The 72,089-nt window shown below is 38.1% G+C and overlaps 5 non-coding genes across 5 annotated transcripts; 1 reads left to right on the top strand and 4 right to left on the bottom strand.

The window, feature by feature from the left end:
- Positions 1-5,381: 5,381 nt before the first annotated feature.
- On the bottom strand, positions 5,382-5,489 carry LOC112752513 (small nucleolar RNA R71). The gene has a single exon (XR_003176947.1). It is a non-coding gene; the product is annotated as a small nucleolar RNA R71 (small nucleolar RNA).
- Positions 5,490-17,209: 11,720 nt separating this feature from the next.
- LOC112752895 (small nucleolar RNA R71) lies at positions 17,210-17,317 on the bottom strand. The gene has a single exon (XR_003177304.1). It is a non-coding gene; the product is annotated as a small nucleolar RNA R71 (small nucleolar RNA).
- A 9,651-nt stretch (positions 17,318-26,968) lies between these two features.
- On the bottom strand, positions 26,969-27,075 carry LOC112753369 (small nucleolar RNA R71). The gene has a single exon (XR_003177758.1). It is a non-coding gene; the product is annotated as a small nucleolar RNA R71 (small nucleolar RNA).
- Positions 27,076-39,515: 12,440 nt separating this feature from the next.
- On the bottom strand, positions 39,516-39,622 carry LOC112752863 (small nucleolar RNA R71). The gene has a single exon (XR_003177273.1). It is a non-coding gene; the product is annotated as a small nucleolar RNA R71 (small nucleolar RNA).
- A 12,520-nt stretch (positions 39,623-52,142) lies between these two features.
- LOC112753327 (small nucleolar RNA R71) lies at positions 52,143-52,250 on the top strand. The gene has a single exon (XR_003177718.1). It is a non-coding gene; the product is annotated as a small nucleolar RNA R71 (small nucleolar RNA).
- The last annotated feature ends 19,839 nt before the right edge of the window (positions 52,251-72,089 follow it).

Here is a 72,089-nt window from a genome sequence, read left to right as displayed (position 1 = left end):
CGAGAAAGCACTAATTCAAGTGCTAAGGACACACAAGACAGCTCTTGGGTGGTCCATAAGTGACCTTAAGGGCATTAGCCCAGCAAGATGCATGCACAAGATCCTATTGGAGGATGATGCTAAGCCAGTGGTTCAACCACAAAGGCAGCTAAATCCAGCCATGAAGGAAGTGGTGCAGAAAGAGGTCACTAAGTTACTAGAGGCTGGGATTATTTATCCTATTCATGATAGCCCCTGGGTGAGCCCTGTCCACGTTGTCCCCAAGAAGGGAGGCATGACAGTGGTTCATAATGAAAAGAATGAACTGGTTCCTACAAGAACAGTTACAGGGTGGCGTATGTGTATTGACTACAGAAAGCTCAATACAGCCACCTGAAAGGATCACTTTCCTTTACCATTCATAGACCAGATGCTAGAGAGACTAGCAGGTCATGAATATTACTACTTTTTGGATGGCTATTCAGGTTACAACCAAATTGCAGTGGATCCTCCAGACCAAGAAAAAATAGCATTCACATGTCCTTTTGGAGTATTTGCCTACAGAAGGATGCCCTTTGGTCTATGCAATGCACCTGCAACCTTTCAGAGGTGCATGCTCTCTATCTTCTCTGATATGGTAGAAAAATTTCTGGAAATCTTCATGGATGACTTTTCAGTATTTGGAGACTCATTCAGCTCCTGTCTTGACCATTTAGCACTTGTTCTGAAAAGATGCCAAGAGACCAACCTAGTTTTAAACTGGGAAAAATGTCACTTCATGGTGACTGAAGGAATTGTTCTTGGGAATAGAGGTGGATCAAGCTAAAGTGGAAGTAATTGAAAAATTACCACCACCTGCCAATGTAAAGGCAATCAGAAGCTTTCTGGGACATGCAAGATTCTACAGGAGGTTTATAAAGGATTTTTCAAAAATTACAAAACCTTTGAGCAATCTGCTAGCTGCTGACACGCCATTTATATTTGACACAGAGTGTCTACAAGCGTTTGAAACCCTGAAAGCTAAGCTGGTCACAGCACCAGTTATCTCTGCACCAGACTGGACATTACCATTCGAACTAATGTGTGATGCCAGTGACCATGCCATTGGTGCAGTGTTAGAACAGAGGCATAACAAGCTTCTGCACGTCATTTACTATGCTAGCCGTGTTTTAAATGATGCACAGAAGAATTGCACAATGATGAGCGGATAATTTATACGCTTTTTGACACTGTTTTTAGTAGGATCTAGTTACTTTTAGGGATGTTTTCATTAGTTTTTATGTTAAATTCACATTTCTGGACTTTACTATGAGTTTGTGTGTTTTTCTGTGATTTCAGGTATTTTCTGGCTGAAATTGAGGGACTTGAGCAGAAATCAGATTCAGGGGTTGAAAAAGGACTGCTGATGCTGTTGGATTCTGACCTCCCTGCACTAAAAGTGGATTTTCTGGAGATACAGAACTCGAAATGGCGCGCTTCCAATTGCGTTGGAAAGTAGACATCCAGGGCTTTCCAGCAATATATAATAATCCATACTTTGGCCACGAATTGACGACGTAAATTGGCGTTCAACGCCAGCCTTCTGTCCAAATCTGGCGTCCAGCGCCAGAAAAGGATCCAAAACCAGAGTTGAACGCCCAAACTGGCACAGAAACTGGCGTTCAACTCCACAAATGGCCTCTGCACGTGCAACACTTAAGCCCAAGCACACACCAAGTGGGCCCCGGAAGTGGATTTATGCATCAATTACTTACTCATGTAAACCCTAGTGACTAGTTTATTATAAATAGGACTTCTTACTATTGTATTAGACATCTTTGGACGCCTAGTTCTTAGATCAAAGGGGCTGGCCTCTCGGCCATGCCTGGACCTTTCACTTATGTATTTTTAACGGTAGAGTTTCTACACTCCATAGATTAAGGTGTGGAGCTCTGCTGTTCCTCAAAGATTAATGCAAAGTACTACTGTTTTCTATTCAATTCTTCTTATTTCGCTTCTAAGATATCCATTCGCACCCAAGAACGTGATGAAGGTGATGATTATGTGTGACGCTCATCATCCTTCTCCCTTATGAACGCGTGCCTGACAAACACTTCTGTTCTACATGAATTAAGCAAGAATGAGTATCTCTTAGATCTCCTAACTGGAATCTTCGTGGCGTAAGCTAGAATGATGGCGGCATTTAAGAGAATCCGGAAGGTCTAAACCTTGTCTGTGGTATTCTGAGTAGGATTCAATGATTGAATGACTGTGACGAGCTTCAAACTCGCGAGTGTTGGGCGTTAGTGACAGACGCAAAAGGAGGGTGAATCCTATTCCAGCATGATCGAGAACCGACAGATGAATAGCCGTGCCGTGACAGGGTGCGTGAGCATATGATTCACTGAGAGGAGGGGATGTAGCCACTGACAACGGTGATGCCCTTGCATACAGCCAGCCATGGAAAGGAGTAAGACTGATTGGATGAAGATAGCAGGAAAGCAGAGGTTCAGAGGAACGAAAAGCATCTCCATTCGCTTATCTGAAATCCCTGCCAATGAATCTACATAAGTATCTCTATCCCTTTTATTGTTTATTTTAATCTAATAAAGTATCATGTTTAAATCCGCCTGACTGAGATTTACAAGGTGACCATAGCTTGCTTCAAGCCAACAATCTCTGTGGGATCGACCCTTACTCGCGTAAGGTTTATTACTTGGACGACCCAGTACACTTGCTGGTTAGTTGAACGGAGTTGTGTCCACACATAGTAAAGAGCCATAATAATGATTCCATACAATAACAAAGAGTACTACATTGATGTGATCACAATTTCGTCCACCAAGTTTTTGGCGCCGTTGCCGGGGATTGTTCGAGTTTGGACAACTGACGGTTCATCTTGTTGCTCAGATTAGGTAATTTTCTTTTTGTTTTGTTTTTAAAAATTTTTCAAAAAGCTTTCAAAAATTTTTCTTTTGTTTTCGAAAAAAAAAATAATAAAATAAAATAAAATAATAAAAAAAAATGTTTTCAAAAATAAATTATTCTATGGCTTCAAAATCTTTAAGAATGAATTCTAGTGTTTCATGAAATATGTTGAATCATATCTGGCTGTAAAGCCATACCCAAACTACTTTGGGATTGGTATTCAACTAATCACTCCAGCCCATGTAATTATATGTTGCAGCCTGGCTGGCTGTAAAGCCATGTCTAAATTCATTTGGACTGAGGCAGCAATTTGTTATCAAGAGCAAGTTAGTTGGAGTTAATCCACCTGCTACTGTTTCTAATCACCTGCTGAAGCTTGGCTGGCCATTGGCCATGTCTAGTGTTTTGGACTGGAGCTTTCTTTGAAAGCTTGGCTGGCTAGTGAGCCATGTCTAATTCCTGGACTGAAGCTTTAGGCTAACATGGCAAGATTCCTGGAATTCATATTAAAAATTTTGGAATCCTTATTTTTCCTTATAATTTTCGAAAAATATAAATAAAAATCCAAAAAAAAAATTAGAAAATCATAAAAATCAAAAATATTTTCTGTTTCTTGTTTGAGTCTTGAGTCACATTATAAGTTTGGTGTCACTTGCATATGCATCTTGCATTTTTCGAAAATTTCATGCATTCATAGTGTTCTTCATGATCTTCAAGTTGTTCTTGGTAAGTCTTCTTGTTTGATCTTGATGATTTTTTTGTTTTGTGTCTTTTCATGTTTATCATATGCATTCTTGAATTCTTAGTGTCTAAGCATTAAAGAATTCTAAGTTTGGTGTCTTGCATGTTTTCTTTGCATTAAAATTTTTTCAAAAATATGTTCTTGATGTTCACCATGACATTCAAAGTGTTCATCTTGACATTCATAGCATTCTTGCATGCATTCATTGTTTTGATCTAAAAATTTCATGCATTGCATATTTTTCATGTTTTCATAAAAATTCAAAAAATCAAAAAAATATCTTTCCCTTTTTCTCTCATCAAATTCGAAAATTTGGATTGACTTTTTCAAAAATTTTTAAAATCAAGTTGTTTCTTATGAGTCAAATCAAATTTTCAATTTGAAAATCTTATCTTTTTCAAAATCTTTTTCAAAAATCAAATCTTTTTCAAAATTCTTAGTTATTTTCGAAAATTCCAAAAATATTTTTCAAAAATCTTTTTCTTATTTTTGTATTAAATTTTCGAAATTAACATAAACAATTAATGTTTTGATTCAAAAATTTGAAGTTTGTTACTTGCTTGTTAAGAAAGATTCAAACTTTGAGTTCTAGAATCATATCTTGTGATTTCTTATGAATCAAGTCATTAATTGAGATTTTAAAAATCAAATCTTTTTCAAAACTAATCCTATCATATCTTTTCAAAATATCTTCTTATCTTATCTTGTTCAAAAAAATATCTTTTAAAAATATCTTTTCTAACTTCCTAACTTCTTATCTTTTCAAAATTTGTTTCAACTAACTAACTAACTTTTTGTTTGTTTCTTAACTTTTTCAAAACCACCTAACTAACTCTCTCTCTCAATTTTTGAAAATATCTTCTCCCTTTTTCAAAAATTTCTTTTTTATTAACTAATTAATATTATTTTTATTTTTAAATTTTAAAATTTTTTCGAAAAAAAAAAATTACTAACAATTTTCAAAAAACTATTTTCAAAAATCACTAACTCCTTTTCAAAAATAATTTTCGAAAATTCCTTCCTTCTCTCTCATCCTATTCTATTTATTCATTCATTAACTAACATCTCTTCCTCACATCATCACCAAATTCGAACCCCCTCCTCTATCTGTATTCGAATTTCTTCTTCTTTTCTTCTACTAACAATAAGGATCCTCTTTACTGTGGTAAAGAGAATCTCTATTATTATTATCATTTTTCTGGCCATTCTTCCTTGTCATATGAGCAGGAGCAAGGATAAGAACATTCTTGTGGAAGCAGATCCAGAACCTGAAAGGACTCTGAAGAGAAAATTAAGAGAAGCTAAAATACAACAATCCAGAGATAACCTTTCAGAAATTTTCGAACAGGCAGAGGAGATGGCAGCTGAAAATAATAATAATGCAAGGAAGATGCTTGGTGACTTTACTGCACCTAATTCCAATTTACATGGAAGAAGCATCTCCATTCCTGCCATTGGAGCAAACAACTTTGAGCTGAAACCTCAATTAGTTTCTCTGATGCAGCAGAACTGCAAGTTTCATGGACTTCCATCTGAAGATCCTTTTCAGTTCTTAACTGAATTCTTGCAGATATGTGATACTGTTAAGACTAATGGAATAGATCCTGAAGTCTACAGGCTCATGCTTTTCCCTTTTGCTGTAAGAGACAGAGCTAGATTATGGTTGGATTCTCAACCTAAAGACAGCCTGAACTCTTGGGATAAGCTGGTCACGGCTTTCTTAGCCAAGTACTTTCCTCCTCAAAAGCTGAGCAAGCTTAGAGCTGATGTTCAAACCTTCAGACAGAAAGAAGGTGAATCCCTCTATGAAGCTTGGGAAAGATACAAACAGTTGACCAAAAAGTGTCCTTCTGACATGCTTTCAGAATGGACCATCCTGGATATATTCTATGATGGTTTATCTGAGCTATCAAAGATGTCACTGGACACTTCTGCAGGTGGATCCATTCACCTAAAGAAAATGCCTGCAGAAGCTCAAGAACTCATTAACATGGTTGCTAATAACCAGTTCATGTACACTTCTGAAAGGAATCCTGTGAATAATGGGACGCCTATGAAGAAGGGAGTTCTTGAGGTTGATACTCTGAATGCCATATTGGCTCAGAACAAAATATTGACTCAGCAAGTCAATATGATTTCTCAGAGTCTGCATGGAATGCAAGCTGCATCCAACAGTACTCAAGAGGCATCTTCTGAAGAAGAAGCTTATGATCCTGAGAACCCTGCAATAGCAGAGGTAAATTACTTAGGTGAACCTTATGGAAACACCTATAACTCAACATGGAGAAATCATCCAAATTTCTCATGGAAGGATCAAAAGCCCCAACAAGGCTTTAATAATGGTGGAAGAAACAGGTTTAGCAATAGCAAGCCTTTTCCATCATCAACTCAGCAACAGGCAGAGAACTCTGAACAAAATGCTTCTAATTTAGCAAATCTAGTCTCTGATCTATCTAAGGCCACTGTAAGTTTCATGAATGAAATAAGGTCTTCCATTAGAAATCTGGAAGCACAAGTGGGCCAGCTGAGTAAAAGGATCACTGAAATCCCTCCTAGTACTCTCCCAAGCAATACAGAAGAAAACCCAAAAGGAGAGTGCAAGGCCATTGACATAAGCGCCATGGCCGAACCTGTGAGGAGAGGAGAGGACGTGAATCCCAAGGAGGAAGACCCCCTGGGACGTCCAGTGGTCAATAAGGAGCTTCCCTCTGAGGAACCAAAGGACTCTGAGGCGTGTGGAAAACGATCCAACACAAAACTCACCGGCAAGTGTACCGGGTCGCATCAAGTAATAATAACTCACATGAGTGAGGTCGATCCCACAGGGATTGAAGGATTGAGCAATTTTAGTTTAGTGGTTGATTTAGTCAAGCGAATCAAGTATTGGTTGAGTGGTTTGTGCTTTGCAGAAACTAAATTGCATGAATTGTAAAAGGGGAAGGGTGAATTGCAGTAAATGGAAGAGCATGAAAGTAAATGTGCTGAATCTTAAAGAACAAGTAAAGTAAATTGCAGAAACTTAGATTACAAGAAATGTAAATGACTGAATCTTAAAGTGCAAGAAATGTAAATTGCTTGAATGGTAAAAGGAATTGGGAATTGGGATTGCAGAATTTAAATAAGCAAAAGGAAATTGCATCAAACAGCAAAGCAGAAGATGAATTGAATTAGAATGGATCTCAAACAGAAACGTAAAATTGCTTTGAGAATTGTAAAGACAGAAAGGCAGCGCTTAAATTGCAGCAATGTAAAAGAGGTTGAAGATCTCAGGGTGGAAGAGACTAGATAACAAGTCTAGATCTCAATTCCTTCCTTGATCCAACAAGAACAATTGCAAAAGAGGTAAAGAAAAGTAAATTGCAGAATGAGTGAAAGAAGAAGCAATGAACAGAAAGTAAAATTCAATTATGCAGAAAATTAAAGGAGAGATCTCAAGGTGAGATTGAAACAGAAGTTCTTCAATTCTCTACCCAAGATCCAAAGCAAGAAAAATAAAAGAGTGCTCAAGCAAGAACCAAGAAGAAGAGAGAGCAATTCCCCTTCCACGTTCTCAGAGAATTCAAAGTAAAAACTCAAAAATGAAAATGACAATTAAAAGGAAAATTCAAAGTAAAAAGTAGCTCTCCTAATTACATCAAACTAACTCCTATTTATACCCTTTCTATTCTTGGATTTTGGAATTTGGGTGGGCTTTTGATTTGGTGAAGAAATGAATTAAATTGGATTTTTAATCCAATTCCTAGCCCAATTTGCACCTCCAGGGGAAAGCTCAGTTGGAAAATCCAACTTAGCTTTCAAGCATGCTCCATCCGTGTCAAGTGTGGTGTGCAAGCCTTCCTTGGTGTGCCAAAGTGTGAAAGTTCAATGCTCAGTTGGAAAAACCAACTGAGCTTTCCTTGTGTTGAGCTTTGTTGCGCCAATTTGGTGCTGTCCGCTTTCCTTGTGTTGAGCTTTGTTGCGCCAATTTGGTGCTGTCCGTGTCATGATGCGCATGGTTTCCTTCTTGGTGCGTCAAAATGTGATGAAGGATGGGAGAAGCAATGCTAAGTTGGAATTTCCAACTTAGCTTCCCTTGTAGCGCCTTTGCTTGTGGCCTCAAGGTCCCAGGTTCAACACTTGGTGGAGGAAGTGGAGGAAATCTTTGGAGCTAATTTCCTTGGATGAGTGGGCACTCCTCCTTAAGTTTCCAAGAATACCCAAGTTCGAAACTTGGAGGAAGCAATAAAGCTATTTTCCTTGTATTTCCTTGCAAGCTTGGTGGCACTCCTTCCTTATGTTTCAAAGAATACCCAAGTTCAAGTCCTGGAGGAAGCATTCTAGCTATTTATTCTCCAATTCCCTTGCAAGGAGTAGCGTGTGGTTCCAAGTTCGAACCATGGAGGATGCATTTTGGCTATTTCTTCTTGAATTCTTTTGTGAGGAACGTTCCTTGCCTTCTCCTTGGTCCTTGGTTCGAATCTTGGTGGCTTCACTCATGGAATTTCATCTTGAATTAATTTGAAGAGGTCCCCGATAAAGTTAACTTAGTTAACTTAGCTTTGCACCCATTCCTTGCTTTCTTTAGTGCTAAGTTAACTATTTTAACTTAGCTTTGTAGCTTCCTTCTCCTTCCATCCCTTGTGAAGCTCAGTTAGCTTTTTCAACTTAGCTTTCCTTTCTTCCTCAATGTGGTTATGCTTTTCCTTCCCTTTGGACACGCTTCTTGCTTCCTTGGGCACATTTCTTATGCCACGCTTTTCTTCTTTTCTTCTTTCTTCACCTTCAAGTAATCAAAACAACCAATCAAAGTATCACTAAATTCACAAGGTTTATAAATCATTAAAATTCAATTAAATTTGGCTTCAACCTCATGATTTAGCATCAAATAATTAGTGGTTGTTTGATTCAAAGAAGTCATGCATTTTCACTCCAAATTACTTACTTAGAATGCAAGAAAGTGCATAAAACCTACTAAAATTAAAGAAAAAGGCTAGTGAAACTAGGCTAAGATGACTTGTCATCAAGGCTCATCTAGAGACCATAGAGATTCCATTGAACCTCCTTATGCCCTTCATGAGCTCTGATGAGTATTCCTCTTCTGAAGAGAATGAGGACGTCACTGAAGAGCAAACTGCCAAGTTTCTTGGTGCAATCATGAAGCTGAATGCCAAATTGTTTGGCATTGATGCTTGGAAAGTTGAACCTCCCTTGTTCATCAATGAACTAAGTGATCTGGATCAACTGACATTGCCTCAGAAGAGACAGGATCCTGGAAAGTTCATAATACCCTGTACCATAGGCACCATGATCTTTAAGGCTCTGTGTGACCTTGGTTCAGGAATAAACCTCATGCCCCTCTCTGTAATAGAGAAACTGGGAATCTATGGGGTGCAAGCTGCTAAAATCTCACTAGAGATGGCAGACAGCTCAAGAAGACAGGCTTATGGACAAGTAGACGACGTTTTAGTAAAGGTTGAGGGCCTTTACATCCCTGCTGATTTCATAGTCCTGGATACTGGAAAGGAAGAGGATGAATCCATAATCCTAGGAAGACCTTTCCTGGCCACAGCAAGAGCTGTGATTGATGTTGACAGATGTGAAATATTCCTTCAATGGAATGAGAACTCCCTTGTATTCAAAACTCAAGGATCTCCCTCTGCAACCATGGAGAGGAAGCAGCAAAAGCTTCTCTCCAAGCAGAGTCAACCAGAGCCCCCACAGTCAAACTCTAAGTTTGGTGTTGGGAGGCCACAACCAAACTCTAAGTTTGGTGTTGAACTCCCATATCCAAACTCTAAGTTTGGTGTTGGAGAGTCTCAACAAAGCTCTGCACATCTGTGAGGCTCCATGAGAGCCCACTGTCAAGCTATTGACATTAAAGAAGCGCTTGTTGGGAGGCAACCCAATGTTTATCTAATTCTTATTTTTATTGTTTTTCATGTTTTCTTAGGTTCATGATCATGTGGAGTCACAAAATAAACAAAAAAAAATCAAAAACGGAATCAAAAACAGCAGAAGAAAAATCACACCCTGGAGGAGCATCTGTCTGGCGTTCAAACGCCAGAACAGAGCATAGTTCTGGCGCTGAACGCCCAGAATGGGAGCATCCTGGCGCTGAACGCCCAGAACAAGCATGGTTCTGGCGTTCAACGCCAGAAATGGCAGCAAAGGGGCGTTGAACGCCCAAAATGGGCACCAACCTGGTGCTGAACGCCCAGAGTTGTGTGCAAGGGCATTTTACATGCCTAATTTGGTGCAGGGATGTAAATGCCTTGACACCTCAGGATCTGTGAACCCCACAGGATCTCCACCTTACCTCCTCATAATCCTAGTTTTTTTTTCCACATCTTCTTCATCTATTCCTTCTTCTTTTGCTCGAGGGCGAGCAACATTCTAAGTTTGGTGTGGTAAAACAATTATGTAAAGGATCTATAGCTCAGTGGTAGAACATGTGGCTGCAAATCAAGAGATCCCTGAGATACCTCAGGAGATGCACCCCCCCTCCACATAATTATTAGAAGCAACTGAGGATAGAAATCCCAAAAAATGAAAAAAAAATCACTAGGAATCAAGCCGCAAAGGCAAGGAAGAGACATAGAAGAGCCCAAGAACATCATTGAAACGCCATCATGACTAAGGTGGATTCATTCCTTGCTCTTACTTTCTCTGTTTTTCGTTTTCTATGTTATGTGCTTATCTATGTTTGTGTCTTCATTACATGATCATTAGTAGTTAATAACTCTGTCTTAAAGATATGAATGTCCTATGAATCCATCACCTCTCTTAAATGAAAAATGTTTTAATTCAAAAGAACAAGAAGTACATGAGTTTTGAATTTATCCTTGAACTTAGTTTAATTATATTGATGTGGTGACAATGCTTCTTGTTTTCTGAATGTATGCTTGAACAGGGCATACGTCTTTTGAAGTTGTTGTTTAAGAATGTTAAATATGTTGGCTCTTGAAAGAATGATGACTAGGAGACATGTTATTTGATAATCTGAAAAATCATAAAAATGATTCTTGAAGCAAGAAAAAGTAGCAAAGAACAAAGCTTGCAGAAAAAAAAAAAGCGAAAAAAAAAATAGAAAGAAAAAGAAAAAGCAAGCAGAAAAAGCCAATAACCCTTAAAACCAAAAGGCAAGGGAAATAAAAAGGATCCCAAGGCTTTGAGCATCAGTGGATAGGAGGGCCTAAAGGAATAAAATCCTGGTCTAAGCGGCTAAACCAAGCTGTCCCTAACCATGTGCTTGTGGCGTGTAGGTGTCAAGTGAAAACTTGAGACTGAGCGGTTAAAGTCAAGGTCCAAAGCAAAAACAAAGAGTGTGCTTAAGAACCCTGGACACCTCTAATTGGGGACTCTAGCAAAGCTGAGTCACAATCTGAAAAGGTTCACCCAATTATGTGTCTGTGGCATTTATGTATCCGGTGGTAATACTGGAAAACAAAGTGCTTAGGGCCACGGCCAAGACTCATAAAATAGCTGTGTTCAAGAATCATCATACTGAACTAGGAGAGTCAATAACACTATCTGAAATCTGAGTTCCTATAGATGCCAATCATTCTGAACTTCAATGGATAAAGTGAGATGCCAAAACTATTCAAGAGGCAAAAAGCTATAAGTCCCGCTCATATGATTGAAACTATGTTTCATTGATAGTTTGGAATTTATAGTATATTCTCTTCTTTTTATCCTATTTGATTTTCAGTTGCAGGGGGACAAGCAACAATTTAAGTTTGGTGTTGTGATGAGCGGATAATTTATACGCTTTTTGACACTGTTTTTAGTATGTTTTTAGTAGGATCTAGTTACTTTTAGGGATGTTTTCATTAGTTTTTATGTTAAATTCACATTTCTGGACTTTACTATGAGTTTGTGTGTTTTTCTATGATTTCAGGTATTTTCTGGCTGAAATTGAGGGACTTGAGCAGAAATCAGATTCAGGGGTTGAAAAAGGACTGCTGATGCTGTTGGATTCTGACCTCCCTGCACTCAAAGTGGATTTTCTGGAGATACAGAACTCGAAATGGCGCGCTTCCAATTGCGTTGGAAAGTAGACATCCAGGGCTTTCCAGAAATATATAATAGTCCATACTTTGGCCAAGAATTGACGACGTAAATTGGCGTTCAACGCCAGCCTTCTGCCCAAATCTGGCGTCCAGCGCCAGAAAAGGATCCAAAACCAGAGTTGAACGCCCAAACTGGCACAGAAACTGGCGTTCAACTCCACAAATGGCCTCTGCACGTGCAACACTTAAGCCCAAGCACACACCAAGTGGGCCCCGGAAGTGGATTTATGCATCAATTACTTACTCATGTAAACCCTAGTGACTAGTTTATTATAAATAGGACTTCTTACTATTGTATTAGACATCTTTGGACGCCTGGTTCTTAGATCAAAGGGGCTGGCCTCTCGGCCATGCTTGGACCTTTCACTTATGTATTTTTAACGGTAGAGTTTCTACACTACATAGATTAAGGTGTGGAGCTCTGCTGTTCCTCAAAGATTAATGCAAAGTACTACTGTTTTCTATTCAATTCTTCTTATTTCGCTTCTAAGATATCCATTCGCACCCAAGAACGTGATGAAGGTGATGATTATGTGTGACGCTCATCATCCTTCTCCCTTATGAACGCGTGCCTGACAAACACTTCTGTTCTACATGAATTAAGCAAGAATGAGTATCTCTTAGATCTCCTAACCGGAATCTTCGTGGCGTAAGCTAGAATGATGGCGGCATTCAAGAGAATCCGGAAGGTCTAAACCTTGTCTGTGGTATTCTGAGTAGGATTCAATGATTGAATGACTGTGACGAGCTTCAAACTCGCGAGTGTTGGGCGTTAGTGACAGACGCAAAAGGAGGGTGAATCCTATTCCAGCATGATCGAGAACTGACAGATGAATAGCCGTGCCGTGACAGGGTGCGTGAGCATATGATTCACTGAGAGGAGGGGATGTAGCCACTGACAACGGTGATGCCCTTGCATACAGCCAGCCATGGAAAGGAGTAAGACTGATTGGATGAAGATAGCAGGAAAGCAGAGGTTCAGAGGAACGAAAAGCATCTCCATTCGCTTATCTGAAATCCCTGCCAATGAATCTACATAAGTATCTCTATCCCTTTTATTGTTTATTTTAATCTAATAAAGTATCATGTTTAAATCCGCCTGACTGAGATTTACAAGGTGACCGTAGCTTGCTTCAAGCCAACAATCTCTGTGGGATCGACCCTTACTCGCGTAAGGTTTATTACTTGGACGACCCAGTACACTTGCTGGTTAGTTGAACGGAGTTGTGTCCACACATAGTAAAGAGCCATAATAATGATTCCATACAATAACAAAGAGTACTACATTGATGTGATCACAATTTCGTCCACCACACAACCACAGAAAAATAGTTACTTGCAGTGGTTTATGCCATTGACAAGTTTAGATCCTATTTAGTAGGTTCAAAAGTGATTGTGTATACTGACCATGCTGCTCTTAAATACCTACTCACAAAGCAGGATTCAAGACCCAGGCTCATAAGATGGGTGTTACTTCTGCAAGAGTTTGATATAGAAATAAGAGACAGAAAAGGGACAGAGAACCAGGTAGCTGATCACCTGTCCCGGATGGAACCAGTAGCAGGGGCGTCCCTCCTTTCTACTGAGATCTCTGAAACCTTTCCGGATGAGCAACTCTTTGCCATTCAGGAAGTACCATGGTTTGTAGACAGGAAAGGGAAGAAGCATGAAAGGCTTCTCTCAATACAGAGTCAAATAAAACCCCCACATTCAAACTCTAAGTTTGGTGTTGGGAGGCCACAACCAAACTCTAAGTTTGGTGTTAAGAGGCCATCATCATGCTCTGAGTATCTGTGAGGCTCCATGAGAGCCCACTATCAAGCTACTGACATTAAAGAAGCGCTTGTTGGGAGGCAAACCAATTTTACTTATCTATGTTAATTTCTATTTTCCATTGTTATTTTATGTTTTCTATAGGTTGATGATCATGTGAAGTCACAAAAACAATTGAAAAAGCAAAAACAAACTGAAAAATAGAATGAAAAATAGCACACCCTGGAGGAGAAGCCTACTGGCGTTTAAACGCCAGTAAAGGCATCAGAATGGGCGTTAAACGCCCAGTCTGGCACCATTCTGGGCGTTCAACGCCAGAAATGGGCACCAGACTGGTGTTTAACGCCAGAAAAGGGCAAGAAGCTGGCGTTAAACGCCAGAAATGGGCAGCAACCTGGCGTTTAACGCCAGGATTGGCAGCAAAGGGCGTTTTGCAAGCCTAATTGGTGCAGGGATGGGAAATCCTTGATACCTCAGGATCTGTGGACCCCATAGGATTCCCACCTACCCCACCTCTCTCTCTCTTCTTCACCCATTCACCAATCACCTCAATACCTCTTCCCCAAAACCCCTCACCTATCAAATCCCACCATTCTCTTCACCACTCACATCCATCCTTCATATCACTCCACCTACCTCACCATTCAAATTCAAACCACTTTCCCACCCAAACCCACCCATAATGGCCAAACCATACCCCCCTCTCCACTCCTATATAAACCGATCTTCACTCCTTCATTTTCACACAACATACATACTACACATCCCCCTTGACCGAAACACAGCCCCCTCCATATCTTCTATTTCTTCTTCTTCTACTCTCTTCTTTCTTCTTTTGCTCGAGGACGAGCAACCTTCTAAGTTTGGTGTGGTAAAAGCTAAAGCTTTTTTGTTTTTCCATAACCATTTATGGCACCAAAGGCCGGAGAAACCTCTAGAAAGAGGAAAGGGAAGGAAAAAGCTTCCACCTCCGAGTCATGGGAGATGGAGAGATTCCTCTCAAGGGTGCATCAAGACCACTTCTATGAAGTTGTGGCCAAGAAGAAGGTGATCCCCGAGGTCCCTTTTAAGCTCAAAAAGGGCGAATATCCGGATATCCGACATGAGATCCGAAGAAGAGGTTGGGAAGTTCTCACCAACCCCATTCAACAAGTCGGAATCTTAATGGTTCAAGAGTTCTATGCCAATGCATGGATCACCAAGAACCATGATCAAAGTGCGAACCCGGACCCCAAGAATTGGCTTACAATGGTCCGAGGGAAATACTTAGACTTTAGTCCGGAAAATGTAAGGTTGGCATTCAACTTGCCCATGATGCAAGAAGATGCACACCCATACACTAGAAGGGTCAATTTTCAAAGGTTGGACCAAGTCCTCATGGACATATGTGAAGAGGGCGCTCAATGGAAGAGAGATTCAAGAGGGAAGCCGGTTCAACAAAGAAGGCATGACCTCAAGCTCGTGGCTAGGGGATGGTTGGAGTTCAACCAACACTCAACCATTCCCACTAGCAACCGATCTGAAGTTACTATAGACCGGGCTATCATGATTCATAGCATCATGATTAGAGAGGAAGTAGAAGTTCATGAGGTTATATCCTAAGAACTCTACAAAGTGGCAGACAAGTCCTCTACTATGGCAAGGTTAGCCTTCCCTCATCTCATTTGTCACCTCTGCAATTCAGTTGGAGTTGACATAGAAGGAGACATTCTGATTGATGAGGATAAGCCCATCACTAAGAAAAGGATGCAGCAAACAAGAGATCCCACTCATGGATAAGAGCATGAGGAAACTCCTCATCATGAAATCCCTGAGATGCCTCAAGTGATGCATTTTCCTCCACAAAACTATTCGGAGCAAGTCAACACCTCCCTAGGAGAATTAAGTTCCAACATGCGACAACTAAGGGTGGAGCACCAAGAGCATTCCATCCTCCTCCATGAAATTAGAGAAGACCAAAGAACCATGAGAGAGGAGCAACAAAGGCAAGGAAGAGACATTGAGGAGCTCAAGCACTCCATAAGATCTTCAAGAGGAAGAACAAGCCGCCAACACTAAGGTGGACCCATTCTTTAATTTCCTTGTTCTTTATTTTCCTGTTTTTCGAATTTTTATGCTTATGTTATTTATGTTTGTGTCTTTATTACATGATCATTAGTGTCTAAGTGTCTATGCCTTAAAGCTATGAAAATGAATCCGTCAACTTTCTTAAATGAAAAATGTTTTTAATTGAAAAAGAAAAAGAAGTGCATGAATTTCAAATTTTAAAACAGTTTAATTACTTTGATGTGGTGGCAATACTATTGTTTTTCTGAATGAATGCTTGAACAATCTTTCTCAATTGAAGATTCAGAACATTCAGCAGAGAAATCAAACAGAAAAAGCTGGGCGTTCAAAATGCCCAGTGAAGAAGGAAAACTGGCGTTTAAACGCCAGCCAGGTACCCTCCAAAAAGGTAGGATTTGGGGCGTTAAACGCTAGAATGGATGCCATTCTGGGCGTTTAACGCCAGGATGACACTAGAGGGAAGATTTTGTTTTTAATTTAGATTTTTTTCAAATCTTCATAATTTTTCAAAATTAAATCTTTTTCAAATCATATCTTTTCAATCATATCTCTTCAAAATCAATTTCTTTCCAATTTTTATTATTTTCGAAAATCCTTGTTATAATTAATGATTTACCTCAAAATTTTCTAGTTGTTACTTGCCTATTAAGAAAGGATCAAAAGTTTTAATTCTAGAATCATATCTTCTAATTTCTTGTTAGTCAAGTAAATCAACTTTAATTTTAAAACTTTCTCTTTTTAGTTTGATTTTCAATCATATCTTCTCAATCATATCTTTTCAATCACATCTTTTTCAAAATCAACTCTCAATCATATCTTTTTTATTTCTAATTTCAAAATCTTTTTCAAAAATCACTTAATTTCTTTCCCAATCTTAATTTTCGAAAATCTCAATCAAATTTTCAAAATTTCTTTTTATTATTTCAAAATATTTTTAATTTATTTTCGAAAATTCTTCCCCTCTTCTCACATCCTTCTATTTAAGGGACTAACACTCCTCCTCAAGGTGAAATTCGAACTCTATCCTTCTTTATATGTTCGAATTCTCTTCTATCTACCTCATCCTTCTATTCTTCTTTTCCTCTGACACCTCAAGGAATCTCTATACTGTGACATAGAGGATTCCCTACTTTCTTGATCTTTTCTCTTTCATATGAGCAGGAACAAAGATAAAGGCATACTTGTTCAAGCTGATCCTGAACCTGAAAGGACCTTGAAGAGAAAGCTAATAGAAGCTAAAGAACATCTCTCTTTAGAGGGCCTAACAGAGCTTTTCAAGGAAGAAGAAACCATGGCAGCCGAAAACAACAATGCCAACAATGCAAGGAAGGTGCTTGGTGACTTTACTGCACCTACTCCCGACTTCTATGGGAGAAGCATCTCAATCCCTGCCATTGGAACAAACAACTTTGAGCTTAAGCCTCAATTAGTTTCTCTAATGCAACAGAATTGCAAGATTCATGGACTTCCATTGGAAGATCCTCATCAGTTCTTAGCTGAATTCTTGCAAATCTGTGACACTGTCAAGACCAATGGGGTTGACCCTGAAGTCTACAAACTTATGCTTTTTCCTTTTGCTGTAAGAGACAGAGCTAGGACATGGTTGAATTCACGACCTAAAGAAAGCCTGAACTCTTGGGAAAAGCTAGTCAATGCCTTCTTGGCAAAGTTCTTTCCACCTCAAAAATTAAGCAAGCTTAGAGTGGAAGTCCAAACCTTCGGACAGAAGGAAGGAGAATCCCTCTATGAAGCTTGAGAAAGATACAAGCAATTGATCAAAAGATGCCCTTCTGACATGCTTTCAGAAGGGAGCATCATAGGTATTTTCTATGATGGTCTGTCTGAACTATCCAAGATGTCATTGGATACCTCTGCTGGAGGATCTCTTCATCTGAAGAAGATGCCTGCAGAAGCTCAGGAACTCATTGAAATGGTTGCAAATAACCAATTCATGTACACTTCTGAAAGGAATCCTGTGAATAATGGGACAACTCAGAAGAAGGGAGTTCTTGAGATTGATACTCTGAATGCCATATTGGCTCAGAATAAAATATTGACCCAACAAGTCAATATGATTTCTCAGAGTCTGTCTGAAATGCAAGCAGCAACAGGCAGTACTAAGGAAGCTTCCTCTGAAGAAGAAGCTTATGATCTTGAGAACCCAGCAATGGAAGAGGTGAATTACATGGGAGAACCCTATGGAAACACCTATAATCCTTCATGGAGAAATCATCCAAATCTCTCATGGAAGGATCAACAGAGACCTCAACAAGGTTTCAACAATAATAATGGTGGAAGAAACAAGTTTAGCAATGGCAAGCCGTTTCCATCACCTTCTCAGCAACAGACAGAGAATTCTAAGCAAAGCCACTCTGACTTAGCAACCATTATCTCTGATCTAATCAAAACCACTCAAAGTTTCATGACTGAAACAAGGTCCTCCATTAGAAATTTGGAGGCACAAGTGGGTCAGCTGAGTAAGAAAATTACTGAACTCCCTCCTAGTACTCTCCCAAGCAATACAGAAGAGAATCCAAAGAGAGAGTGCAAGGCCATAAACACGTCTCACATGGCCGAACCTGGAGAGGAGGAAGAGGCAGTGATCTCCACTGAGGAAGACCTCAATGGATGCCCACTGGCCTCCAAAGAGTTCCCTAATGAGGAACCATGGGAATCTGAGGCTCATACAGAGACCATACAGATTCTATTGAATTTACTTCTTCCATTCATGAGCTCTGATGAGTATTCTTCCTCTGAAGAGGATGAAGATGTTACTGAAGAGCAAGTTACCAAGTACCTTGGAGCAATCATGAAGCTAAATGCCAAATTGTTTGGTAATGAGACTTGGGAGGATGAACCTCCATTGCTCATCAAAGAACTGGATGACTTGACTAGGCAGAAATTACCTCTGAAGAGACAAGACCCTGGAAAATTCTCCATCCCTTGTACCATAGGCACCATGATCTTTGAGAAGGCTCTGTGTGACCTAGGGTCAAGTATAAACCTCATGCCTCTCTCTGTAATGGAGAAGCTAGGGATCATTGAGGTACAACCTGTAAGAATCTCACTAGAGATGGCAGACAATTCAAAGAAACAGGCTTATGGACTTGTAGAGGATGTCTTGGTAAAGGTTGATAATCATTACATCCCTGCTGATTTCATAATCCTAGAAACTGGGAAGTGTATGGATGAATCCATCATCCTTGGCAGACCCTTCCTAGCCACAGCTAAGGCTGTGATTGATGTTGACAGAGGAGAATTGATCATTCAAGTGAATGGAGACTCCCTTGTGTTTAAAGCTCAAGGATATCCCTCTGTCACCATGGAGAGGAAGCATGAAGAGCTTTTCTCAATACAGAGTCAAACTCTAAGTTTGGTGTTGGGAGGCCACAACTAAACTTTAAGTTTGGTGTTGAACCCCCACATTCAAACTCTAAGTTTCGTGTTAGAAGGTTCCAGCATTGCTCTGAACATCTGTGAGGCTCCATGAGAGCCACTGTCAACCTATTGACATTAAAGAAGCGCTTTTTGGGAGGCAACCCAATTTTTACCTATGTTAAATTTCTATTTTCTTTTGTTATTTTATGTTTTCTGTAGGTTGATGATCATGTGAAGACACAAAAATAATTGACAAAGCAAAAACAGAAGGAAAAACAGAATGAAAAATAGAACACCCTTGAGGAGAAACTTACTGGCGTTTAAACGCCAGTAAGGGTAGCAGAATGGGCGTTAAATGCCCAGTCTAGCACTATTCTGGGCGTTTAACGCCAGAAATGGGCACCAGACTGGCGTTTAATGCCAGGAATGGGCAAGAAGCTGGCGTTAAACGCCAGAAATGGGCAGCAGCCTGGCGTTTAACACCAGGATTGGCAGCAAGGGGCGTTTTACACGCCACATGGTGTAGGGATGAGAAATCCTTGAGACCTCAGGATCTGTGGACCCCACAGGATCCTGACCTACCCCACCTCTCTCTCTTTTCTTCACTCATTCACCAATCACCTCAATACCTCTTCCCCAAAAACCCCTCACCTATCAAATCCCACCATTCTCTTCACCACTCACATCCATCCTTCATATCACTCCACCTACCTCACCATTCAAATTCAAACCACTTTCCCACCCAAACCCACCCATAATGGCCGAACCACACCCCCCTCTCCACTCCTATATAAACCCTTCTTCACTCCTTCATTTTCACACAACCTAAACACTACCTATCCCCCTTAGTCGAAACACAAAGCCCCCTCCATCTCCTCTATTTCTTCTTCTTCTACTCTCTTCTTTCTTCTTTTGCTCGAGGACGAGCAACCTTCTAAGTTTGGTGTGGTAAAAGCTAAAGATTTTTATTTTTTCATAACCATTTATGGCACCAAAGGCCGGAGAAACCTCTAGAAAGAGGAAAGGGAAGGCAAAAGCTTCCACCTCCGAGTCATGGGAGATGGAGAGATTCCTCTCAAGGGTGCATCAAGACCACTTCTATGAAGTTGTGGCCAAGAAGAAGGTGATCCCCGAGGTCCCTTTTAAGCTCAAAAAGGGCGAATATCCAGAGATCCGACATGAGATCCGAAGAAGAGGTTGGGAAGTTCTCACCAACCACATTCAACAAGTCAGAATCTTAATGGTTCAAGAGTTCTATGCCAATGCATGGATCACCAAGAACCATGATCAAAGTGCGAACCCGGACCCCAAGAATTGGCTTACAATGGTCCGAGGGAAATACTTAGACTTTAGTCCGGAAAATGTAAGGTTGGCATTCAACTTGCCCATGATACAAGGAGATGCACACCCATACACTAGAAGGGTCAACTTTGATCAAAGGTTGGACCAAGTCCTCACGGACATATGTGAAAAGGGCGCTCAATGGAAGAGAGATTCAAGAGGGAAGCCGGTTCAACTAAGAAAACATGACCTCAAGCCCATGGTTAGGGGATGGTTGGAGTTCATCCAACGCTCAATCATTCCCCCTAGCAACCGATCTGAATTTACTATAGACCGGGCTATCATGATTCATAGCATTATGATTAGAGAGGAAGTAAAAGTTCATGAGGTTATATCCCGAGAACTCTACAAAGTGGCAGACAAGTCCTCTACTGTGGCAAGGTTAGCCTTCCCTCATCTCATTTGTCACCTCTACAATTCAGTTGGAATTGACATAGAAGGAGACATTCTCATTGATGAGGATAAGCCCATCACTAAGAAAAGGATGGAGCAAACAAGAGATTCCTCTCAAGGGATGCATTTTCCTCCACAAAACTATTGGGAGCAAATCAACACCTCCCTAGGAGAATTAAGTTCCAACATGGGACAACTAAGGGTGGAGCACCAAGAGCATTCCATCCTCCTCCATGAAATTAGAGAAGACCAAAGAACCATGAGAGAGGAGCAACAAAGGCAAGGAAGAGACATTGAGGAGCTCAAGCACTCCATAAGATCTTCAAGAGGAAGAACTAGCCGCCATCACTAAGGTGGACCCGTTCTTTAATTTCCTTGTTCTATATTTTCCTATTTTTCGAATATTTATGCTTATGTTATTTATGTTTGTGTCTTTATTACATGATCATTAGTGTCTAAGTGTCTATGCCTTAAAGCTATGAAAATGAATCCATCACCTTTCTTAAATGAAAAAATGTTTTTAATTGAAAAAGAAAAAGAAGTGCATGAATTTTAAATTTTAAAACAGTTTAATTATTTTAATGTGGTGGCAATACTATTGTTTTTCTGAATGAATGCTTGAACAATCTTTCACCCTTTTCTGGCATTTGAACGCCAGAATTATTCCTCTCTGGGCTCTTGCTGTCCTCAGAGGGATTTTGGGCAGTGGTTTGGTCGTCCTCTGTCAGTTGTTCCTTTCTTGGCTTTCTGCTACCTTGAGCTGATTTATTCAATGTCTTCCCGCTCCTTAATTGGACAGCTTGGCATTCTTCTGTTATCTGTTTAGATAGCTGCTGTCTTGTCTGACTCAATTGTGCTTCCATATTCTTGTTAGCATTTTTAGTGTCTTGGAGCATCTCTTTGAATTCTGCTAATTGTTTTGTCATAAGGAGTAATTGCTGATTAAGTTCAACAATATGTTCTTGAGGATTAGGATCAGTAGTTACTGCCATAGCCTCTTCTTTTATAGAGGACTCACTATTTGAGTACAGATGTTGATTTCTAGCAACTGTATCTATGAGTTCTTGAGCCTCTTTAATTGTTTTTCTCATGTGTATAGATCCACCAACTGAGTGGTCTAGAGACATCTGAGCTTTTTCTGTAAGCCCATAGTAGAAGATGTCTAACTGTACCCACTCTGAAAATATTTCAGAGGGGCATTTTCTCAGCATCCCTCTGTACCTCTCCCATGCATTATAAAGGGATTCATTATCCTCTTGCCTAAAACCTTGGATGTCCAGCCTTAGCTGTGTCATCCTTTTTGGAGGGTAAAATTGATTCAGGAATTTGTCTGTTAACTGTCTCCATGTTTTTATGCTTGCTGTGGGTTGGTTATTTAACCACCTTTTAGCTTGATCTTTTACAGCAAATGGAAATAGTAGTAATCTGTAGACATCCTGATCCACTTCTTTATCACATACTGTGTCAGTAATTTGTAAGAACTGTGACAGAAACTTAGTAGGTTCTTCCTGTGAAAGACCGGAATACTGGCAATTTTGCTACACCACGATAATGAGCTGAGGATTTAGCTCAAAACTGCTTGCTTTGATGGGGGTATACAGATGCTACTCCCATATGCAGCTGTAATGGGGTTAGCATATGACCCCAAAGTCCTTCTGGACTGTTCATTTCCACTTATATCCATGATGGAGAAAAGGAAATTGATATGAATTGCAAATAAATTATATTTTTATTTTTTTATTTATTTAATTAAAAGTGACCGAAATTAAAATAGAATAAAATAAAATAAATGGAAAATAAAATAAAATAAAATTTTGAAAAAAAGAAATAAAAGCAAATTGAAGACTAAATTAATTAATTAATTAAAAGGATTTTGAAATTAGCAATCAAAAAGATATGATTGAAAATTATTTTGAAAAAGATTTGATTGAGAAGATATGATTGCAATTTAATAAAAAAAAGATATGATTGAGAAGATATAATTGCAATTTTATAAAAAAGATATGATTGAAAATTATTTTGAAAATGATATGATTGAGAAGATATGATTGAAATTTAAAAAAAGATGTGATTGAAAAGATATGATTGAAGAAATTAAAAAGATTTGATTTTTGAAAAAGATTTGAAAAGATCAATTTTTGAAATTAGATTTTTGACTTGGCTAAAAAGAAAAGATATGATTTTGAAAATCTTTGACTACTTTAATGCCAAATTTCGAAAATTATGAGTAAGATAAGGAAAAGATATTTTTTTGATTTTTGAATTTTAATGAGGAAAGAGAAAAACAACAAAATGACACTAAACTTAGAAATTTTAGATCAAAACAGAGAGGACAAACAAGAAAACTTTGAATGTCAAGATGAACACCAAGAACACTTTGAAGATCAAGATGAACACCAAGAACAAATTTTTGAAAAATTTTTAGGTAAATAAAAGCACAAGGGACACCAAACTTAAAATTTTTAGAAAATCAAACCCAAATTTTCGAAAATTAAAGGAAAAACACAAAGAAGACACCAAACTTAGAATTTTTAAAAATCGAGAAAGAACTAAGGAGATGCAATTTCGAAAAATTAAAAGAAAATAAAAGCATGCAATTGACACCAAACTTAAAATATGAAACTAAACTCAAATAAAAGACTTTAAACCAACAAAAATAAAATATTCCTAATCTAAGCAACAAGAATAACCGTCAGTTGTCCAAACTCGAACAATCCCCGGCAACGGCGCCAAAAACTTGGTGCACGAAATTACAATCACACTTTTGCAACTCCGCACAACTAACCAGCAAGTGCACTAGGTCGTCCAAGTAATACCTTACGTGAGTAAGGGTCGATCCCACGGAGATTGTCGGCTTGAAGCAAGCTATGGTTATCTTGTAACTCTTAGTCAGGATATCAATAATTCTCAGATTTAATTGTAAAAAGTAAAAGAACATGAAATAAATACTTGTTATGCAGTAATGAAGAACAGGTTGAGGCTTTGGAGATGCTTTGTCTTCTGAATCTCTGCTTTCCTACTATCTTCTTCTTCATGCACGCAAGGCTCCTTGCATGGCAAGCTTTATGTTGGGCATCACCGTTGTCAATGGCTACTTCCCGTCCTCTCAGTGAAAATGTTCCAAATGCGCTGTCACCGCACGGCTAATCATCTGTCGGTTCTCGATCATGTTGGAATAGGATCCATTGATCCTTTTGCGTCTGTCACTATGCCCAACACTCGCGAGTTTGAAGCTCATCACAGTCATCCCTTCCCAAATCCTACTCAGAATACCACAAACAAGGTTTAGACGTTCCGGATCTCAGGAATGGCCGCCAATAATTCTAGCTTATACCACGAAGACTCTGATCTGAATCATGAGGCTAAGAGATATGCATTCAACCTAAGGTCGAACGGATGTGGTTTTCAGGCACGCGTTCATAGGTGAGAATGATGATGAGTGTCACGGATCATCACATTCATCAGGTTGAAGTGCGAATGAATATCTTAGAATAGAAGCAAGCGTGATAGAATGGAAAACAGTAGTAATTGCATTAATTCATGAAGAACAGCAGAGCTCCTCACCCCCAACAATGGGGTTTAGAGACTCATGACGTAGAAGATACAATATGAAATGTGTAGAATGTCATGAGAAACAAGATGAATCACTAAAAGTAGTTTTTATAGTAAACTGGTGACCTAGGGTTACAGAAAATGAGTAAGCTAGGGTGTTTAATGTAAAAATCCACTTCTGGGGCCCACTTGGTGTGTGCTTGGGCTGAGCATTGAAGCTTTCATGTGTAGAGACTTTTCTTGGAGTTAAACGCCAGCTTTTGTGCCAGTTTGGGTGTTTAACTCCAGCTTTTATGCCAGTTCCAGCGTTAAACGCCAGAATTCTTGAGCTGACTTGGAATGCCTGTTTGGGCCATCAAATCTCGGGCAAAGTATAGACTATTATATATGGCTTGAAAGCCCAAGATGTCTACATTCCAACGCAATTAAGAGCGCGCCAATTGGGCTTCTGTAGCTCCAGAAAATCCACTTTGAGTGTAGGGAGGTCAGAATCCAACAGCATCTGCAGTCCTTTTTCAGCCTCTGAATCAGATTTTTGCTCAGGTCCCTCAATTTCAGCCAGAAAATACCTGAAATCACAGAAAAACACACAAACTCATAGTAAATTCCAGAAAAGTGAATTTTAAAATAAAACTAATAAAAATATAATAAAAACTAATTAAAATATACTAAAAACATACTAAAAACAATGTCAAAAAGCGTATAAATTATCCGCTCATCAACAGCAGATATCCCTTAATTCTCAATTAAGTGGTGCTTTGCACCTTGAGCCTAGCTGTGACTTTAAATATTCTGTCTCAAGGGTTAATTGACACAAAAACACCACAAGCACTTAACTGTGGAACTCTTTTGAAGTTCTGATTTTTTTCTTTCAGCTACTCCCAGACAGTGGTGCTCAAAGCCTTTGGCATACTCTACTAATTGCAATTGATCTCGACTCTAAATGTTCTGTCTCAAGGATTACTTGACACAAGAACACCACAAGAATATGACTATGGAAACAACTCTTTGAGCTTTTAATTATGTCTGACCTCCCTAGTCATTGATGCTTAGAGTCTTGGACCTTGCTTTTATATCCTCTTTTTTTTTTGCTGTTTCTTTTGCTTCAAGGATTAACTGTCACTAATTTCAGAAAATTCATAATACTTTTCTAAATTCCTTTTCCTTATACATCAATATTCTTTGATTAAAATTTAAATATGCACTGTTCATGTCATGTATTCAGAGTCACAGAAAATACCACCACATTTGGATAAATGAGACTACTCTTAAAATTAAACTCAATTTCTCATGCACTACATCTTTTCTTCTTTCTTTTTGATTTCAAGCTTAGTGGGAAATACATGAGACACCTTTCGACATTAAAGCAAATAACAGAAAATTTCAAAATAGTAGAACTAAACTAGAACCTAGAAATTTATCTAATAAGGGATCAAGCAATAAACAAGACAAAATAGATAAAACAAGAACATAACATAGTAAGAACGGGAGGGAATATAGAATGAGAGAAACTCAACCACCTTAGTTATCCTTGTGGCCGTCTCATTCTTCAGGTTGTGCTCCTCTGTGAAGATGATTTGCCTCCCATTGGTGCCATTAAAATAAACAGAAAATCCACAAGCGAAGTGACAACACCAAACTGAAAAGTTTGCTTGTCCTCAAGCAAAGAAGAACTGAAAATAGGGAGGAACATAAAAAGATGTACGGAGGAGTGAAAACAAATATTATTGCAAAAGAAAAATAAAATGATAAAAGGACAAGAGAGGGTAAAATAATTAAAATATATATATATATTTATTTTTCTTGCTTTTCGTTCACACCCCCCTGTGTTTGTCCGTTTCGTTTTACTTTCCTTTTCAATTTTTATTTTCGCTTATTAGTTCTTATAATTTTTTTAGTTATCGTGTTTAGTTTATTTGTCTTTTATTTTCGTAGCTTTTTTTTAAATTTTTTTATATTTCATTTTAGTTTTATTTGCTCCTTGGCTTTAATTTTCAAGTTTTCTATCAATTAGTTTTCTCTTAAGTTCTGAAATTAAGTTTGGTATTACCTAATTATTTTTATTTTAATTTTTCTCTTCAATTTAAAAAAAATTGAAATTTTCACTTTAATTTTATTTATAATTTTCGAACTGTTTGCTTTATTTATTTAGTATTTTTTATTTTATTTGTTTACACAGGTTACCTCACTGGGAATTCTCTGCACTCTGACGTAGAGAGTTCCATCCTTTCTTGTCTTTTGTCTGTGTATGCGCAGGAACAGAGACAAAGAACATCTCTTAGACTTTGATCCTGAACCTGAAAGAACTTTTAGGCGACGTTTGCAACAAGCAAGACTTTGCAAGGCTACAGAATCCACTATGGATCCTAATAATGCTGTTAATGCCAATGTGGCAAATCCGAATGGAAATGAGCAACAAAAGAGAGTTCTTGGCTCTTACTCTGCTCCTACTGCAAATCTCTATGGAAAAAGCATTGTGGTGACTCTTATAGCTGCGAACAACTTTGAGTTGAAGCCACAATTGGGTACCCTGGTGTAACAAAACTTCCAGTATCATGGTCTTCCCCACGAAGACCCAAATCAATTTATTTCTAATTTTCTACAGATTTGTGATACTGTGAAGACAAATGGAGTGAACCAAGAGGTGTACAAACTCATGCTCTTCCCGTTTGCTCTAAGGGATGGAGCAAAGCTATGGCTCGACTCCCAATCCAAGGAGAGTTTGGATACTTGGGAAAAGATTGTTACTGAGTTTCTTACTAAATTTTTCCCACCAAAGAAGCTGACTAAGCTTAGGGTGGAGGTTCAGAACTTCAGGCAGAAGGATGGTGAAACTCTTTATGAAGCTTGGGAGAGGTACAAGCTAGTGACTAGGCAATGCCCTCCGGACATGTTCTCCAAATGGACCCAACTAGATATCTTTTATGAAGGTTTGGGTTAAATGTCCAAAATGTGCTTAGATAATTCTGCAGGTGGTTCATTGCACAAGAAGAAGACACCAGAGGAGACTATTGAGCTTATTGAATTGGTTGCTACTAACCAATATTTATGCTCATCTAACAGGAATCCTGTGAACTCTGAGGCTCCTCAAAAGAGAGGTGTGTTGGAAATGGAAGCTGTTAATGCTATTCTTGCTCAGAACAAGCTTATGTCTCAGCAAATAAATTTACTTACTCAGCAGATGGGTGGCATGCAAGTCTCAGCTATCAACACCCAAAATCCACCTCAAGAGGTCTCTTATGACAAGACAGGTAATTTTGTACAAAATGAGAATTATGATTATGCTCAATCTTTTTCTGAACAGGTAAATTACATGAGGAGTGGTCCTAGAAACCCCATAAATGATCCATACTCTAAGATATACAATCTTGGGTGGATGGACCAACCTCAGAGATCTCAGAATTTCAAAAATAATTCTCAGGGCGGTTTCCAACAGAACAATCATAATAACTGCCAATTTCAGTCTCACCAACAACAACCACCTCAGTAGAAAAACTCTCAATCCCAATAAGATTCTAATTGGGAGATGATGAGGAGTTTTATGCAGGAAATCAGAGCCTCCATTAGAAACTTGGAGGTGCAAATGGGCCAACTGAGCAAGCAAATACCTGAGAGGTCTGCAAATACAATTCAAAACTTAGAGATTCAGATGGGTCAATTAGCCACAAAAGTTAATGAAATTGATAAGAAGACCATTAATAGCCTTCCTGGTAACACAATTCCAAATCCAAGAGAGGAATGCAAGGCTATCACCTTGATAAGTGGAAAAGTGGCAAGTATGGAAGCACAAGTTAATGAGGAGCCAATTGAAAAAGAAGCTACAGAGGAGAAGAAGGAAGAAGTAGAGCACGTCCCTCCAAAGCGTGTAGATAACCCATTCCCAGACTCTCTTGACACTTATCCTACACTGCCAAAGGCTCCTGAGTACAAGCCTAAATTGCCATATCCTCAGAGACTTCAAAAGGAGACCAAGGACAAGCAGTTTTCAAAGTTCTTGGAAGTCTTCAGAAAGTTGCAAATCAATATTCCTTTTGCTGAGGTTTTGGAGCAAATGCCTCTCTATGTCAAATTCATGAAGGAATTGTTGTCAAAAAAGAAGCCTTTAAAGGGAGATGAGATAGTGGTCCTGACTAAGGAATGTAGTGCCATAATTCAGAATAACTTGCCAAGGAAGATGCCAGATCCAAGGAGCTTGCACCATTGGGAGCACAACCTTTGAGAAAGCGTTATGTGATCTGGGAGCAAGCATCAATTTAATGCCCTTGTCTGTGATGAAGAAGCTGCAAATCCAAGAGGCACAACCCACAATGATAGCATTACAGATGGCAGACAAATCTATGAAGCCTACATACGGATCAGTGGAGAATATCTTGGTCAAAGTGGGTAAGTTCTTCCTCCCAGCAGATTTTGTGATTCTTGACACAGGGGAGGATGAGAACGCCTCTATAATTCTAGGAAGACCATTCCTAGCCACTGGAAGAGCTCTGATTGATGTGGAAGAAGGTGAATTAGTGCTTAGAGTGCATAATGAGCAACTAGTCTTTCACGTCTTCAAACATATGCATTTAGCAGGTGAAGAAGAGAGGTGCATGAAGATTGAGCTTATTGATCCAAACCTTCAAGAACCCCCTGATGATGCACAGCAGAAATTGCAGCTCAAACCTCCTTTAGTGACAACCAATAAAATTCCTCCTAACATCAAACCTTAGTTTGGTGTTGGGAATGCATTACCCACCAAGGAGGAGGTCCCCAAAAAGAAGAAAGTACCCAGGGGATGGAGAAACAAAAAGATCCCCACTGAAGGTTTCTCCCCAGGAATAAAGGTGGTGTTGACTAGCAATCCAGTGTGGATTTATACAGTAAACAGAATCCTCTCTCTGGAGCATATTGAGCTAATTTATGGAGACACAGGAAAGAATTTCAAAGTAAGGGGTGAAGAGCTGAGCCCCTATGATCCTCCTCCTTAGAGGAGCTGACCGTCAAGCTAGTGACGGTAAAGAAGCGCTTGTCGGGAGGCAACCCGATGTTTTCATATCCTTTAGTTTGATTTCTGTCGGTTTGATTTTGTTATTTATTTGGTTTCAGTTAAATTTTTTTTATTTTTCCTTTGTTTTATGTATGTTTGGATCATGCAGAGTTATTGAAACAGAAACAGATTCTTAAATACAGAGTTATGGGCGCGAAGCAAAAAATTTTGCACTGAAGGGTTTTAGCCTAACTTGAGGAATCTCAAGTTAGGCGCCACAGGTTTCGCATCAAAGACTATTTCACTCGGGAGGGTCTGCGCCTATCTTAAGTAATCTCAAGTTAGGCGCATGGAAGGCCAAGTTGGGCGCAGAGGTAGCTGGCACTCACGGGTGGCCTCAAGTTAGGCGCAGGATTTTTAAAGTCAGGCACAGTGAGTAAAGGAGTTTAACTCACGTTAGGCGCAAAGCAACTGAAGTTAGGCGCCATAGAATGTCTCTTCAGGCCAACCTAGGCACAAGGACATACCAAGTTGGGTGTGAATTTCCTGATTGCCCCAACGTGACCCGACAACGGCGCCAAAAACTTGGTGCAGAATTTATAACCACAAACTAACTGGCAAGTGCACTGGGTCGTACCAAGTAATACCTCAGGTGAGTGAGGGTCGATCCCACGAGGATTGATGGATCAAGCAACAATGATTGAGTGATTGGCTTAGTCAGACAAACAAAAAATAGTGTTGAGAGTTCAAAGAGCATTAAACAGTAAACTCAGAATATCAGAAGACATGCAATAAATAAGTTGGGAATAATATATGGAGAAACAGTTAAGGTTTCAGAGTTATCTATTTTCTGGATTGACTTTTCTTAATAACTATTTTAATCATGCAAGATTTAATTCATGGAAAACCATATGTGACTAAACCCTAATTCCTTAGACCTTTTTAGTCTCCTCTAATTCTCATCAACCGCCAATTCCTTGGTCAATTTATTCCAATTAGAGGGTGAAGTTTAATTCTGGTTATTATGCCACAAAAATCCTAATTATCCAAATATAAGAGGATTATATGTCACGTATCCTGTTAAATCCAGATAATTAGAAATTTAGGAGAATATGTTTTCAAGCTGGTGTTCAAGTAAAGACCTTTTCTAAGTTCTACAAGAACTCAACTAGAAAGAGGGTCATACTTCCGTTCCACCCAATTTCATAAAATAAAGAACAAAAACAGTTCTTGAATTAAATGAATCAAAACATGAATTAAAATAAAAAAATAATAGAATCAATCCATACAATAGACAGAGCTCCTAACCTTAACAGTGGAGGTTTAGTTGCTCATGGAAAAGAGTGAAAACTAGGATTCTGGTAAACTGTAAATTGGACTGAGGTGGAATGAAAAGTGGAATAATGTTTGAATCCTCTAGAAGAGAAGTTTCTTTTCTCTTTTATATCTAATACTAATTAATTAAAATTATAATTTTTTTAAAACTAAATAATATCTTTTCCTATTTTAAAAATAAAATATAAATTTAATCAACATAAATAAAGATCTCGCGTGGCTTGTGCAACGGCGTGGGACCAGTTGATTCATTAAACTTAGAAGCATATCCACGCCTAACTTGATGAAGGAGTGCGCCTTACTTGGAGTGGCCAGTGTGTTGGTGGGCATGGCTGGAGAACTACACCTTACTTGAGTTTTAGTGCGCCTTACTTGAGAATTTAACAAGGCCTTGCGCCTTACTTGATGCCTGCCTCCTTGCTTGCGCCTTACTTGGATGAAATAGCAAGGCCTTGCACCTAACTTAAATTTTCTCAAGTTAGGCGCAGCCCTTGCAGAGTTTATGGAAGAGAAGTATAGACTATTATATATCATTGGAAAGATCTAGAAGTTAGCTTTCCAACGCCATTAAAATCACGTCCATTGGACCTCTGTAGCTCGAGTTATTCAGGTATGAGTGCAGAGAGGTCAGGGTTGACAGCATCATTCGCCTTTTTCTCTTTTTCTGCGGAAACTCCGTCAAATCCACCCAAATGCTACCTAAAATAAATAGAATTGAACAATACTCAAAATAGCATCCAAAGTGGATAAAATATAATTAATTCTTTATTAAAATCAACAATTTAAATGCAAATTCACTAGGAAAATATAGGAAAGATACTCACGCATCAACAACCTATACAATTTAAATGCTAACCTAACTACCCATTCTTCACTTATTCATACACTCATGCATTCTTTTCTTTTTATTTCTTTTTCATATTTTTTTCTTCCTTTTATTATTCTATTTTTTTTTTCTTTTTATTATTCTATTTTTTTCTTTTCAAACTAAAATATACACAAGAGCATCAATGCATATGGTTTTACATTTAATTAACACATGAGTATGTACCCAATTCCTAATGTTTTCAATAGAAATACACAACTACCATTTTACCTCAACCAATGTCCTAAGTTTTCCCACACTTGAATGATACACACTCACTAGCCTAAGCTAATCAAAGATCCAAATAAAGGACATTTATTGTTTTTCGCTTCAAGGCTTGTAATGTGCTAAAATTAAGAACAAGTGGGTTTATCATAGGCTCAAAGTTGGCTAACAATGGAAGATAAAAGGTAAAACTATTTGGGTAAGTGAGCTAAATGAAATGATGGCCTCAATCATATAAATGCATATATACATGGAATAATGGACATAAAGAATCGAACAAATCAAAGATTATAATCATAGAAAGAGAATAATGCACACAAGAATGAAAATAAGTGGTTATATGATGTAACCACACAATTAGGCTCAAATCTCACATCCTTGTCTTTTTAGCTCAAAAACCATATTCCACAATGTATAATTCAAGCAGGTTCAATGAAAAATTTTTTACTCAAAAAAATTGGGATGCCCTATAGATAAATTTCTTGAAAAATATCATTATTTTGACTAAGCTTATTATGTATATATATATATGCAAAAATAAGAAAATGTGACAAAAATTTCTAGAAGACCTAAAAATGAAATGCAAAAGTGTTGGGATTAGAAATTTGTCACCCAAAAGTGCCGATTCGGTCGGACGACCTCCCTACACTTAAAAATTTGTACCATCCTCGGTGCATTCAAAGATGAGCAAGGGGGTACGGCGACTACACGGGTTGCCACCTTCAGCTAGTGGATCAACCGATTGCTGCATGTTCTTTCTTCCTCTTCCGTTTAGCTTGTAATGACTCATCCTGAAAATAGAAGACAGGATAGTAAGAAAAGTAAATGCAAAAGCAAGGAAGCGTAAATTGTTGGAATGAGGTAATAATCATTAGAATTGACCCAATGTGCGACATGGATAAAAGTAAGTTTGCATTCTAAGTTGCGCGCAATTTAGAACGCACACACTAACATAAAAAAAAACTATGTCGCAGTTACACAAAAAGAAACATGGACTTCACCCATTCTAGTGTGCTTGAGATGCTCTAAACTCGTAGGTTAAGTCAACCAAACAAGCAATAAAGAAGCATGAAAGCATTCAAGTCAAAAACATATGGATGCATATGATCAAGAAATACAATGCATTAAGATAAATGCACAACATCCATCAAGAAATTGATTAATTAAGGAAAAGGGTTCAAATCACATGGTGGCCAAATCATGCAATTCAAAAGAGATTTAACATGCTTTAAAGGCAATTCTCATGTACTTGGTGTTCAAAAAGGTGAAGCATGAAAAATTCAAAATCAAGTAAAAAATTATAACCTCAATAAGAGAATCCAATAATGAATATCCAAGAAACAGTAATGCTAAAATAGCATTCAATTAATAATAAGCAGTAATAAATAACCGAAGTATTCAAACCTCGGGTCGTTTCTCAAGGAATTGCAGGGAAGTGTTCTTGTTATCGGTTACGAGATGCATATTTTGGGGTTTTGTGATAAGGGAAAAGAAACATAAATGACAAGAAAGTAAAGGAACTCAAATAATAAAGAGGTCTTAGAAAGGGTTGATGGTTAAGGATCTTTATCCTTGTTACTAACCACAACATGATAATTGCAAGGATCAATCTCATTAAGTCATCCTCTAACAAGTGAAGGAAAGTCAAATGAGCTACATTAATCTTAGTCCATAAGTCCTAGCAACATCACTAATTAACTTAGTGGAAGCTAGAGTCAATGGACACCAATTATCAACCCTTGGACATTAGCAACTCAATTTCACCTAAGTTACCATCCCAAGCCAAGAACACAAAAATCTACTCTAACATCCTTCCAAGCATTTAATCAAACACTTGGAAGGCATAAAAGGAAAGCAAAATAAGATTGCAAGAAAAGTAAATCTACACTACCAATTGCAAGGGAATTAACAACAACAATTCAAATCAACAATAAAAGAAACCAAACATAAATTGCATTAAAGGAAAATAGAAGAAATAAGAGTGCATCAACAAAAAAGTAAGCAAATACAAAGAGTAAAATACTAAACTAAGCAAAGGTAAAGGAACAAGAAATTAGAAAGGAAAAGTAAATCAAAGCATGAATTAAACCTAGATCTAAGAAATCCTAATCTACATCTAATGTAATTCTAGAGAGAAGAGAGAGCTTCTCTCTCTAGAAACTAACTAAAGCAGCATGAAAACTAAACTATGTGCTCCCCCCCTGAACTCCTCTTGAATTCTGCATGTAATAGGCTCAGAATATGAGTTGGATCTGGGCCTGGGAAGCTCAGAAATCGCCCCAAGCGTTTTCACTTTAATGAGGTCACGTGCGAGCTGCGACGCGTACGCATGGGTCATGCATACGCGTCGTTTGGCATTTTTACTTCCCACGCGTACGCGTCATGTCACGCGTACGAGTCGCCATACGACTTCATATCCACGTTTGCGCGTCGATGAATGCACTCCAAATCCTTATTTTCCATGAATCCTCCACTTTGCATGCCTTTCTCTTCACTCCTTTGATCTATTCCTAGCCTTTTCAACTTGAATTCACTAACAAACACATCAAGGCATCTAGTGGAATCAAAGATGAATTAAAATGAACAAATTAAGGCCTAAAAAGAATATTTTCACTTTTGAGCACAAATTAGAATAAATTCATGAAACCATGCTATTTCATTGAATAAATATGAGAATAATGGACAAAAATCCACTCAATTCAACATAAAATGCACCACAAAATAGTGGTGCATCAAATCAACCAAAGAGCAGAGTATGAAGGAGATTTTAAAATCTTAACTTGAGAACAATCTTTATCCTTTATGTTCATACATGCTTTATTGGGAATTAATTTATTTTGACCAAGTAGTTGCATGCATTTAGATAGAGTGCATATAGATAGTTTGCATTAAGTAAATGTTGATACCCCTTTCTTGTCTTTCTTGAGTTTAGCATGAGGACATGCTTGGTTTAAGTGTGGAGAGGTTGATAAACCCAAATTTTATGGTTTATCTTGTGTTAAATTTAGTGGAGTTTATCAAGTTTTCTCACATTTATTCAATAAAATAGCATGGTTTTGTGAATTTCTCCTAAATTGTGCTTAAGAGTGAAAACATGCTTTTTTGCATTAAAATTGCCAAATTTAATTCACTTTGATTCCACTCAATACCTTGATATGTTTCTTAAGTGATTTCAGGTTTAGGAGGCAAGGATTGGATTAAAGAAGTGAAGAAAAAGGATGCAAAGTGGAGAATTCATGAAGAAATGAGGATTTGTGAAAATCATAGCAACGCGCACGTGTGACCAAGAAATTTTGCCAATCGACGCGCACGCGTCACCCACGCGTACGCGTGGCACTGGTCACATGACCTCATTAAAGGAACACACTGGGGGCAATTTCTAAGCTGCTTCAGGCCCAAATCCAACTCATTTCTGAAGTATTTGAAGCCAAAATCAAGAAGGAACAAGGGGGAGTAATTAGAGTAGTGTTGGAAACATGCCTTAGGTTAGGTCTAGAGAGAGAAGCTCCATCTTCTCTCTAGAAATTAGGGTTCTTAGTTTAATTTCATCTTAGATTTACGTTTAATTTCTTGTTTTCAATTAGTTTTCCTTACAATTTCTTATTATTACATCTTTGTTCTCTTAGTTACTCTTGTTAGTTTCTCTTTTGAGCTACTCTTTAGTTTTGAACACTCTTGTCACTTTTAATTTCATTTAATGCAATTTGATGTTTTGTGTTCTTTCTTGCTTGCTTGAGTTATTATTGTTATCTTCTTGCATTTGGTAGTATAGATTTTATATTTCTTGCAATTTAATATGCTTTTCTTTTATTGCACGCCAAGTGTTTGATAAAATTCTTGGCTTAGGTTTAGAGTAGATTTTGAGCATTCTTGGCTTGGAAAGAGAAATTAGGCAATCTTGAGTTATTAGTACCCAATTTAGATTGGTGATCTAGAGTGATTAGTTAATCTTGTTTTCATTAACATTACTTATGGATTGGGATTAACTAGATTTATTTGACTTTCTCCCGATGTTGGGGATAACGTAATAGGCTTTAGCTCTTGATAATTATTGTGTTATGATTAATGACTAGGATAGAAAACCTAGATTCTCAATCCTTGCCATGAATGCCTCTTTTTAGTATTTGTCATCTTTAGTTGTTTGGTTTACTTTTTTGCCATTTAATATTCTTGATTATTTATCATCAACCCACCTTTGTGAATCTCATAACAAATAATTGAGCACTCGATTGTGATTCCTAGGGAGAATGACCCGGGAGTAATACTCTCAGTTATTTTTATTGGGTTGAACTTGTGACAACCGAACTAAACTTTGATTGAGAGTTATTTGTTGGTTTAGATCTATACTTCGATGAGACTATTTTTGTGTGAAAATTCTAGACCGACAACAACCCTCTTTCAACTTGCCGATAAAGTTGTGCGAGTTCTAATTTCGCGCACCAGTACGCATGACCCTGAAAAGCTCCCAACTCCATTTCTTCGTGAATTCTCCAATTCTAATTTTTGTGTGTTTGCTATTTAGTTTTACTTTATGTAATTTCATATCTTGAATCTTCCAGTGGTTCTAGTTTCATTAATGACTAAATAATATCATGAAAATATATCTACATGAGAGAGATTTGAATGAGAACAGCAAAATATAAGTTAATAATTGTCATTTTTAGTTATTTTTTATTTAACATGAGAGAGATTTGAATGATAACAGAAAAAAGATTATTTTATGTTAAGAAAAAATTAGTATAAGACCCTAGATATAAATTAGTTAGCATGTTACATCTTATTGGTTTGGATTTAGATCATGAAGGCTCCCTGTTTAGTTGAGTTTAATTCTTAGAAAATAAATTGAGTAATAACTGATGTTGTGGATTGATATTGGTTGCATTTGTGGGAACTGTAAAGGTGGATATATGTCCAATTTTTTCGGAGAGTTTTGTTGAATGATTTGTGTAGTATATATGCTAATTAGTGTTAATAATATATTCCCTTTGCAGACATGACGATAGGTAGCAAAGTTAGATCAAGTGGGTCTCATGGTTGTGGTAGAGGAAGGTTTCCATTGAATCCCCAGGGACTGTTTAGTCATCACCCTCTACCCCGATTACCTCGTCAACCCCTGTGACGTCACAGGCAGGTCCAATGGACCAACAGTTCATCATGGTCCAAAACCTGAACTACGTGCCTCCTTCTGCTACACCCCCTACAGATCCAGTGACACAGCCCACGGTGGGTGATTCCTCCAATTCTCCTTAACAAGATGCCAACCACCACCGCCCGTCGTTGATACGTGAGCATCTTCTTTATCTTTTCCTAGTGAATTTGCACTTGAGTTGCTAAGTTAAATCAAAATTTAAATATATTTTAGCCACTATGGATGCTACTTTGAGTTGCGCACAATTCTATTTATTTCAGGTAGCATCTGGAGGGATTTGACGGAGTTTTGTAGCAAAAAAGGGAGAAAGCGAATGATGCTGTCAATCCTGACCTCCTTGCACTCAAACTGGAATAACTTGAGCTACAGAGGTCCAATTGACGTGATTCCAGCGGTATTAGAAAGTTAACATCCAAGGCTTTTAATAGTGCACATTTCTTCTCCAGCAACCTCTGCATCCCCCACGATGAACTTGGTTCCTACCAAGTTCAGCGTAGATTGGAGAACTTCCAAGGAAGAACTTGCTGCCTTCTCCACGTCCCAAGTTTAGCGTGGATTCAAAGGAACACGCTGAAGCACTTGCTGCCTTCTCCACGTTGAACTTGGAAAAAGCCAAGTTTAGTGTGGAGTTTAATGAATCCAATTGTCCCCACACTCTTCAAGCCCCACACGGATCAATTAAATTAATTTTTATTCAACTTTTATTTTATTACAATTAAGAAAAGATATTATTTTAGTTTTAGAAAATATATTTTACATTAATTAGGATTAGATATAAAAGGGAAAAGAATCAGCCCTTCGGCTTTCTCTCTTCTCACTTACCTCATTCCACAATTTACAGTTTTTCAGAATCTTTATTTTCTCTCTGAACCATGATCAACTAAACCTCCATTGTTAAGGTTAGGAGCTCTGTCTATTGTATGGATTGATACTATTATTTTTCTATTTTAATTCATGTATTGATTTCTATTTCAAGAATTGTTTTCGTTCTTTATCTTATGAATTTGGGTGGAACGGAAGTATGACCCTTGTTCTAATTGAGTTCTTGTATAACTTGGAAAAGCTCTTTACTTGAACAACAGCTTGAAAACAATTTCTCCTAAACTTCTAATTATCTGGACTTAACGGGATACTTGACATATAATCCTTTTATATTTGGGTAATTAGAGTTTTTGTGGCACATAAACTAGAATTGAACTTCATCCTCTAATTGGAATTAAGTGACCAAGGAATTGGCGGTTGATGAAAGTTAGAGTAGACTAAGAAGATCTAAGGAATTAGGACTTAGTCATATATAGTTTTCCATGAATTGAATCTTGCATGATTAAAATAGTTAGTAAGAAAAGTCAATCCAGAAAATAGATATCTCTGAAGACTTAACTGTTTCTCCACATATTATTCTCATCAATTTACTACTTGCTGTTTTAATTTCTGAATTATTGTTTAATGCTTTTGAACTCTCAAACACCATTTTCTGCTTGTCTAACTAAGTAAATCACTTAACCATTATTTCTTAGTCCATCAATCCTCATGGGATCGACCCTCACTCACCTGAGGTATTACCTAGTACGATCCGGTGCACTTGCCGGTTAGTTTGTGAGTTATAAATTCCGCACCAACTTTTTGGCGCAGTTGCCGGGGATTGACTGTGATTGACAACTACCAGTTGTTTGATTGCTTAGATTAGGCATTTTTTCTTTAATTTTGCTTGATTTATTTCTATAAATTTTTTTTACTTTAACCTTTAATTAGTTTCTGTTTGCATTATTAGTTTTTATTTTCCGTTTCTTTTATGTTCCTTTAATTCCTTTTCCTTTTTTTTTTGGCGTTAGTAATTCCTTCTCCCCCTATCATCGTTCATTTTTTCTTTAACTTTAATTCTTAATTTTTTTTTCAAACTTTCATTAGTTCTTGTATTTTCATTTTTTTCATTTTTTTTGTTTCCATTTTTTTATTTCTATATTTTATTTTTGTCTTTAATTAAAAAAATTTGCATCATATATTTATTTTTCCTTAATTTCTGAAATTAAGTTTGGTGTCACTTAGTTAGTTATTTTAATTTTTCTGTTCAAATTTAAAAAAATTTTAAAAAATATATTTTCAAAATTTTCACTTTAATTTTATTTATAATTTTCGAACTTTTTGCTTTAATTATTTAGTTGTTTTATTTTATTTCTTTTACACAGGTTACCTCACTGGGAATTCTCTGCACTTTGACGTAGAGATTCCCATCTTTTCTTATTTTCTGTTTGTTTATGAGTAGAAACAGAGACAAAGAACCTCTGTGAGACTTTGATCCCGAACCTGAAAGGACTTTCAGGCGGTGTTTGCAACAAGCTAGACTTTACAAGGCTGCAAAGTCCAATATGGATCATAAGAATGCTGTTAATGCCAATGTGGCAAATCCAACTGGGAATGAGCAACCTAGAAGAGTGCTTGGCTCTTACACTGCTCCTAATATAGATCTTTATGGAAAAAGTATTGTGGTGCCTCCTATAACTGCAAACAACTTTGAGCTGAAGCCACAACTAGTTACTCTTGTGCAATAAAATTGCCAATATCATGGGCTCCCTCAAGAAAATCCAAATCAATTTATCTCTGATTTTCTGTAAATTTGTGATACAGTGAAGACCAATGGAGTGAGTCCTAAGGTATACAAACTCATGCTCTTCCCATTTGCTGTGAGGGACATAGCAAAACTGTGGTTAGACTCTCAACCCAAGGAGAGTCTGGATACTTGGGACAAGGTTGTCACTGGATTTCTGACTAAATTTTTCCCACTTCAAAAGCTTACTAAGCTAAGGGTGGAGGTTCAGACTTTCAGACAGAAAGAGGGTGAGACCCTTTATGAAGCTTGGGAGAGATTCAAGCTACTGACTAGGCAATGCCCTCCGGACATATTCTCTAGATGGACTCAGCTAGATATCTTTTATGAGGGCTTATGTGAAATGTCCAAGATGTGCTTGGATAATTCTGCAGGTGGTTCTTTGCACATGAAGAAGACACCAGAGGAGACTACTGAGCTTATTGAGTTAGTTGCTAACAACCAATACTTATATTCCTCCACAGAAATCCTGTGAACTCTGAAACCTCTCAGAAGAAAGGAGTTTTGGAAGTGGAAGCTGTTAATGCTCTTCTTGCTCAAAAAAAGGTTATGTCTCAGCAAATAAATCTACTTACTCAACAATTGAGTGGAATGCAAATTTTAGCTGTCAACACCCAAAATCTACATCAAGAGGTCCCTTATGACATGATAGGTAATTTTATGCAAAATGAAAATTATAATTATGCTCAATCTTCTTCTGAATAGGTCAATTACATGGGGAGTGCTCATAGAAATCCAAATAATGATCCCTATTCTAAGCCCTACAATCAGGGGTGGAGAAATAACCCAAATTTTGGGTGGAAAGAGCAACTTCAGAGGCCACAAAATTTTAATAATAATTCTCAAGGTGGTTTTCAACGGAATAATTTTAATAACCACCAGTTTTAGTCATCTCAGCAAACAACTTCTCAGCCCCAGCAGAACAATTATTTGGAAGCAATATTGGCAAGTTTTAGATAGGAAACCAGAGTATCAATCAAGAACTTGGAGATTCAGATGGGTCAATTAGCCACAAAAGTTAATGAAATTGATCAGAGGACCACTAATAGCCTTCCTGGTAACACAATTCCAAATCCAAGAGAGGAATGCAAGGCTATCAACTTGATAAGTGGACAAGTGGCAAGTATGAAAGCACAAGCTAATGAGGAACCAGTTGAAAAAGAAGCTCCAGAAGAGAAGAAGGAAGAAGTAGAGCACGCCCCTCCAAAGCGTGCGGACAACCCATTCCCAGATTCTCTTGACACTTATCCTACATTGCCAAAGGCTCCTGAGTACAAGTCTAAAATGCCATATCCTCAGAGACTTCAAAAGGAGACCAAGGACAAGCAGTTTTCAAAGTTCTTGGAAGTCTTCAGAAAGTTGCAAATCAATATTCCTTTTGTTGAGGTTTTGGAGCAAATGCCTCTCTATGTCAAATTCATGAAGGAGTTGTGTCAAAGAAGAAGCCTTTAAAGGGAGATGAGATAGTGGTCCTGACTAAAGAATGTAGTGCCATCATTCAGAATAACTTGACAAGGAAGATGCCGGATCCAGGGAGCTTTCAAATTCCATGCACCATTGGGAGCACAACCTTTGAGAAAGCGTTATGTGATTTGGGAGCAAGCATAAATTTAATACCCTTGTCTGTGATGAAGAAGTTGCAAATCCAAGAGGCACAACCTACAAGGATAGCATTACAGATGGCAGACAAATCTATAAAGCTTGCATACGGATTAGTGGAGAATATCTTGGTCAAAGTGGGTAAGTTCTTCCTCCCAGCAGATTTTGTGATTCTTGACACAGGGGAGGATGAGAATGCCTCTATAATTCTAGGAAGACCCTTCCTAGCCACTGCGAGAGCTTTAATTGATGTAGAAGCAGGTGAATTAGTGCCTAGAGTGCATAATGAGCAACTGGTCTTTCATGTTTTCAAAGATATACATTCAGCAGCTGAAGAAGAGAGGTGCATGCAGACTGAGCTTATTGATCCAAACCTTCAAGAACCCCCTGATGATGCACACCAGAAATTGCAGCTCAAACCTCCTTTAGTGATAACCAATAAAATCCCTCCTGACATCAAACCTAAATTTGGTGTCTGGAATGCATCATCCACCAAGGAGGAGATCCCCAAAAAGAAGAAAGTACCCAGGGGATGGAGAAACAAAAAGATCCCCAATAAAGGTTTCTCTCCATGAATGAAAGTGGTGTTGACTAGCAATCTAGTGTGGATTTATACAGTAAACAGAATCCTCTCTCTGGAGTATATTGAGCTAATTTATGGAGACACTGATAAACCCACTTTGTAGGGTTTATCTTGTGCTTAATTTAGGTGATTTTATGACCTTTTACCCACATTTATTCAATGAAATAGCATGGTTTCATGATTGTCTCCCAATTTGTGCTTAAGTGTAAAAACATGCTTTCTAAGTCCTTAATTAGCTAAATTTAATTCACCTTTGATTCCACTAGATGCCTTGATTTGTTTGTTAAGTGATTTCAGGTTGAAAAGGCTAGGAATAGATCAAAGGAATGGAAAGGAAAGCATACAAAGTGGAGAAATCATGAAAAGCCAAAGATTTGAAAAAAGCCCATGGACGCGCACGCGCACTATGTGCCTACGCGCGGATTGCGAAATGCTTCAGGGACGCGTACGCGCGCTGTGCGCGTACGCGCCGAAAGTCGCACTTGATTTTTAAAGAAGAACTCGTGCCTGGTGAGTTTGGAGGCTTTCTGGCCCCACTTGGAGCTGAGTTTTTGGTGGGAAAAGCTATAAAAGACCAAGGATTGAAGGGGAATGTATCATTCACATTTTTTGGCTCATTTTACACTCATTAGGATTAGTTTAGAGTTAGTTTCTAGAAAGAGAAGCTCTCTTTTCTCTCTAGAATTAGGAGTAGGTTAGATCTAGATTAGGAATTCTTAGATCTAGGTTAATTTCATGCTTTGATTCACTTTTCCTTTTGTAATTCTTCTTCTTCTACCTTTCCTCTCTCTAGTTTTTCTTTTAATTCTTGTAATCCTTTATTTTTATGTTGATGCATTTTTGTTCATCCATTTTCCTTTAATGCAATTTATGATTCATGTTCCTTTATTGTTCATTTGATTTGTTGTTGTTTAATTCCTTGCAATTGAGTAGTGTAGATTTACTTTCCTTGAAATTTTACTATGTTTTTCTTTTATGCCTTCCAAGTGTTTGATAAAATGCTTGGTTGGATTTTAGAGTTGAATTTAGTGCTCTTGGCTTGGGAAGGTAACTTAGGAACTCTTGAGTTGCTAATGTCCAAGTGATTGACGATTGGGAGCCATTAACTCTAGATCTCACTAATTGATTTGGTGGAGAACTAGGACTTATGGACTTGGATTGATATAGCTCACTTGACTTTCCTCCACTATTAGTTAGGGGTTAACTTAGTGGGATTGATCCTTGCCAATTCTCAAGTTGTGGTTAGTGATTATGATAGAGATCCTTGACCACCAAACATTGCCAAGACCTTTTTAGCTATTAGTTTACTTCCTTGTCATTTATCTTTCATGTCTCTTATCAAAAACCCCAAAAACATACAATTCATAACCAATAACAAGACACTTCATTGCAATTCCTAGGGAGAACGACCCGAGGTTCAATACTTCAGTTTATAAATTTACGGGTTTGTTACTTGTGACAAACAAATTTTTGTATGAAAGGATTGATGTTGGTTTAGAAAATATATTGCAACGAGACTTATTGTGAATTTTAAACCGTCAAAAGTCCTCTTCATGAAAATGGCGCCGTTGCCGGGGAGTTGCAATGGTGTTATGTTATTAGTTATTGTATATATGTGAATATTGTAAATAGGTTTGCCTTTTGCTTCTTTGTTAGTTCTTGCTAGTTTTAGGATTTAATTTTCTTGCTTCTTATTCAATTTTGTTTTCATTTTCTCTTGCTATCATGAATTCTCACTTTGGCTATGAGTTTAGTTCTAACTATGTTGTAGGCAATGAGAACTTCAATGAGGATGTGTATCAAGGATGGGATAATCAAAGGTGGGAGGAGCCATATGCATATGATCAATCCTCTTGGCAACAACCTCCACCATTGCATTATGAAGAAGAGCTATTCTATGATGCATACCAATCAAATGGTTATGGTGAGCACCCTTGCGACTTTCAAGAACCACCACCATATACCTATGAGCCATATCCACAACATGAACCTCAACCATACTCACAAGCCACTTTTCACCAACCACCTTCATATGACCCTCATCCATATCCACCATTACAACAACCATATGAGCAATATGAACCACATATAGAGCCACCACCATCCCAACATCACCACTTCCAAGAGCCACCCCCTCCATATTATTACCAAGATGAATTCTACTTTCCACCACAACCTCTCATGGAAGAATACTCATGTCCATCGATCCAAGAGCCATATGATCCTAATCATATTATCCAAGAAGAACAAGAGTCAAGGGATCGTCTCAAGGAAACATTGGATCAACTTCAAGCAACCATAGAGCGTGTTGTGCAACAAGTGGAAAGAGTGGAAATTATTGAACCATCACAACTCTACAAAGAAGAACCACCTTCCTACTATGAACCCTTCTCCCAAATTGATGAATCCTTCTATCCACCCCAACCTCCAATGGATGACATCCTTGATGTTCTTGTTCAAGGATAAGAGGAGATGAAAAGGGATGTGCAATAATTCACGGCCGCCTTGGATGAGGTGGTAAACCGGTTAGCATCCCAATGCTTGGACACTCAAGGAACTCCCTTGGCAACATGTGGAGAATAAAATGAAGAGCATAACATGAAGGAGAGATTGGTAGAGAATGAGGGGTGTTGCTTTGTATTAGAGCAATTGGAGGAGCCTATAATCATTGAAGAAGAGGAAGAAGTGGTTGAAGACTTAGGAGATGCGGAACCTCCTTAGGAACCTAGAGTTAAAGAGAACCTCTCCAAGAAGAGTGAATTTGATGTTGAGGAGGAAAGTGCACAACCTCCAAAACAATTTTTGAATGAAGACTTGGAGAAAATGAAGCAAGAATTGAGTTCCCTTGGTGATGAAGATCATGCATCCAATCCTCTTGGTAGTGAATCCTTTGAACTTGAAGAACCTTCTCCCAATGAGATAGAAAGAAATGTGGAGGTTGATTTCTCTCAATCTCCCATCTATGATTTGAGTGATGGAGAAGAGTTAGACGAAATTGATGAACAAAGGATTGAAATTGAAGAAGTTTGTCAATAGGTGGAAGTGATCAAGGAAGTACATAAGGGAGTAGAGCTTGCAAGGACATTGGAAATACCTCTCCCCAAGCCATCACCATCTATTCTTTCATTCAAGTGGGTAAATTCCTTATACTTACGCTTTATTATTCCCCTTGAATATGGTTTGCTTGAGACAGATGGTCAACTTAGACATATTTGTGGCTTTAAGAGTAAAAGGGAGATGGCTAGTGGTTGGAAACATTATTCTAGGTTCATAATGGTTGCATGTTCAAAGTTTGATTGCAAGGTTTGGTGTAGAACTAGAGTGCATGGGTCTAGAAGGATGTTTGGTCGGTTCATTGAGAATTCACCTTGTTTACCACCCACATGGAATAATGATAATCAACTTGAAGATGGGTGTGGAAATAAGATATGGGATCCGAGAATATATGAGGATCAACTTTGGGAGTCCATGGTTTGTGAGGAACTCCATCAAGGCTTGGAATTATTATTTTTGAAGAATAGAGCTTATTAGAGATTCAAGCATTGGTGGATATTCCAAGATGAGTTTAAGCACAAGCCACCTTGAGAGGAGCTCCCCATAAGTCCAACTTAAGGACAATAAACAAATGTGCTAGGTGGGAGACACCCCACCATGGTAACTTCTTTTTATTTTCTCTTTTGTACATATTGGTAAATTTGTTTAGTTTCATGTTTTTATTAGTTTGTTGAGTTTATTTGGTAGTTTGATATGTTAAATAAGGTTTTAGGGTGTTTTGGTAGCTGTTTGGAGGTTTGGAAAGCTTGGATTAGTGAAAAAAAAAAAGAAAAAATTTTGAAAAAAAAAATAGAGCACCATCCGCGCGTACACGCACTGCGCGCGTACGCGTGTATTAAGCATTTTCGCCTACCCGCGTGCACGCGCCATGTACGTGTACGCATGGATTGAGAAATTCCACCCCCAAGCCAAAAACCTGAGAGTTGTGCGAACCCTGCGCTAGCATTGTGCCTTTGGCACAAAACCACTTGCGCATACGCGCACATGACGCGTATGCGTCACTCTTGAAATAAGCCATCCATGTGCATGGTGCGCAGAAATTGTGACTACACTTTGATTATGTAAAATTCATCACTCTTTCTTTCCCTGGTAATGGCGCCAAAAACATTATGCCAATACCATGGTTCACAGCTTCGCACAACTAACCAGCAAGTGCACTGGGTCATCCAAGTAATACCTTACGTGAGTAAGGGTCGAATCCTACGAAGATTGTTGGTATGAAGCAAGCTATGGTCACCTTGTAAATCTCAGTCAGGTAGGGTTAAATGTGATTGGATTAGATAATTAAAAGGTAAATAATAAAGGATAGAAATACTTATGTAATTCATTGGTGAAAATTTCAGATAAGCGAATAGAGATGCTTTTGTTCCTCTGAACCTCCGCTTTCCTGGTATCTTCCTCCAATCAGTCTTACTCCTTTCCATGGTTGGCTTTATGTGATACATCACCATTGTCAATGGCTACTTTCGGTCTTCTCTCGGGAAAATGATCCAAATGCCCTGTCACGGCACGGCTAATCGTCTGGAAGCATCACCCTTGTCAATGGTTTCATCTTATCCTCTCAGTGAAAATGATCAATGCACCCTGTCACGGCACGGCTATTCATCTGTCGGTTCTCGATCCTGCTGGAATAGGATTTACTATCCTTTTGCGTCTGTCACTACGCCCGGCAATCACGAGTTTGAAGCTCGTCACAGTTATTCAATCATTGAATCCTACTCGGAATACCACAGACAAGGTTTAGACCTTCCAGATTCTCTTGAATGCCGCCATCATTCTAGCTTACACCACGAAGATTCCGATTAAGAGATCTAAGAGATACTCATTCAATTCTAATGTAGAACGGAAGTGGTTGTCAGGCACGCGTTCATAGGGAATGATGATGATTGTCACGTTCATCACATTCAGGTTGAAGTGCAAATGAATATCTTAGAAGCAAGATAAGATGAATTGAATAGAAAACAGTAGTACTTTGCATTAATCTTTGAGGAACAGCAGAGCTCTACACCTTAATCTATGGAGTGCAGAAACTCTACCGTTGGAAATATATAAGTGATAATGGAGTTCATTGGTCTCGGCCCCAGAGGGGAACCGGAGTAACCAAGACTACTATGATCCAAAGGTAAAACTCAGGATGTCTAATACAATAGTAAAAAGTCCTATTTATAATAAACTAGCTACTAGGGTTTACAGAAGTAAGTAATTGATGCATAAATCCACTTCCGGGGCCCACTTGGTGTGTACATGGGCTGAGCTTGAATGTTACACGTGCAGAGGCCATTTGTGGAGTTGAACGCCAGGTTTTGATCCATTTCTGGCGTTCAACTCTGGTCCTTGATCCATTTCTGGCGCTAAACTCCAGAATTGGGCAGAGAGCTTGCATTGAACGCCAGTTTGCATCGTCTAAACGTGGGCAAAGTATGGACTATTATACATTGCTGGAAAGCCCTGGATGTCGACTTTCCAACGCAATTGAAAGCGCGCCATTTCGAGTTCTGTAGCTCCAGAATAGCCACTTTGAGTGCAGGGAGGTCAGAATCCAACAGCATCAGCAGTCCTTCTTCAACCTCTGAATCTGATTTTTGCTCAAGTCCCTCAATTTCAGCCAGAAAATACCTGAAATCACTGAAAAACACACAAACTCATAGTAAAGTCTAGAAATGTGAATTTAACATAAAAACTAATGAAAACATCCCTAAAAGTAACTAGATCCTACTAAAAACATACTAAAAATAATGTCAAAAAGCGTATAAATTATCCGCTCATCACAATACCAAACTTAAATTGTTACTTGTCCCCAAGCAACTGAAAATCAAATAGGATAAAAAGAAGAGAATATACTATAAATTTCAAACTATCAATGAAACATAGCTCCAATCAGATGAGCGGGACTTATAGCTTTTTGCCTCTTGAATAGTTTTGGCATCTCACTTTATCCATTGTGGTTCAGAATGATTGGCTTCTATAGGAACTCAGAGTTCAGATAGTGTTATTGATTCTCCTAGTTCAGTGTGATGATTCTTGAACACAGCTTCTTTATGATTCTTGGCCGTGTCCCTAAGCACTTTGTTTTCCAGTATTACCACCGGATACATAAATGCCACAGACACATAACTGGGTGAACCTTTTCAGATTGTGACTCAACTTTGCTAAAGTCCCCAATTAGAGGTGTCCAGGGTTCTTAAGCACACTCTTTTTTTTCTTTGGACCTTGACCTTAACCGCTCAGTCTCAAGTTTTCACTTGACACCTACACGCCACAAGCACATGGTTAGGAACAGCTTGGTTTAGCCGCTTAGACCAGGATTTTATTCCTTTAGGCCCTCCTATCCACTGATGCTCAAAGCCTTGGGATCCTTTTTATTTGCCCTTGCCTTTTGGTTTTAAGGGTTATTGGCTTTTTGCTCTTGCCTCTTGGTTTTAAGAGCTTTTGGCTTTTTCTGCTTGCTTTTTCTTTTTCTTTCTATTTTTTTTACGCCTATTTTTTTTTCTGCAAGCTTTGTTCTTTGCTGCTTTTTCTTGCTTCAAGAATCATTTTTATGATTTTTCAGATTATCAAATAACATGTTTCCTAGTCATCATTCTTTCAAGAGCCAACATATTTAACATTCTTAAACAACAACTTCAAAAGACATATGCACTGTTCAAGCATACATTCAGAAAACAAGAAGCATTGTCACCACATCAATATAATTAAGCTAAGTTCAAGGATAAATTCGAAACTCATGTACTTCTTGTTCTTTTGAATTAAAACATTTTTCCTTTTAAGAGAGGTGATGGATTCATAGGACATTCATAACTTTAAGACAAAGTTACTAACTACTAATGATCATGTAATGAAGACACAAACACAGATAAGCACATAACATAGAAAACGAAAAACAGAAGAAATAAGAACAAGGAATGAATCCACCTTAGTGATGGTGGCGTTTCCTTCTTGAGGAACCAATGATGTCCTTGAGCTCTTCTATGTCTCTTCCTTGTCTTTGTTGCTCCTCCCTCATTGCTTTTTGATCTTCTCTTATTTCATGGAGCATGATGGAGTGCTCTTGATGTTCCACCCTTAACTGTCCCATGTTAGCACTTAATTCTCCTAGGGAGGTGTTGATTTGCTCCCAATAGTTTTATGGAGGAAAATGCATTTGAGGCATTTCCGGGATCTCATGGTGATGAGCTTCCTGCGCCTCTTGAGCTCCATGAATGAGCTCTCTTGCTTGCTTCATCTTTTTCTCAGTGATGGGCTTGTCCTCTTTAATGAGGATATCTCCCTCTATGTCAATCCCAGCCGAATTGCAAAGGTGGCAAATGAGGTGAGGAAAGGCTAACCTTGCCATAGTGGAGGACTTGTCAGCCACCTTGTAGAGTTCTTGAGGTATAATCTCATGAACTTCCACCTCTTCTCCAATCATGATGCTATGGATCATGATGGCCCGGTCTATAGTAACTTTAGACCGGTTGCTAGTGGGAATGATTGAGCATTGAATGAACTCCAACCATCCTCTAGCTACAGGCTTGAGGTCCAATCTTCTTAGTTGAACCGGCTTGCCTTTGGAGTCAATCTTCCATTGAGCTCCTTCTACACATATGTCCATAAGGACTTGGTCCAACCTTTGATCAAAGTTGACTCTCCTTGTGTAGGGGCGTGCGTTCTCTTCCATGTTTAGCAAGTTGAACGCCAACCTTGCATTTTCCGAACTAAAATCTAAGTATTTCCCCCGAACCATTGTAACATAGTTCTTTGGATCCGGGTTTTTACTTTGATCATGGTTCTTGGTGATCCATGCATTGGCATAGAACTCTTGAACCATTAGGATGCCGACTTGTTGGATGGGATTTGTTAGAACTTCCCAACCTCTTCTTTGAATTTCATGTCGGATCTCCGGATACTCATTTCTTTTGAGTTTGAAAGGGACCTCGGGGATCACCTTCTTCTTGGCCACAACATCATAGAAGTGGTCTTGATGGGCTTTGGAGATGAACCTTTCCATCTCCCATGACTCGGAGGTGGAAGCTTTTGTCTTCCCTTTTCCTTTTCTAGAGGATTCTCTGGTCTTAGGTGCCATCAATGGTAATGGAAAAACAAAAAGCTTATGCTTTTACCACACCAAACTTAGAATTTTGCTCGCCCTCGAGCAAGAGAAGAAAGAATAGATGAAGAAGAAGAAGAAATGGAGGAGAGGAAGAAGGGGTTGTGTTTCGGCCAAGAAGAGAAGAGAGGGTTATGTTGTGTGAAAATGAGGAAGAATGGAAAACTTTATATAGGGAAGGAAGGGGGGTTAAGGTTCGGCCATATGGGTGGGTTTGGGTGGGAAATTGATTTGAATTTTGAAGGTAGGTGGAGTTTATTGGGTAGGTTTATGGGGAAGAGTGGGTGGATGTGAGTGGTGAGGGGTTTTGGGGAAGAGTGTTTATTGGGAATAGAGGATGATTGAGAAGAGAGAAGAGAGTGAGTGGAGGTAGGTGGGGATCCTGTGGGGTCCACAGATCCTGAGGTGTTCAAGGATTTACAACCTTGCACCAAATTAGGCATGTAAAATGCCCTTGCACACAACTCTGGGCGTTCAGCGCCAGGTTGGTGCCCATTTTGGGCGTTCAACGCCCATTTGTTGCCATTTCTGGCGTTGAATGCCAGAACCATGCTTGTTCTGGGCGTTCAGCACCAGAATGCTGCCCATTTTGGGCGTTCAGCGCCAGAATGCTGCCCATTTTGGGCGTTCAGCGCCAGAACCATGCTCTGTTCTGGCGTTGAACGCCAGGCAGATGCTTCCTCCAGGGTGTGATTTTTCTTCTACTGTTTTTGATTCCGTTTTCAATTTTTATATTTATTTTGTGACTCCACATGATCATGAACCTATAAAGACATATAACTAAGAAAAATATAGTTAGATAAATAGAAATTGGGTTGCCTCCCAACAAGTGCTTCTTTAATGTCAATAGCTTGACAATGGGCTCTCATCGAGCCTCACAGATGTTCAGAGCATTGTTGAGACTCTCCAACACCAAACTTAGAGTTTGACTGTGGGGGCTTTGTTTGACTCTGCTTTGAGAGAAGCTTTTTATGCGTCCTCTCCATGGATGCAGAGAGAGATCCTTGAGTTGTAAACACAAGGTTGTCCTCATTCAATTAAAGGATTAATTCTCCTCTGTCCACATCAATCACAGCTCTTGCTGTGGCTAGGAAAGGTCTTCCTAGGATGATAGATTCAACCTCTTCCTTTCCAGTATCCAGGACTATGAAATCAGCAGGGATGTAAAAGCCTTCAACCTTTACTAACACGTCCTCTACTTGTCCATAAGCCTGTTTTCTTGAATTGTCTGCCATCTCTAATGAGATTTTAGCAGCTTGCACCCCATAGATTCCCAGTTTCTCTATTACAAAGAGGGGCATGAGGTTTATTCCTGAACCAAGGTCACACCGAGCCTTAAAGATCATGGTGCCTATGGTACAAGGTATTATGAACTTTCCAGGATCCTGTCTCTTCTGAGGCAATGTCAGTTGATCCAGATCACTTAGTTCATTGATGAACAAGGGAGGTTCATCTTCCCAAGTTTCAATACCAAATAATTTGGCATTTAGCTTTACGATTGCACCAAGAAACTTGGTAGTTTGCTCTTCAGTAACATCCTCATTCTCTTCAGAAGAGGAATACTCATCAGAGCTCATGAATGGCATAAGGAGGTTCAATGGAATCTCTATGGTTTCTAGATGAGCCTCAGAGTCCTTTGGTTCCTCAGAAGGAAGCTCCTTATTGACCACTGGACGTCCCAGGAGGTCTTCCTCCTTGGGATTCACGTCCTCTCCTTCCCTTACAGGTTCGGCCATGGTGATTATGTCAATGGCCTTGCACTCTCCTTTTGGATTCTTTTCTGTATTGCTTGGGAGAGTACTAGGAGGGATTTCAGTGATCCTTTTACTCAGCTGGCCCACTTGTGCTTCCAGATTTCTAATGGAAGACCTTGTTTCATTCATGAAACTTACAGTGGCCTTGGATAGATCAGAGACTAAGTTTGCTAAATTAGATGTATTTTGTTCAGAGTTCTCTGTCTGTTGATGAGTGGATGATGGAAAAGGTTTATTATTGTTAAACCTGTTTCTTCCACCATTATTAAAGCCTTGTTGAGGCTTTTGATCCTTCCATAAGAGATTTGGATGATTTCTCCATGATGGGTTATAGGTGTTTCCATAAGGTTCACCTAAGTAATTCACCTCTGCTATTGCAGGGTTTTCAAGATCATAAGCTTCTTCTGCATAAGAAGCCTCTTGAGTACTGTTGGATGCAGCTTGCATTCCATTCAGACTCTGAGAAATCATATTGACTTGTTGAGTCAATATTTTGTTCTGAGCCAATATGGCATTCAGAGTATCAACTTCAAGAACACTCTTCTTCATAGGCGTCCCATTACTCACAGGATTCCTCTCAGAAGTGTACATAAACTGGTTATTAGCAACCATGTCAATGAGTTCTTGAGCTTCTGCAGGCGTTTTCTTTAGGTGAATGGATCCGCCTGCAGAAGTATCCAATGACATCTTTGATAACTCAGATAAACCATCATAGAATATATCCAGGATGGTCCATTCTGAAAGCATGTCAGAAGGACACTTTTTGGTCAACTGTTTGTATCTTTCCCAAGCTTTATAGAGGGATTCACCATCTTTTTGTTTGAAGGTTTGAACATCCACTCTAAGCTTGCTCAGCTTTTGAGGAGGAAAGAACTTGGCTAAGAAAGCCGTGACCAGCTTATCCCAAGAGTTCAGGCTATCTCTGGGTTGAGAGTCCAACCACACTCTAGCTCTGTCTCTTACAGCAAAAGGGAAAAGCATGAGCCTGTAGACTTCAGGATCTACTCTATTAGTCTTAACAGTATCACATATCTGCAAGAATTCAGTTAAGAACTGAAAAGGATCTTCAGATGGAAGTCCATGAAACTTGCAGTTCTGCTGCATCAGAGAAACTAATTGAGGTTTAAGCTCAAAATTGTTTGCTCCAATGGCAGGAATGGAGATGCTTCTTCCATGTAAATTGGAATTAGGTGTAGTAAAGTCACCAAGCATTCTCCTTGCATTATTGTTATTGGGTTCGGCTGCCATCTCCTTTACTTGTTCGAAATTTTCAATCAAGTTGTCTCTGGATTGTTGTAGTTTAGCTTCTCTTAGTTTTCTCTTCAGAGTCCTTTCAGGTTCTGGATCAGCTTCAACAAGAATGCCTTTTTCTCTATCCCTGCTCATAAGAAAGAGAAGAAAAAAAGAAAAGAAGAGAAATCCTCTATGTCACAGTAAAGAGGTTCCTGATTGTTAGTAGAAGAAAAGAAGAAGAGAAAAATCTGAACTCAGAAAGAGAGAGAGAGAGGGTTCGGATTTTTGGTGGGTGAGGGAGAGATGTTAGTAGATGAATAAATAAATAGAGTGAGATGAGGAAGAAGGTGAATTTTCGAAAATTATTTTTGAAAAAGAGTTAGTGATTTTTGAAAATGGTTTTTTTTTTTTTGAAAAATGTTAGTAATTTTCGAAAATTAAAGTCAGAATTTAAAATAATTAGTTAATTAAAAAGAAATTTTGAAAAAGAGGGAAGATATTTTCGAAAATTAGAGAGAGAGAGTTAGTTAGGTGGTTTTGAAAAAGATAAGAAACAAACAAAAGTTAGTTAGTTAGTTGAAACAAATTTTGAAAAGATAAGAAGTTAGGAAGTTAGAAAAGATATTTTAAAATCAAATTTTTGAAAAAGGTAAGATAAGAAGATATTTTTGAAAAGACATGATTGAAATTAGTTTTTGAAAAAGATTTGATTTTTAAAATCACAATTAATGACTTGATTCACAAGAAATCACAAAATATGATTCTAGAACTTAAAGTTTGAATCTTTCTTAACAAGCAAGTAACAAACTTGAAATTTTTGAATCAAAACATTAATTGTTGATGTTATTTTCGAAAATTTGATGTAAAAATAAGAAAAAGATTTTTGAAAAATATTTTTGAAATTTTCGAAAATAACTTAAGAAAAATGAAAAAGATTTGATTTTTAAAAAAAAAAGATTTTGAAAAAGATAAGATTTTCAAATTGAAAATTTGATTTGACTCATAAGAAACAACTTGATTTTGAAAATTTTTGAAAAAGTCAACTCAAATTTTCGAATTTTATGAGAGAAAAGAGGAAAGATATTTTTTTGATTTTTTTGAATTTTTATGATGAGAGAGAAAAACAAGAAAAATGATGCAATGCATGAAAGTTATGGATCAAAATAATGAATGCATGCAAGAATGCTATGAATGTTAAGATGAACACCAAGAACACTATGAAGATTATGAACATCAAGAACATAATTTTGAAAAATTTTTAATGCAAAGAAAACATGCAAGACACCAAACTTAGAATTCTTTAATGCTTAGACACTAAGAATTCAAGAATGCATATGAAAAACAAGAAAAGACACGAAACATGCAAATGCAAAGATCAAACAAGAAGACTTACCAAGAACAACTTGAAGATCATGAAGAACACTATGAATGCATGAAAATTTTCGAAAAATGCAAGATGAGTATGCAATTGACACCAAACTTAAAAACTGACTCAAGACTCAAACAAGAAACACAAAAATATTTTTGATTTTTTTGATTTTCTAATTTTTTTTGGATTTTTTTTTCAAAAATTATTTGTAAAAGAAAAAATAAGGATTCCAAAATTTTTAATATGAATTCTAGGAATCTTGCCATGTTAGTCTAAAGCTTCAGTCCGGGAATTAGACATGGCTCACTAGCCAGCCAAGCTTTCAATGAAAGCTCCGGTCCAAAACACTAGACATGACCAATGGCCAGCCAAGCTTCAGCAAACATAGATACCTCTCATGTATACAACAGCTGATATTTCATCCAACTTCATATACTTATGAGTGGAAGCCTCAGTCCAAAAGAATTTAGACATGGCTTTACAGCCAGCCAGGCTTCACATGCGTCATGAAACACTAGAATTCATTCTTTAAAAAATTTGAATAAAATTTTTTTTTTCAAAAACAGGTGAGAAAATTTTGAAATATTTTTGAAAAATTTTTGAAAAGAAAACAAAAAGAAAATTACCTAATCTGAGCAACAAGATGAACCGTCAGTTGTCCAAACTCGAACAATCCCCAGCAACGGCGCCAAAAAACTTGGTGCGCAGAAATTGTGACTACACTTTGATTATGTAAAATTCATCGCTTTTTCTTTCCCTGGTAATGGCGCCAAAAACATGATGCCAATACCATGGTTCACAACTTCGCACAACTAACCAGCAAGTGCACTGGGTCGTCCAAGTAATACCTTACGTGAGTAAGGGTCGAATCCCATGGAGATTGTTGGTATGAAGCAAGCTATGGTCACCTTGCAAATCTCAGTCAGGTAGGGTTAAATGTGATTGGATTAGATAATTAAAAGGTAAATAATAACGGATAGAAATACTTATGTAATTCATTGGTGAAAATTTCAGATAAGCGAATAGAGATGTTTTTGTTCCTCTGAACCTCCGCTTTCCTGCTATCTTCCTCCAATCAGTCTTACTCCTTTCCATGGTTGGCTTTATGTGATACATCACCATTGTCAATGGCTACTTTCGGTCTTCTCTCGGGAAAATGATCCAAATGCCCTGTCACGGCACGGCTAATCGTCGGGAGGCATTACCCTTGTCAATGGTTTCATCTTATCCTCTCAGTGAAAATGATCAACGCACCCTGTCACAGCACGTCTATTCATCTGTCGGTTCTCGATCCTGCTGGAATAGGATTTACTATCCTTTTACGTCTGTCACTACGCCCGGCAATCACGAGTTTGAAGCTCGTCACAGTTATTCAATCATTGAATCCTACTCGGAATACCACAGACAAGGTTTAGACCTTCCGGATTCTCTTGAATGCCGCCATCATTCTAGCTTACACCACGAAGATTCCGATTAAGAGATCTAAGAGATACACATTCAATTCTAATGTAGAACGAAAGTGGTTGTCAGGCATGCGTTCATAGGGAATGATGATGATTGTCACGTTCATCACATTCAGGTTGAAGTGCGAATGAATATCTTAGAAGCAAAATAAGATGAATTGAATAGAAAATAGTAGTACTTTGCATTAATCTTTGAGGAACAGCAGAGCTCCACACCTTAATCTATGGAGTGCAGAAACTCTACCGTTGGAAATACATAAGTGATAATGGAGTTCATTGGTCTCGGCCCCAGAGGGGAACCGGAGTAACCAAGACTACTATGATCCAAAGGTAAAACTCAGGATGTCTAATACAATAGTAAAAAGTCCTATTTATAATAAACTAGCTACTAGGGTTTACAAAAGTAAGTAATTGATGCATAAATCCACTTCCGGGGCCCACTTGGTGTGTGCTTGGGCTGAGCATGAATGTTACACGTGCAGAGGCCATTTGTGGAGTTGAACGCCAGGTTTTGATCCATTTCTGGCGTTCAACTCTGGTTCTTGATCCATTTCTGGTGCTGAACTCCAGAATTGGGCAGAGAGCTGGCGTTGAATGCTAGTTTGCGTCGTCTAAACTTGGGCAAAGTATGGACTATTATACATTGCTGGAAATCCCTGGATGTCTACTTTCCAACGCAATTGGAAGCGCGCCATTTCGAGTTTTGTAGCTCCAGAAAATCTACTTTGAGTGCAGGGAGGTCAGAATCCAACAGCATCAGCAGTCCTTCTTCAACCTCTGAATCTGATTTTTGCTCAAGTCCCTCAATTTCAGCCAGAAAATACCTGAAATCACAGAAAAACACACAAACTCATAGTAAAGTCCAGAAATGTGAATTTAACATAAAAACTAATGAAAACATCCCTAAAATAACTAGATCCTACTAAAAACATACTAAAAATAATGTCAAAAAGCGTATAAATTATCCGCTCATCAGTGCACACGCCATGTACGCGTACGCGTCGCGTCCATTGCACCACCATCCGCGCGCGCGCGCCATGCGCGCGTACGTGAGGATGTCCTTCCTTCAACACATCTCTTTTCTTCTCCTCTTTCCATTTCTTTTCTTCTCCTTTCTTTTTCCCTTCTTCTACCCCTCATCCAACACCCCGAAACACCATTGATAACCATTTATTTTAGTAAACTAATTAGTTAGTTAGTTAGTTGATTAGTTAGTTTTAGTTAGTTTTCATTTCATTTTCTCTTTTTTATTGTAAATGTTGGATTGTTATTCTTGTTTACCATTAATTGCTGCTGAGTATTAAAAAGGGATGTTATCTTAACATCATTATGTTTATAATCTTTGTTGGATTCTATTGTTGAGGTTATATTTTGCTACTTGGTTTTGAGTTTTTCATGCTTACCTTTTAAGAATACCAAGTGATGAGAATTGCCTTCGAGCTTGTAACTCTTCTTGAATAGCATGATTTGGCCACCATGTGATTTGAACCCTATTCTTTGATTAGGCAATCTCTTGACATTGGATGTTGAGCATTTATCTTAATGCATTGTGCTTCATGATCATATGCATCCATTTTAGCTTGAATGCTCTCATGCTTCTTTAATGCTTGTTTTACCTTACAAGTTTACTTAAAGCATCTCAAGCATATTAGAATAAGTAAAGTGCATGCTTCTTTTGTGAGATAACTTTTTATGCTAATGTGTGTTCTAAAAGGCGCCTAATTTAGAACTCACATCCCTATTTTCCTAATGTCACACTAATTCACTCACATCCCTATTTTCTAGTGATTAGTACCTCGTTCCCAACAATGTATGCTTACTTGTTTTTGTGCTCTCTCATCTTATGGTGTTGTATTTTTGTTTTTCATGAATGATGCACCGCATGCAAAAATGGAAGCGGAAGAAAGAACACGCAGCAACCGGCTGATCTACCAGCTGAAGGTAGCAATCTGGAGAGTCGCCGTACCCCCTTGCTCATCTTTGAGTGCACCGAGGACGGTGCAAACTTTTAAGTGTGGGGAGGTCGTCCGACCGGACGGCGATTTTGGGTGACAAATTTCTAATCCCAACACTTTTGCATTTCATTTTTAGGTTTTTAGGATTTTTAGTTGCATTTTCTTAAATTTTTGCATATATATACACAATAAGCTTAGTCAAAATAATGAGATTTTTCTAAGATTTCTATCTATAGGGCACCAATTGATTAGAGTGAAAACTGTTCATTAAACTTGCTTGAATTATATATATTGTGGATCATGTTTTTGAGCTAAGAACACAAGCAAGTGAGATTTGAGCCTAATGGTGTGGTTACATCTTATAACCACTTATTTTCCTTCTTGTGTGCAATTATTCTCTTTCTATGATTGTAATCTTTGATTTGTTTGATTCTCTATGTCCGTTATTTTGTGTATTCATGCATTTATATTATTGAGGCTATTATTTCATTTAGCTCACTTGCCCAAATGGCCTTACCTTTTATCATCCATTGTTAGCCAATTTGAGCCTACGATTAACCCACTTATTCTTATTTAGCACATTACAAGCCGTAAAGCGAAAAACAATAAAAGTTCTTAATTTGGATCTTTGATTGGCTTAGGCTAGTTAGTGTATATCATTCAAGTGTGGGAAAACTTGGGATATTGGGTGAATAAAAGGGTAGTTTTGTATTTTTATTGAAATTATTGGGAATTGGGTACATGCTCATGTATTGATTAAATGTAAAACCTTATGCATTGATATTTTTGTATATATCGCAAGGCAAAAAGAAAGAAAAATGAGAAAAACAAAAGAAAAAAAAGAAATAAAAAAAAGAAAAGAAAAAATAGAAAAAAGAAGAAAAACAATAAAATGGGGACAAAATGCCCCAAAGCAAAGTAAAGTACAATAAAGATCAATGCATATGGGTTGTGATCAAGAAACGAAAATGCATGAGTATGTGAAAAAGTGAAAAATGGGTAGTTAGGTTAGTTTGAATTGTATAGGATGTCATAGGTTAGGTGGGAAGTTTAAGTTGATCAAAGATTCGAATTTCAAGCTCGCTTGACCAAATATGCATCCTACCTTGACCCTAGCCCCATTACAACCTATGAAAAGAACTCATGATAAGTGTATGCATGCATGAAATATTTGTTGATTGTTAGAAGAAAAAAAAATCTTAGAAAGCATGATTAGGGGAGAATTGAGAGAATCAAGCCTAAACACTTGAGCGAATAGAGTGCAAACACATCCGGTGAGGGTTTGATGCTCAATTACATGTTTTCACCTATGATCATCTCTTTTCATGCAAGTTTGTAAAAATATTTAATAACTCAATTCAATTGTGGATTAGACTTGCTAGACCTTAGCCCTTGTGCATATATGCTTCTTGGGAATTGATTTATTTTGACCAAGCAATTGCATTCATGTAGATAGTTGCATATAGGTAGATTGGATTTAGTTAGACTTCATTGAATAAAGGTTGATACCCCTTGTTTCTCTCTTGGTTTAAGCAAGAGGACATGCTTGGTTTAAATGTGGGGAGGTTGATAAACCCCCTTTGTAGGGTTTATCTTGTGCTTAATTTAGGTGATTTTACGACCTTTTACCCACATTTATTCAATGAAATAGCATGGTTTCATGATTGTCTCCCAATTTGTGCTTAAGTGTGAAAACATGCTTTCTAAGTCCTAAATTAGCTAAATTTAATTCACCATTGATTCTACTAGATGCCTTGATTTGTTTGTTAAGTGATTTCAGGTTGAAAAGTCTAGGAATGGATCAAAGGAATGGAAAGGAAAGCATACAAAGTGGAGAAATCATGAAAAGCCAAAGATTTGGAAAAAGCCCATGGACGCGCGCGCGCACTATGTGCCTAGACGCGGATTGCGAAATGCTCCAGGGACGCGTACGCGCCGAAAGTCGCACGTGATTTTTAACGAAGAACTCGTGCCTGGCGATTTTGGAGGGTTTCTGGCCCCACTTGGAGCTGAGATTTTGGCGGGAAAAGCTTTAAAAGACCAAGGATTGAAGGGGAATGTATCATTCACATCTTTTGGCTCATTTTACACTCATTAGGATTAGTTTAGAGTTAGTTTCTAGAGAGAGAAGAGCTTCTCTTCTCTCTAGAATTAGGAGTAGATTAGATCTAGATTAGGAATTCTTAGATCTATGTTAATTTCATGCTTTGATTCACTTTTCCTTTTGTAATTCTTCTTCTTCTACCTTTCCTCTCTCTAGTTTTACTTTTAATTCTTGTAATCCTTTACTTTTATGTTGATGCATTTTTGTTCTTCCATTTTCCTTTAATGCAATTTATGATTCATGTTCCTTTATTGTTCATTTGATTTGTTGTTGTTTAATTCCTTGCAATTGAGTAGTGTAGATTTACTTTCCTTGCAATTTTACTATGTTTTCCTTTTATGCCTTCCAAGTGTTTGATAAAATGCTTGGTTAGATTTTAGAGTTGAATTTAGTGCTCTTGGCTTGGGAAGGTAACTTAGGAACTCTTGAGTTGCTAATGTCCAAGTGATTGACGATTGGGAGCCATTAACTCTTGATCTCACTAATTGATTTGATGGAGAACTAGGACTTATGGACTTGGATTGATATAGCTCACTTGACTTTCCTCTACTATTAGTTAGGGGTTAACTTAGTGGGATTGATCCTTGCCAATTCTTATGTTGTGGTTAGTGATTAGGATAAAGATCCTTGACCACTAAACCTTGCCAAGACCTTTTTAGCTATTAGTTTACTTCCTTGTCATTTATCTTTCATGTCTCTTATCAAAAACCCCAAAAACATACAATTCATAACCAATAACAAGACACTTCATTGCAATTCCTAGGGAGAACAACCCGAGGTTCAATACTTCGGTTTATAAATTTAGGGGTTTGTTACTTGTGACAAACAAATTTTTGTATGAAAGGATTGATGTTGGTTTAGAAACTATATTGTAACGAGACTTATTGTGAATTCTAAACCGTCAAAAGTCCTCTTCATCAGACACAGGAAAGAAGTTCAAAGTAAGGGGTGAAGAGCTCAGCCCCTATGATCCTCCTCCTTAGAGGAGCTGACCGTCAAGCTAGTGACGGTAAAGAAGCGCTTGTCGGGAGGCAACCCAATAATTTTGTATCCTTAGTTATTTTTCTTTTGCATTGATTATATTACTTGTTTGATCTTTTATTGATTTTCTACTGTTTTCTGTTGTTTTACTTGTGTTTTGATCATGCAAATATTTTAAAATAGGAACCGGACACTTAGAAAAAATTTTGAACACTCTGGAGAAGGTTGATTCTGCCAGTTCCACGCTGAACTTGAGAGTTTCCAAGTTCGGCGTGGTTAGAAGCATGCAAGGAGGGAGTTCTTACTGCCAAGTGCATGCTGAACTTGGAAAATTTCAAGTTCAGCGTTGCCAACTACGTCAATTAGCGTACACCAGGACCAGACTCCACGCTGAACTTGGACTGCACCAAGTTCAATGTAGAGAGGAAAGCTTATATCTCTTCATTCAATATCCCCACAGATGCATCCCAAATCACGCCAAATCCCCTCTGATGAGCGGATAATTTATACGCTTTTTGGCGTTGTTTTCTAGTAGTTTTTAGTATGATTTAGTTAGTTTTTACTATGTTTTTATTAGTTTTTATGCAAAATTCACATTTCTAGACTTTACTATGAGTTTGTGTATTTTTCTGTGATTTCAAGTATTTTCTAGCTGAAATTGAGGGACCTGAGCAAAAATCTGATTCAGAGGCTGAAAAAGGACTACAGATGCTGTTGGATTCTGACCTCCCTGCACTCGAAGTGGAGTTTCTGGAGCTACAAAAGCTTAATTGGTGCGCTCTTAATTGCGTTAGAAAGTAGACCTTTTGGGATTTTTATTAATATATAATAGTCCATATTTTTCCCGAGATTTGATGGCCCAAACTGGCGTTCTAAGTCAGCATAAAAATTCTGGCGTCAAAACGGCAGAACTGGCATAAAAGCTGGAGTTAAACGCCCAAACTGGCACCCAAGCTGGTGTTTAACTCCAAGAAAAGTCTCTACATGTGAAAGCTTCAATGCTCAGCCCAAGCACACACCAAGTGGCCCGGAAGTAGATTTTTGCATCATTTACTTATTTATGTAAACCCTAGGCTACTAGTTCTCTATAAATAGGACCTTTTGCTATTGTATTTTCATCTTTTTCATCTTTAGTTCATCTTTTGATCTCTTGATCATGTTTTGGGGGGGCTGGCCATTCGGCCATGCCTAGACCTTCATCACTTATGTAATTTCAATGGTGGAGTTTCTACACACCATAGATTAAGGTGTGGGGATCTCCTGTTCTTCATGAATTAATGCAAAGTACTATTGTTTTTCTATTCAACTCAAGCCTAATTCTTCTCTAAGATATTCATTCACACACAAGATCATGATGAATGTGATGATTATGTGACACTCATCACCATTCTTACCTATGAACGCGTGCCTGACAACTACCTCCGTTCTACATGCAACAAGCTTGAATGTGTATCTCTTGGGTTTCTAATCTAAGATTAAAACCTTCGTGGTATAGGCTAGAATTATTGGCGGCCATTCTTGAGATCCGAAACGTATAAACCTTGTCTGTGGTATTCCGAGTAGGATCTAGGAAGGGATGACTATGACGAGCTTCAAACTTGCGAGTGTTGGGCGTAGTGACAGACGCAAAAGGATCGATGGATACTATTCTAACATGATCGAGAACCGACAGATGATTAGTCATGCGGTGACAGCGCATTTGGACCATTTTCACTATGAGGACAGGCGGTAGCCATTGACAATGGTGAAACCCAACATACAGCTTGCCATGGAAAGGAGTATGAATGATTGGATGAAGACAATAGGAAAGCAGGAGTTCAGGAGGAACAAAGCATCTTCATACGCTTATCTGAAATTTTCACCATTGAATTACATAAGTATCTCTATCTTATTTTATATTTTATCCATCTTTTAATTATCAATTCTCCATAACCATTTGAATCCGCCTGACTGAGATTTACAAGATGACCATAGCTTGCTTCAAGCCGACAATCTCCGTGGGATCGACCCTTACTCACGTAAGGTTTATTACTTGGACGACCCAGTGCATTTGCTGGTTAGTTGTGCGGAATTGTGAAAAAGAGTTGAGATTACAATTGTGCGTACCAAGTTATTGGCGCCATTGATGATCACAATTTCGTGCACCAAGTTTTTGGCGCCGTTGCCGGGGATTGTTCGAGTTTGGACAACTGACGGTTCATCTTGTTGCTTAGATTAGGTAACTTTATTTTATTCTTCTGAATTTTTAAGAATGAATTCTAGAGTTTCAGATGATGTTTTTATCATCACAAAAGCTGATTGATTCTCATCAATTTGACTGTTGTATGTAATGTCCTGCTGAAGCTTGGCTAGCCATGTCTAATCTTTTTAAACTGAAGCTTTAGACTAACATTGCATGATTCCTGGAATTCTTATTAAGAATTTTGAAATCTTTATTTTCTTTTCCAAATAATTTTCGAAAAATTACAAAAAAATTTTATAAAATCATAAAACCAAAAATAATCTATGTTTCCTGTTTGAGTCTAGTGTCAATTTTTAAGTTTGGTGTCCTGCATGTTTTATTTAATTTCTTGCAATTTTCGAATATATGCATTATGTTCTTCATTAATCTTCAAGTTATTCTTGATGATTTCCTTGCTCTGATCTTTAAATTCTCTTGTCTTGTGTGTTTTGTTATTTTTCATATGCATTCTCAATTTCTTGTTATCCCTAGTATACAAACTTGTAAGTTTGGTGTCTTGCATGCATTATTTGTTTTGATCTTGATTTTCCATGATTAGTTTCATTTTATTGTTTCTTGGTGCGCAGAAATTGTGATTACACTTTAATTATGTAAAATTCATCGCTCTTTCTTTCCCTGGTAATGGCGCCAAAAACATGATGCCAATACCATGGTTCACAACTTCGCACAACTAACCAGCAAGTGCACTGGGTCGTCCAAGTAATACCTTACGTGAGTAAGGGTCGAATCCCACGGAGATTGTTAGTATGAAGCAAGCTATGGTCACCTTGTAAATCTCAGTCAGGCGGATATAAAATAGTAATGGAATTTTCGAAAATAATTAATAAAATAGGGATAGAAATACTTATGTAAATCATTGGTGAGAATTTCAGATAAGCGAATAGAGATGCTTCCATTCCTCTGAACCTCTGCTTTCCTGCTATCTTCACCCAATCAGTTTTACTCCTTTCCATGGCTGGCTTCATGTAATGCATCACCATTGTCAATGGCTACTTTCGGTCTTCTCTCGGGAAAATGATCCAAATGCCCTATCACGGCACGACTAATCGTCTGGAGGCATCACCCTTGTCAATGGTTACATCCTATCCTCTCAGTGAAAATGGTCAACGCACCCTGTCACGGCACGGCTATTCATCTGTCGGTTCTCGATCATGCTGGAATAGGATTTACTATCCTTTTGCGTCTGTCACTATGCCCAGCAATCACGAGTTTGAAGCTCGTCACAGTCATTCAGTCATTGAATCCTACTCGGAATACCACAGACAAGGTTTAGACTTTCCGGATTCTCTTGAATGCCGCCATCATTCTAGCTTACACCACGAAGATTCCGATTAAGAGATCTAAGAGATACTCATTCAATCTAATGTAGAACGGAAGTGGTTGTCAGGCACACGTTCATAGGGAATGATGATGATTGTCACGTTCATCACATTCAGGTTGAAGTGCGAATGAATATCTTAGAAGCGAAATAAGATGAATTGAATAGAAAACAGTAGTACTTTGCATTAATCTTTGAGGAACAGCAGAGCTCCACACCTTAATCTATGGAGTGTAGAAACTCTACCGTTGAAAATACATAAGTGATAATGGAGTTCATTGGTCTCGGCCCCAGAGGGGAACCGGAGTAACCAAGACTGTGAATACAATGATAAAAAGTTCTATTTATAATAAACTAGTCACTAGGGTTTACAAAAGTAAGTAATTGATGCATAAATCCACTTCCGAGGCCCACATGGTGTGTGCTTGGGCTGATCTTGAGTGTTGCACGTGTAGAGGTCATTCTTGGAGTTGAACGCCAGCTTTTGTGCCAGTTTGGGCGTTGAACTCCACTTTGCAGCTTGTTTCTGGCGCTGGACGCCAGAATTGGGCAGAGAGCTGGCGTTGAACGCCAGTTTGCGTCGTCTAAACTTGGGCAAAGTATGGACTATTATACATTTCTGGAAAGCCCTGGATGTCTAATTTCCAACGCAATTAGAAGCGCGCCATTTTGAGTTCTGTAGCTCTAGAAAATCCAATTTGGGTGCAGGGAGGTCAGAATCCAACAGCATCAGCAGTCCTTCTTCAACCTCTGAATCTGATTTCTGCTCAAGTCCCTCAATTTCAGCCAGAAAATACCTGAAATCACAGAAAAACACACAAGCTCATAGTAAAGTCTAGAAATGTGAATTTAACATAAAAACTAATGAAAACATCCCTAAAAGTAACTAGATTCTACTAAAAACATACTAAAAACAATGCCAAAAAGCGTATAAATTATCCGCTCATCACAACACCAAACTTAAATTGTTGCTTGTCCCCAAGCAACTGAAAATCAAATAGGATAAAAACAAGAGAAGATACTATAAATTCCAAACTATCAATGAAACAGAGCTTCAATCATATGAGCGGGACTTATAGCTTTTTTGCCTCTTGAATAGTTTTGGCATCTCACTTCATCTATTGAAGTTCAGAATGATTGGCATCTATAGGAACTCAGAGTTTAGATAGTGTTATTGACTCTCCTAGTTCAGTATGATGATTCTTGAACACAGCTATTTTATGAGTCTTGGCCGTGGCCCTAAGCACTTTGTTTTCCAGTATTACCACCGGATACATAAATGCCACAGACACATAATTGGGTGAACCTTTTTAGATTGTGACTCAGCTTTGCTAAAGTCCCCAATTAGAGGTGTCCAGGGTTCTTAAGCACACTCTTTTTTTGCTTTGAACCTTGACTTTAACCGCTCAGTCTCAAGTTTTTACTTGACACCTACACGCCACAAGCACATGGTGAGGGACAGCTCGGTTTAGCCGCTTAGACCAGGATTTTATTCCTTTAGGCCCTCCTATCCATTGATGCTCAAAGCCTTGGGATCCTTTTTATTTGCCCTTGCCTTTTGGTTTTAAGGGTTATTGGCTTTTTGCTCTTGCCTCTTGGTTTTAAGAGCTTTTGGCTTTTTCTGCTTGCTTTTTTTTTTCGCCTATTTTTTTTTTTTCTGCAAGCTTTGTTCTTTGCTGCTTTTTCTTGCTTCAAGAATCATTTTTATGATTTTTCAGATTATCAAATAACATGTCTCCTAGTCATCATTCTTTCAAGAGCCAACATATTTAACATTCTTAAACAACAACTTCAAAAGACATATGCACTGTTCAAGCATACATTTAGAAAACAAGAAGCATTGTCACCACATCAATATAATTAAGCTAAGTTCAAGGATAAATTCGAAACTCATGTACTTCTTGTTCTTTTGAATTAAAACATTTTTCATTTAAGAGAGGTGATGGATTCATAGGACATTCATAACTTTAAGACATAGTTACTAACTACTAATGATCATGTAATGAAGACACAAACATAGATAAGCACATAACATAGAAAACGAAAAATAGAAGAAATAAGAACAAGGAATGAATCCACCTTGGTGATGGTGGCGTTTCCTTCTTGAGGAACCAATGATGTCCTTGAGCTCTTCTATGTCTCTTCCTTATTTTTGTTGCTCCTCCCTCATTGCTTTTTGATCTTCTCTTATTTCATGAAGGATGATGGAGTGTTCTTGATGTTCCACCCTTAGTTGTCCCATATTGGAACTCAATTCTCCTAGGGAGGTGTTGATTTGCTCCCAATAGTTTTGTGGAGGAAAGTGCATTTGAGGCATCTCCGAGATCTCATGGTGATGAGCTTCATACGCCTCTTGAGCTCCATGAATGGGCTCTCTTGCTTGCTCCATTTTTTTCTTAGTGATGGGCTTGTCCTCTTTAATGAGGATATCTCCCTCTATGTCAATCCCAGCCGAATTGCATAGGTGGCAAATGAGGTGAGGAAAGGCTAACCTTGCCATAGTGGAGGACTTGTTAGCCACCTTGTAGAGTTCTTGAGGTATAATCTCATGAACTTCCACCTCTTCTCCAATCATGATGCTATGGATCATGATGGCCCGTTCTATAGTAACTTCAGACCGGTTGCTAGTGGGAATGATTGAGCATTGAATGAACTCCAACCATCCTCTAGCTACAAGCTTAAGGTCCAGTCTTCTCAGTTAAATCGGTTTGCCTTTTGAGTCAATTTTCCCTTGAGCTCCTTCTACACATATGTCCATAAGGACTTGGTCCAACCTTTGATCAAAGTTGACTCTCCTTGTGTAGGGGCGTGCGTTCTCTTCCATGTTTGGCAAGTTGAATGCCAACCTCACATTTTCCGGACTAAAATCTAAGTATTTCCCCCGAACCATTGTAACATAGTTCTTTGGATCCGGGTTCTTACTTTGATCATGGTTCTGGGTGATCCATGCATTATCATAGAACTCTTGAACCATTAGGATGCCGATTTGTTGGATGGGGTTTGTTAGAACTTCCCAACCTCTTCTTTGAATTATTCTCTTTCTATGATTGTAATCTTTGATTTGTTTGATTCTCTATGTCCGTTATTTTGTGTATTCATGCATTTATATTATTGAGGCTATTATTTCATTTAGCTCACTTGCCCAAATGGCCTTACCTTTTATCATCCATTGTTAGCCAATTTGAGCCTACGATTAACCCACTTATTCTTATTTAGCACATTACAAGCCGTAAAGCGAAAAACAATAAAAGTTCTTAATTTGGATCTTTGATTGGCTTAGGCTAGTTAGTGTATATCATTCAAGTGTGGGAAAACTTGGGATATTGGGTGAATAAAAGGGTAGTTTTGTATTTTTATTGAAATTATTGGGAATTGGGTACATGCTCATGTATTGATTAAATGTAAAACCTTATGCATTGATATTTTTGTATATATCGCAAGGCAAAAAGAAAGAAAAATGAGAAAAACAAAAGAAAAAAAAGAAATAAAAAAAAGAAAAGAAAAAATAGAAAAAAGAAGAAAAACAATAAAATGGGGACAAAATGCCCCAAAGCAAAGTAAAGTACAATAAAGATCAATGCATATGGGTTGTGATCAAGAAACGAAAATGCATGAGTATGTGAAAAAGTGAAAAATGGGTAGTTAGGTTAGTTTGAATTGTATAGGATGTCATAGGTTAGGTGGGAAGTTTAAGTTGATCAAAGATTCGAATTTCAAGCTCGCTTGACCAAATATGCATCCTACCTTGACCCTAGCCCCATTACAACCTATGAAAAGAACTCATGATAAGTGTATGCATGCATGAAATATTTGTTGATTGTTAGAAGAAAAACAAATCTTAGAAAGCATGATTAGGGGAGAATTGAGAGAATCAAGCCTAAACACTTGAGCGAATAGAGTGCAAACACATCCGGTGAGGGTTTGATGCTCAATTACATGTTTTCACCTATGATCATCTCTTTTCATGCAAGTTTGTAAAAATATTTAATAACTCAATTCAATTGTGGATTAGACTTGCTAGACCTTAGCCCTTGTGCATATATGCTTCTTGGGAATTGATTTATTTTGACCAAGCAATTGCATTCATGTAGATAGTTGCATATAGGTAGATTGGATTTAGTTAGACTTCATTGAATAAAGGTTGATACCCCTTGTTTCTCTCTTGGTTTAAGCAAGAGGACATGCTTGGTTTAAATGTGGGGAGGTTGATAAACCCCCTTTGTAGGGTTTATCTTGTGCTTAATTTAGGTGATTTTACGACCTTTTACCCACATTTATTCAATGAAATAGCATGGTTTCATGATTGTCTCCCAATTTGTGCTTAAGTGTGAAAACATGCTTTCTAAGTCCTAAATTAGCTAAATTTAATTCACCATTGATTCTACTAGATGCCTTGATTTGTTTGTTAAGTGATTTCAGGTTGAAAAGTCTAGGAATGGATCAAAGGAATGGAAAGGAAAGCATACAAAGTGGAGAAATCATGAAAAGCCAAAGATTTGGAAAAAGCCCATGGACGCGCGCGCGCACTATGTGCCTAGACGCGGATTGCGAAATGCTCCAGGGACGCGTACGCGCCGAAAGTCGCACGTGATTTTTAACGAAGAACTCGTGCCTGGCGATTTTGGAGGGTTTCTGGCCCCACTTGGAGCTGAGATTTTGGCGGGAAAAGCTTTAAAAGACCAAGGATTGAAGGGGAATGTATCATTCACATCTTTTGGCTCATTTTACACTCATTAGGATTAGTTTAGAGTTAGTTTCTAGAGAGAGAAGAGCTTCTCTTCTCTCTAGAATTAGGAGTAGATTAGATCTAGATTAGGAATTCTTAGATCTATGTTAATTTCATGCTTTGATTCACTTTTCCTTTTGTAATTCTTCTTCTTCTACCTTTCCTCTCTCTAGTTTTACTTTTAATTCTTGTAATCCTTTACTTTTATGTTGATGCATTTTTGTTCTTCCATTTTCCTTTAATGCAATTTATGATTCATGTTCCTTTATTGTTCATTTGATTTGTTGTTGTTTAATTCCTTGCAATTGAGTAGTGTAGATTTACTTTCCTTGCAATTTTACTATGTTTTCCTTTTATGCCTTCCAAGTGTTTGATAAAATGCTTGGTTAGATTTTAGAGTTGAATTTAGTGCTCTTGGCTTGGGAAGGTAACTTAGGAACTCTTGAGTTGCTAATGTCCAAGTGATTGACGATTGGGAGCCATTAACTCTTGATCTCACTAATTGATTTGATGGAGAACTAGGACTTATGGACTTGGATTGATATAGCTCACTTGACTTTCCTCTACTATTAGTTAGGGGTTAACTTAGTGGGATTGATCCTTGCCAATTCTTATGTTGTGGTTAGTGATTAGGATAAAGATCCTTGACCACTAAACCTTGCCAAGACCTTTTTAGCTATTAGTTTACTTCCTTGTCATTTATCTTTCATGTCTCTTATCAAAAACCCCAAAAACATACAATTCATAACCAATAACAAGACACTTCATTGCAATTCCTAGGGAGAACAACCCGAGGTTCAATACTTCGGTTTATAAATTTAGGGGTTTGTTACTTGTGACAAACAAATTTTTGTATGAAAGGATTGATGTTGGTTTAGAAACTATATTGTAACGAGACTTATTGTGAATTCTAAACCGTCAAAAGTCCTCTTCATCAGACACAGGAAAGAAGTTCAAAGTAAGGGGTGAAGAGCTCAGCCCCTATGATCCTCCTCCTTAGAGGAGCTGACCGTCAAGCTAGTGACGGTAAAGAAGCGCTTGTCGGGAGGCAACCGAATAATTTTGTATCCTTAGTTATTTTTCTTTTGCATTGATTATATTACTTGTTTGATCTTTTATTGATTTTCTACTGTTTTCTGTTGTTTTACTTGTGTTTTGATCATGCAAATATTTTAAAATAGGAACCGGACACTTAGAAAAAATTTTGAACACTCTGGAGGAGGTTGATTCTGCCAGTTCCACGCTGAACTTGAGAGTTTCCAAGTTCGGCGTGGTTAGAAGCATGCAAGGAGGGAGTTCTTACTGCCAAGTGCATGCTGAACTTGGAAAATTTCAAGTTCAGCGTGGCCAACTACGTCAATTAGCGTACACCAGGACCAGACTCCACGCTGAACTTGGACTGCACCAAGTTCAATGTAGAGAGGAAAGCTTATATCTCTTCATTCAATATCCCCACAGATGCATCCCAAATCACGCCAAATCCCCTCTGATGAGCGGATAATTTATACGCTTTTTGGCGTTGTTTTCTAGTAGTTTTTAGTATGATTTAGTTAGTTTTTACTATGTTTTTATTAGTTTTTATGCAAAATTCACATTTCTAGACTTTACTATGAGTTTGTGTATTTTTCTGTGATTTCAAGTATTTTCTAGCTGAAATTGAGGGACCTGAGCAAAAATCTGATTCAGAGGCTGAAAAAGGACTACAGATGCTGTTGGATTCTGACCTCCCTGCACTCGAAGTGGAGTTTCTGGAGCTACAAAAGCTTAATTGGTGCGCTCTTAATTGCGTTAGAAAGTAGACCTTTTGGGATTTTTATTAATATATAATAGTCCATATTTTTCCCGAGATTTGATGGCCCAAACTGGCGTTCTAAGTCAGCATAAAAATTCTGGCGTCAAAACGGCAGAACTGGCATAAAAGCTGGAGTTAAACGCCCAAACTGGCACCCAAGCTGGTGTTTAACTCCAAGAAAAGTCTACATGTGAAAGCTTCAATGCTCAGCCCAAGCACACACCAAGTGGCCCGGAAGTAGATTTTTGCATCATTTACTTATTTATGTAAACCCTAGGCTACTAGTTCTCTATAAATAGGACCTTTTGCTATTGTATTTTCATCTTTTTCATCTTTAGTTCATCTTTTGATCTCTTGATCATGTTTTGGGGGGGCTGGCCATTCGGCCATGCCTGGACCTTCATCACTTATGTAATTTCAATGGTGGAGTTTCTACACACCATAGATTAAGGTGTGGGGATCTCCTGTTCTTCATGAATTAATGCAAAGTACTATTGTTTTTCTATTCAACTCAAGCCTAATTCTTCTCTAAGATATTCATTCACACACAAGATCATGATGAATGTGATGATTATGTGACACTCATCACCATTCTCACCTATGAACGCGTGCCTGACAACTACCTCCGTTCTACATGCAACAAGCTTGAATGTGTATCTCTTGGGTTTCTAATCTAAGATTAAAACCTTCGTGGTATAGGCTAGAATTATTGGCGGCCATTCTTGAGATCCGAAGCGTCTAAACCTTGTCTGTGGTATTCCGAGTAGGATCTAGGAAGGGATGACTATGACGAGCATAAAAACTTGCGAGTGTTGGGCGTAGTGACAGACGCAAAAGGATCGATGGATACTATTCCAACATGATCGAGAACCGACAGATGATTAGTCATGCGGTGACAGCGCATTTGGACCATTTTCACTATGAGGACAGGCGGTAGCCATTGACAATGGTGAAACCCAACATACAGCTTGCCATGGAAAGGAGTATGAATGATTGGATGAAGACAATAGGAAAGCAGGAGTTCAGGAGGAACAAAGCATCTTCATACGCTTATCTGAAATTTTCACCATTGAATTACATAAGTATCTCTATCTTATTTTATATTTTATCCATCTTTTAATTATCAATTCTCCATAACCATTTGAATCCGCCTGACTGAGATTTACAAGATGACCGTAGCTTGCTTCAAGCCGACAATCTCCGTGGGATCGACCCTTACTCACGTAAGGTTTATTACTTGGACGACCCAGTGCATTTGCTGGTTAGTTGTGCGGAATTGTGAAAAAGAGTTGAGATTACAATTGTGCGTACCAAGTTATTGGCGCCATTGATGATCACAATTTCGTGCACCAAGTTTTTGGCGCCGTTGCCGGGGATTGTTCGAGTTTGGACAACTGACGGTTCATCTTGTTGCTTAGATTAGGTAACTTTATTTTATTCTTCTGAATTTTTAAGAATGAATTCTAGAGTTTCAGATGATGTTTTTATCATCACAAAAGCTGATT

This window comes from Arachis hypogaea, chromosome 15 (genome assembly GCF_003086295.3).
Source record: "Arachis hypogaea cultivar Tifrunner chromosome 15, arahy.Tifrunner.gnm2.J5K5, whole genome shotgun sequence".
Classification (NCBI taxonomy): domain Eukaryota; kingdom Viridiplantae; phylum Streptophyta; class Magnoliopsida; order Fabales; family Fabaceae; genus Arachis; species Arachis hypogaea.
This window is presented reverse-complemented; position numbering and strand designations above follow the sequence as displayed.